The sequence below is a fragment of the Pelmatolapia mariae genome, linkage group LG13 (assembly GCF_036321145.2).
Source record: "Pelmatolapia mariae isolate MD_Pm_ZW linkage group LG13, Pm_UMD_F_2, whole genome shotgun sequence".
In the NCBI taxonomy this organism is placed as follows: domain Eukaryota; kingdom Metazoa; phylum Chordata; class Actinopteri; order Cichliformes; family Cichlidae; genus Pelmatolapia; species Pelmatolapia mariae.
In genome coordinates, this window is record NC_086238.1 from 33905973 (window position 1) to 33978061 (window position 72089).

The window sequence follows — 72089 nt, forward strand, 5'->3', positions numbered from 1 at the left end:
AAAGAGCTCCAACTAAAGCGCGCCAACAAAAACAGACTAAGAGTGCACTCAAAATAAAATTAGACAGTTTGAGAAAAGAGAGATTAAAACCTATCCCCCGGGGTTCTATTTTATTTTCTATATTCGTTCTTCTTCATAAAAAAAAAGGGTTTGAATGTGAGTTTCCCGCAAATGTTTAATACATTTTCTAAAACTGAGATCTCGTGTTGGTTTTATTGCATGGTGTTTTAACATTTAAGTATTCAGATACATAAGCGTTTACAGGCCAAGTGTATTTCCCATAGCCTCCAATTGATTATTTAGACGTGAGAATCATACGATACCCTAGACTGATATTTACTTTTCGAGATGTATCTTTTATCACAGAATGTTTAACCAGGGTTAAGACTTCACCCGAAGGCATAAGGTGGGTTTTATTACACGAGCCGGTGGTAAAAGTGTTACATATATATATATATATATATATATATATATATACATATATGTACACTCAGAAAAATAAAGGTGCCAACTGAAACCAAAAGTGGTTCTTTAGACTGATGCCATAGAAGAACCATTTTTGGTGCCACAAAGAACCTTTCAAACAATAGTTCTTTGAAGAACCATTTCTTTCAGTCGTTCATTGAAGAACCTTTAATGGTTTTTCAAAGAACCTTTTTTAAAATGGTTCTTTAGAGAACCATTTTTAAAAGCTCCTTCAAATGGTTCTTTAAAAAAAACATTTTAAAGAACCATTTTAAATCTTTCAAAATAAAATGTATCATAAATTGAATTTAGGTAGGATAAAATAAATACGAGCACAGCATAGACATATATTAATGGTTTATTGTCATTTCATAATATACCAAAAGACAAAAAGGCATTTTAACCCTCAGCACCACATCACTACTAATACATGTTACATATTAGTCATTTAAACAGTAATAATTAAACATTTTTACTATACTTTAAATAAATATATATATGAATACTATATCTATAGATAACACAACAATTAATACATGTATTATTTAATTAATAAAACATCAGAAAGTGATAAAGACACATTAGAAATAGCAATTGCTTCATAACAGACGAATAAATCAACACATTTTCATCAGCAGATGTTTGCATAATCTGTAAAAATATTTCAACAAGTTTTTGATTAAAATTATCAATGAACTTCAGCCTTACGTTATGTAAGGTAAGTTTCATGTTGAACTCATGGTTCTTTGTTAGTCCAGTTTAGGACAATGTCTCTGACATATGTATCATATCAAATATATGTCATATCAAAACAAGCCCACACCTGCAGTTGTTTCAGTTTTTCACATGTGTTTCCTGTCAGCTGGTCAACCGCACTCAGGTGGACATCCATATCAGCCAACCAAACGACAAGCTCCTCCCTTTGTGCTTCAAATCCCTCCCACTCTTAGACAAGGAGCTGAGAGAGAGAAAACAAGGGTCAATTATAAAGAAGAGAGAAAAGTGAAACCATCCTCAGAAGGTCTGACTCGCATACCTGCAGTCAACCTATGATGGACTCCAGTTTGGCGTCATCACAGCGGCGGCCGCACTCCCTCACCAATGCCAGCAGCCGAGTCTGCAGGGTGCCCTGGAAGAGCAGAGTTAATGTTCGACTCTTCCTGGTCAGTCTCTCCAGCTGGGTGAGCCGAGGTTTCCCCTCTCACCGCCGCCTCTGAACACACGAAAACAAATTGCATGTGAAGCAGGAGGTGCAGATTTTTTTGCTGTTCTTTTCTAAATCCAGGCTTGATAACGTGAAGGTATTTGGAAAACTTTTTTGGCCAGCGGACGACTGTTGCCTCGCAGAAAGTCAAATCAAATGTATGCGATACACAATCAATTCACAAGAACACATTATAAAAAACAAGTCCAGTTCTTGCCTGATTTCAAGTGAATTCTGCATCAAAACAGGGTAACAGAATTAAAATGAGTGTTTGCAGCAAATGTGAGCACAAAGCCTCACTTTGTACAAGCCTTCTATTAAAGTTCTCCTCTATGCAGACAACGTTCCTGTTTTCAAGGCACAACTTGGATCTGCTGTACAAATCTTATGGATACACGCTAAATGAAACAGAAGTTTGCACAACTCCAGATTCTGATCCCTCCACCTAATATGGTCCCAAAAGGCTAACAAATACCCACATAGCAATAGCAATAAAGCAAATGTTGAGGCTTCAAAATACAAAGTCCATAAACCAATGGCTGACATGGGTTTTATCATAAGGGTGATAAATATACAACATATGTTTTTAAGACTAAAAGTATAATACAGATTTTAGTCTGAGAGATTTGATGTTCATTTACCTGCAGATGCACTATACGTGCCTGCTCCGTGGTTTTCCACAACGTTTTGCACATCACTATTTAATACAGGAAGTAGGTGAACTAAAACAAGTCATCTTTCTTTGTGAGAGGACAATATTAATGAAACAAACCTCAATGACATCATAGAGATCCCTAAAGATGCTCCTGCTGCTTTTCTTCCTCCTCATCCTAAGCTTCCTTCTCCTTGTCCTCGACTTCCATCCAATTGTAATTCAATCTAATTGTTTTTCTCCCTCTCGTCTTCCTCATGTTGTTGGAGCTGTGAACAGAATTAATGTGAATCTGAATTGATTTTTGCAAACAAGAAAAATCTACAGCTTTTCGGTCAGAGGTGGTCTTGTGATTTAAGCCGGGTAGAGTAGACTTATGTGTTGATACTGCCTGCTTCAGCTCTACGACTGGCTGCTGAGTGATATTTACACCCTGGCTGGATTACAATCTTTAACCACGTGCTGAACTTTGGCCCAGCGTTGATTTGTCTTGTTAGTATAATGACCTCTCTTGGCTTAATGTATGATGGTGGATAAATGAAATGTACAAAGAAAATTTAACTACAGGGTGTGCCATTTATATGGATACACCGTAATAAAATGGGAATGGTTGGTGATATTAAAGTCCTGTTTGTGGCACATTAGTATGTGTGAGGGGGCAAACTCCTCAAGATGGGTGGTGACCATGATAACACTCAGTAGTCGCCTCATTGTTCTGACACACACAACAAAACTATTGACTACACTACACACTAACTACACAAGATTTGCACTAAACGTCGCAAATCTCTCGCATCTCAAAACACCGCCGTCACTCCTAAAACTTCCCCCTTCCTAAACAACTAAATGCCGCCATATCATTATTTGATTGGTCGACATGGTACATTTTTCGACCAATAGGAAAGGGTTTTTTTGGTTTTGGTTTTGGTTTTGCTCACAGGCGGAGAGTGCTTTCGAGTGTTTTCCTTATAAAACGCCATTTTTACCGTTTCTTCCCGCAGTAAATATAAACAACGCTAGTATTCAGGAAGAAAACCAAACATTGCAGATATTTTTATCATAACTCTGGTTTTACGTGGCCTATCAACACAATTTAAAAACTGGTATAAAGTCCACACTTTTTCCATCAATTGTTCCGTCTGTCCTGCTCACATCTCCAGTGGTTGTACACGTTGTCTTTAACGTGGCTTCACTCCACATCAGCCACGCCGCTTTGCTAGCTAAAACACCGGTGCACATAAGGACGCTGTCATAGCCTGTCGACGACGTTCATTAGCAGCGTATATACGAATGTGAATCGCATTATTGGCTGGACTATGGGATAAGGCGGCATCGTTCTAATCCCATACGGGAGCAGCCAGTCACTTACTGACTAACACTGCAAAACAGAATTGTTAAAGTTTTGATTTTAATTTCAATTCAGGTTAGATTTTGTTTTTGTGTGCAGAGACCGTGCCAGCAGTGCGCGATTCCAAGAGAATGAGTCTGCATCAATGTTCACCTTCCCCGGCCTGTATTTGACATCAAACCTGAAATCTGCCAGCTCACCTACCCAGCGGTGGCCTACTGCATTCAGCTTTGCAGTACTCATCACATATGTGAGGGGATTATTGTCTGTATAGACCAGGGGTCGCATGTGGCTCTTTCATCCTTATACTGCGGCTCCGCGTGGCTTGGGACAATACACTTCCATTTAATACTTATCATTAAATTGATAAGTATTTAATGATAAATATTAAGTTATATAATAAATATAATAAAATTATATTTTATTATTTTTGTTGCTCAAAATAAGCATCGCATAACGTGGAAGCCGGTGTACCCGCCAAAACGCCATGCATTTATCGAGACTTTCAACCTCGGGTAGGCCAAGTATGGAGAAATGTAAGAAAAGAAAAATATCAGAAGAAAATAGAACATTTAATGATGCCTGGGCAGATCTGCGAAGACTATCAAAGACAGAACCATCAAAATGGCAGAAAATATCACAAGACAGCAAATTAAAGACGTCAGTTCAGCTGCAGCGTACTCAATTGCCTGTGATGAGTCCAAAGACAAAAGTGACAGTGAACAAATAGCGCTGTTTTAGCAATATGTGAGCTCTGCTGACCACAGCAAGAAATGATTGAGCTGATAGCACTAAAATGCCAGACACGGGGGAGGACATCTGTGAGGCTGTGATGATTGTTTAAGAGTCAAAGAAATAAAAACAAGCCACCTAGTGTCAGTGGCTACTGATGGGGCACCAAGTATGACTGGAGGGCACAGGGGCTTTGTGGCCTGGCTGCAGAAGTCACTGGATAGAAAGCTGCTGACGTTTCACTGCATCCTGCACCAAGAGGCATTGTGTGCGCAAACCTTTCCTCCAGAATGCACAGAGGCCATAAATGTTGTCATTCAGATCATCAATAAAATAATGGCAAAAGGTTTAAATCCAGAACTGTTCATTACTGGATGAGGTGGAGAGCATTTACCCTGATCTCCTGCTGTATAACAGAGTGTCCAGAGGAGAGGTGCTGAAACGCTTTGCTGCATGTCTGGGAGAGGTGAAAACTTTCATGAGCAGCAAAGGGCTCACCTTTTCTGAGCTGGAACAGCCAGAGTGGCTGAAAAAGCTGCACTTCGTGGACATTACAGCGAACCTGAAGAAGCTGAATACAACTCTGCAGGGGAGAGGAGGCACAGCGTTACACATGCTGGAGGAGGTGTTAGCGTTTGAGTGCAAACTGACAGTTTTAGCCAGAGATTCACAGAGAGGCACACTGTTTCACTTCCCCTCTTTAAGGGAGTTCAAACAAGCTCACAAGGTGATAAATTCAGAGCATTTGCAGTCTGCAAACACCATAATTATTTGGGAAATAATTCCACGAGTTCAGAGAGGAAAAACCCACATTATCCTTCCCCGTCACAGCCCTGACCATCGATCCATCCCTGTTAAATGTGACTGGATTTTCAGGTATAAGTCAACCTGATCTGGAGCTGGAGCTGGCTGACATAGCTGACAAAGATATGAGGGTGTCCAAATTCAAATGCTTGACAGAGTATCTTGAAGATGTTGCCCATCAGAAGGCCACTCTTGTTCAGAATCACAAATGGAGTGATACTGAGAACCTTGTTTGAAACATTGAATGCCATCCCCGACACACAAACATGAAGAAATATGCATTTGGAGTCCTGTCGATCTTCAGATCCACATACGTATGTGAGCAGCTATTCTCCACCATGAACTGTGTTACAAACAAACACAACTCACGCCTCACAGACGACAGCTTACAGTCCTGCGTAGATGAAAGTGACTTCATGACGCCCTGATTTGCAGACGCTGTGCGCAGAGGTTCAGGAGCAGAAGTCCCATATTAAACTTACCACGGCAGACCCGACGATGTTTGCATGAACATGCTCTTCAGCATCTCTTTATTGACCACTTTAGTTCACTGAAACTTCAATGCCAGTTTAGTTTAAGACATTAAACTGGTCGCGCTTTGAATCCAATTGATAATAACAGAGCTATGCTGGACATAAGCAACTGTGTTAGTGTGACGCCCTGCATATTTGAAGGATTACGATAAACTTCAGTTCTTACTGAATCTATAACATTGCCTTGATCTGCCTACATCATTTTAAAATGCATTTTTTAAAAATAGTTTGTGTTGTTAAATGAGTTTTGTGTTACTGTGCACAGTGAAAAACTCACCTGATGTAGTGGTAAGGCCATGTTCACCACTAGATGGTGACAACCTGCCACAGGTATTTTCTATACGCACTAAATTTCACACTAAAAAGCCTTGGTGGGAATTTTTGTTTGCATAGAAAGTAAAGGAAAAAATGTCTTGAGGTCTTTTTCCAGTGTTTTCAAGATTGTGTTTTTCAGATACACATCAAAGCTTCACACAGACAAACACACACACAAAACAACAAAATATGTCAAATTACATAAGATAAGATAAGATAACCTTTATTAGTCCCACGCGCGGGAAATTTGTTTTGTTACAGCGGTGGAAACTGCAAAGTTACATGGAGAATTAGAAAAAAGAAAAACACTGGAATGGAGTGTGATATCAATAGAAACTGTACACAATAGAATAGAATAAAATAAAATAAATATATATACAATCAAAAACAATAGAATACAAATGCTATATACAATTGAGTATAATACAACGATGCCGGAAAAGAGTATTGCACTTACTGTTATTGCTATTGCACATGTGTGGATGGGTGTGTTTGATCAGTTGAAGTCTTTGTTGTGGAGTCTGACAGCAGTAGGGAGGAAAGACCTGCGAAATCTCTCCATCCCTCATCGTGGGTGCCGCAGCCTGCCACTGAAGGAGCTGCTCAGTGTTGTCAGAGTCTCTTGCACGGGGTGGGAGATGTTGTCCAACAGGGATGACAGCTTAGCCACCATTCTCCTGTCACTCACCACCTCCACTGGGTCCAGAGGGCGTCCTAGAACACAGCTGGCCCTTCTGATCAGCCTGTTCAGTCTCTTCCTGTCCCCAGCAGAGATGCTGCTGCCCCAGCAGACCACACCCTAAAAGATGGCTGAGGCCGCCACAGAGTCATAGAAGGTCATGCACGTCTCATTCATTTTTTGAGAATCTCCCCACTTTTAGTTTTCATGGAAAATAACTTGTGTTATTCATGGCATGACATCATTTCCAATAACTTTGTCAGGTCAGTAAATAGCTGCCACATAAGTACAAATCTAAATCATACATGTGTATTATAGAAAAAAAAAGCAAAAACCGTTGTGCTGTTTGTTCATAATAAATGGGTAGGGGTGCATAGTCAGTAAAAGTCACCAAGGCTCTGCAGAGCTCCAAACCTCCTCTGCCACAAACAGAAGCATCAAAAATGTGCGCTGGGAGCTTCATGGCATGGTTTTCTACAGCCAAGCAAATCTATATGTATGTGGCCAAGAACCTTAGTCCATGTAGGGTATCTTAGCACAGTTTACTTGTGTCAGTTAGGTCAGCTAGTGGGAGGGCAGAGAGGGCAGCCTTTACATTATTTTATTGTAGAGTGACAGGAACTGCCTATGAGCTTCTAATCAGGCAGAAGTATTGACAGAAAATATATCAAAGGAAATACATTGATGAAAATCAAAGAAGAGAAATATTTATGTGATGTTCCATTTTCCTGAGAACTGATTGGCTGTGATGACTCCTTCAAGTACTACATGCTACTTTGTCCTGCTAGTTAAGCCTGCTGTCTGTTCTCAGGCCTCCTCCTGTTTCACTGACATATATCCATCACCAGAGGGCTCCACCGACCTGCCTGCTGACATCAGAGCACACCCCTGTGTCATGTGACCTGGCTGGAGTTGCAAAGCTGGACTCAGACCTCAGGAAGAGAGATTTTTATCAGTCAGCTGGCAGATGACACAGTGCTCTTCCTTAAAGATGTTTCTCAGGTTTCAGTTGCAATCAGCACCCTTGAGTCTTTCTCCAGAGCATCGGGCCTCTTCCTAAACCGCAATAAGTGTGAACTGCTACCAGTGAACAAGTGTACCGTGTCCTATGTTTCCGGTATCCCAGTGAAAAGTTGTGTAATATATTTGGGAATCGTTATTACCAAGGATATGAATTCTAGGAACGCTCTAAACGTTAACGCTATCATCAACAAAACTCAAAATGTCCTCAACTTTTAAAAAACATGAATCCAAACCCGACAATTAAAATATCTGACATTTATTTTTACACTACATGTTGTTTAGATGAGTTTTTCATATGTGTTTGGTAATATTTGACCTTTCTTCATTATGAAACAATAATCAGAGAAAGGTCTACACAGATTAGTCTTAATATGAAACATTAGAAAGCACAGCAGTGTTATTGCAGCCCCGCCCTCACATTGTGAGCAATGCTGTGACGTTTCTCAGTTACAATAATGTGACATAACTTCTGCCAAGCAGCTTCTGTGTTTGGTAGCGTTGGTGTCACTGTGTCTGTAAACATGATAACTGGAAACAGGCATGTAGAGCGGCCCAGTGTTAACAATCCAGTCAAAGTTTGCCTGACATCCACTGAGGTCATCAAAGTCCGTCCACCGTCTTTCACTTATCAGGGTCGTGGGGGGCTGGAGCCTATCACAGCTGTCATAGGGCGAGAGGCGGGGTCCACCCTGGTTCCACAGGTCGCCAGCCCGTGGCAGGGCTAACACACAGACAACCATTCACACCGATCCCCACTAACTGCATGTCTTTAGACTGTGGGAGGAAGCAGGAGAGAACATGCAAACTGCACGCAAAGACCCCGGCCTGATGAGGTTAGGGTCCTGAGTTTGATACCCTAACCCAGAACTGAACTCAGGACAGAGGAAGGGATGGGTGATGTTCATGTGTGCCCAGGTGTATGATGTGGCTCTTTGCGGTGACACAGTAAAAAATGTGGCTCTTTGTCTCTGACTGGTTGGCTGCCCCAGCCCTGGCCCTTCATGTATTTCAGTAATGTCTTTTTCTCCCGTCTCCTCCTCTTGTTTACATGTTTTCCCCTTGTGACCCATTCCTTCTGTCACGTGTGTTTTCCCCCCAGCCATCATGTTCTGTTTGTGCTTAGTTATGTCCATGTAAATGAAACTTAAAGAATCTTTGGCTCACGTCTTCATCTGGATGGTACAGCATAACCAGGTTAAGTCATCTCTAAAAAAAAAAGATATTTTTGAGTGTTTTTCAGTGTTTTTAATTATTTGTTTTAATTTTGTTTATTTTTCATTGTTCAATGTGGCCTGGTAAGCATTTTGTCAATATATATTTCATAAGGTCATCGTTAAATATTTACAAGAAATCAGGCATTATACAGTGTGTAAACTTCAGTGCAGTGTGATTTGGATGCTCAGCAGAAAATGTAGCCAGACATCAGCTGGGTTTAGATACATTTCAGATAAGATAACCCTTGTTAGTCCCAGAGTTGGGAAATTCAAATTGTTACTGCAGCAGAGGACACAAGGCAGGAACAAATGAACACATGCAGCATACCTAACAGCAATAATGCTGTGCAAAAATAGAAGAAATATAGACCAAGAAATAGATATGTACTTATATATGTAAGTTTATATATCTATATCTATCTATCTATATATAGATCTATATACATATATATATATATGATGCAATAATACAGATTACTAGTAGGAGAAGAATGAAACATTTCATAGTGCAGTGTTTGGGTGTTAATAGGTATTAACAGGTATTGCACACTGATTTATGTAAAGACCCCAGTGTGTGCATATGTGGTGTACATTCACTGCTGTTGTGCAGTGTACAGTCTGACAGCAGCTGGAGGGAAAAGCCTCCAAAATCTCCCCTTTGCACACTGTGGGTGCAGCAGCCTATCACTGGAGGGAAAACAGGTTAGTGTTGTCAGGGTGGCCTGTATGGGGTGGGAGCTGTTATCTGACAGAGATAACTACCTCCACTGGGTCAAGAGGGCATCCAAGAACAGAGCTAGTTTTCTTGATCAACCTGTTCAGTTTCTTCCTATCCCCAGCAGACCACACCATAAAACATGGACAATACCACCACAGAGTCCTAGAAGGTCTTCAGGAGCTCTCCCTGCTCCCTTCCAAAAGACTTCTCTGTTGCAAATACAACCGTCTCTATCCTTTTGTGTAGATGGACTCTCTGTTGTTACTCCAGATCAGTTTATTGGTTAGATCACTTATATGAGTCAGCTATCTTAATGCCCATTCTCTGGATGTTCACTGGTGTAGGTGGAGTCCACTACCTGCTCGCTGGTTTTCGGAGTGTTGATCTGGAAGTGGTTCTGCTGGCACCAGTTGACAAAGTCCTCAGTCAGTTCTCTGTATTCCCTGTTGTCCTGTTGTCAGTAAAGTACACCGTGAGGAGATGCTCTCATTGCCCAGTCATTATTTTAAAATAGAGATAGCCTACATAGTTCATACATATGCAAGACTATTATGAGCCAATTAGGAGAAAGCATTAAATGAGCTGTGGGCCACTGCTGGCACTGTCATCACATTGGAGGGTCACTTTAGTGTTTAAGTAGTATAAAAACAAACGAGAAAAACCCACAAATATTTCAGAAAATGTACGGTTTTGTTTGTTTGCCACTGAATAGTGTTGGAATAAAGTGTGAAAATTATGAAGGATTAAAATATTCCAAGAGCTCAAATTACTTCACCAAAACATGTTTCAATCATATTTTATCAACACAAATTGCACAGGTTTATTGAATATGAATAACTTGTGTTAATTCAACTCAGTTGTTTAAGCTCCTGCCAAAGTAAAACATCTGTGTGCATTTAGTGTAATAAACTATTAAACCAGAATTACATATTAGGATTTAGCCAAGTGTTAGGATGTAATACAGAGTAGTATTTCTAGTAGGCTTGTTTTGATATGCCTGTTTTCATTTTATTTTCTAAATTTTAAAGAAGGCTTTAGAAAGGTCAAAATAAATCTTCTGTGAGGGCGTATCAGCTATTCTAACAGAATTCATTTTACCAATGCAAGGGTGCATTAGTACCTTGTAATACAACATATCTATTTCATAAAGGGCGAACACAAATTTCCAAAGAGACTTCCTGACAGCTGCCATTTTAAGTATAACCTCTGGTACGGGCACATTCAGTTTGCAGCAGCTATGCAACAGTGGCCTCTAGAGGTGTTTACACACTATGACCAAATCAGACAATGCAACACAACACGCAGGTCGCCTCAATGAATTGATTCAGCTTGTAGCAGTGACTTGTTAACTTCTCATTTGTCAAGCATATCTCCCATGAATGATATGAAATCATTTAGAGACATAACATTGACATCACAAAGCAGAAGCTGCAATCAGTTTTTAGGAAAGTGAGTTTAATAGGAGTAGGTAAAATAATGCAGTAATTTCTTAGTTTTATAATCCCTTTATAAATCATGTTGGCTACAGCCTATTTAGCAGTGCAAAAGGAGCATCGGACAAACAAACAAACAAATAAATAAACAGTCAACAACAACAAAAAAGTTAGTACCCAGGGATAAAAATGTTGTGTATGAAAGGGAAACCTAATGGACAGATGTGATGCCTGAACAGTGGTGGCTTTAAGTGATGTATCAACTCAAACATGCATCCATGGTCTGTGTTACATAAGTACGATGATCGGTGGTGACGGTTGGCGCCGCTTTGGAAGCAGAAACTGTTGGTTTGAAAGCCTTCAGTGTCTCCTTGTGGCGGGACTCTTATACTGCACTGTAAGATGTCGAGCAGTGTCAGTCGTATGCTAGAAAGTGATACATTAAAATTCCTGGGGTCACCATGAAGAGCTTACTTCCTTTCTTGCTCAGTGTGTAAAATGTGGTACTTAATGGACTGAAAAGAAAAATGATGGCACCCTTGTAGTTCACACAAGTGGTGATGATTCAGGGTTTTAATTTGTAAGGTTTGAATTTTGAGCCATCATAAATTTTAAAAGAGGAAAGTATACTATTTAACATATGTTAAGTCAAAGCTAATATAGCTGCTCATATATAGCTACTTATAATTTGAAGAGCTGCCTACACCAATGAGTAGACTTCCCAGAATGGAAACAGCACTCTTTGTGTGGTTTGAGAAAACAGTCAAGTTGTTAAGAACTATGACTGAGAAGGATGTGCCTGTGTACAGCAGCAGGCTGCCTTCCTAGAATTTGGATATCCCCCGTGTGCTCGTCTCTGCATTATGTGCATTACCTCTCTTGGAAAATTAAAACCACAGCAGCTTTTTATAGTTTTTTTCATTCACTATCAGCTTACACCAAAAGTCTACTCTGAAGAAGATTATTCAAAACATGCAACACAGAATAAAACAAGTTTAAATTAAAATTAAAGAAATCAAAATCTTGTGGACGTATGCCTTTTACATGTTGGCAAAATATTTAGGATGAGATGGAGATATAACACTCATGCACCCTGAAAATTATGAAGGTCTAAATATGTATCAAAGGGGCTCACTGAACATCAGTGGCTTTCTATGGGGCAAACGTACTTAAACCAGCCACTGTGACCATTGCGGCAGAGCAGAATGAATGATACTGATGGGGACTAAGAGGGTTTGTAGTTAAATTCCTGCTCTTACAGGATCAGTGAGTGTCTGTTTAAAGATTATTAACATACTTTTACATCACTATGGAACACCAGCATTTCTGCAGAGGACAGAACTCCCTGCTTTAATCTACCAAGATGCTCTGTGTTATGTTGTCATGGCAATATGAAGTCAAATAAATACAAATATACAAAAATGCACATTTAAAGGAGGACAAGAAGACAGGCAATTGGAAGAGCTTTTGAAGCAGGAAAACTTTTCTGGATTTCTCTTAATTTAACTGGAAATTTTGCGAATACAAGTCAAGAAGGAAACAAGGAGGCAGCTGGTTGGATTATATCTGAGGACAGGACGCATGAAGGAGAAGCATGAGGAGAGAGAAAACAGCAGAGCGATGGTGCAGAGCCAATCATGGATCAAGTCGAAGAAGCAAGCATCAAAACTGTGAGTAAACATAACACACAAAGAGTTAAAAATTACTGTGCTGATTAAGGAAACATTAAATTTGGTTAGTTTGGGGTCTGCAGCTTCAGGTTTATGGATTCAGTTGGTCTAAAAATTAAGGAAAGACAAAAAATGTTTCTTTTGAAAGGTTGTTGGAGGATTCTTACTGTAAGAAATATCTGGGTGTGCATCTGCTTTTATTTAAAAAGGTTGAATTTTATTTCGTCACATTGGAAAGGGAAAATTGGAGGATCGGGACAATAATGTGGCCAAATTTACTGTTTCCTTAATCAGAACAATAACTTTGATCTGAACTAGAAATTGTAAAATGGGTTATTTTCTTTCTTCTCTACTGATCACTGTGTTAAATGTTGAGTTACTTGTCAGTCTACATTAATGTTAATGGTACTTTTAAAAAATGCAGTTTATTCGTAATTTTGTAGAAAAAGGCTCTGCACCTGTCAAAAAAAACAAGTATCCACACCCCCAAAATCACTGTGGATCAGAGTAGCTAAGCCCTGGTTAACTGCAATTATATTACAGGAGATGAAAAATATTGGAATGATTGAAAGAAACAAAGATTGCTTTAGGGTTTGAAGATTTGACTTTCTTATTGAAAGAGACGAATATGGCATACAGCTTGGTGTCATTTATGTCATACAGCCTTGTCTCATGTATGCACTCAGCTTGAAGTCCTGGAACGAGACAGCTTGATATCGTATATGCATTCAGATTGATGTCATATAGGCATACAGATTGATGTCATATAGGCATACAGTATGATGTCATATATGCATACAAATTGATGTCAGGTCAGGCATACAGTGTGATGTCATATAGGCATACAGTATGATGTCATATATGCATACGGTATGATGTCATATATGCATACAGTATGATGTCATATAGGCATACAGTATGATGTCATATATGCATACAGTATGATGTCATATAGGCATACAGATTGATGTCAGGTCAGGCATACAGTGTGATGTCATATATGCATGCAGATTGATGTCATATGTCACCACAAGCTCAGCATCAAACAGTGAATCTGAGAGCAACATATCAGCTGCAGAGGAATCCAGAGAGAGTCCAGAAAATAAATACACATTTTATATGTCAGAGCAACCCAGAGTTACCTCACCTGAAAGGGAAACTGAACAAGAACAAATTTCCTCTGTTCATTATCTCTCCTGTTTTACAGGATTGTAATCTGTGGTCACGCCCACTACAGCAAGGCCTGTAACATGAACAAATAAATACCACCAACAAGTGTCCCTAGGGGACTGGCGAGACTTTTAAGGCAAGTGATTACTTGCCAGGTTACCACATAGAATACCTAAGCTATTAACTAGCATCAATAAGTCAGTCACTAATATCCCTTGGCAGGTGATTAGCATCCCCTGGCCTAGTTACTGTCTACTAACTAGTAACTATTTAACACCAATTCATATTATTTGTTAGATTCACTTTTCTTCTTACTTTAGTCAAAAGTCTGTTGACCTAAATATGTTCAAAGTTGCATCATCTTGATATTTACACCAGTGTTGTACAACTCTGAGTGCATTCTGCAACTGATGGGAGGGAAAGGACTCCTTAGCACGACCATTAGAAAAGCCCCTACAGCGCACAAGTAGTTTGGTGTTTAAGTGGCTCAGAGGATCAAGGACAGGAGCAGTGACAAAAGTTATCCTCTCATCACGGTGAATTGTGTGCGCCTTATACAACAGGACAGCAGGAGAGAGCTGGACCATTTTTGGTGCCTAGGTATTTTGTGCAGGCGAAGCAATGAAAAACTCACAACTGCATTTCTTAGTCTGACAGGACAGGATGATCACCCTGAGGCGCTTAAGAGAAGAAATCCAGACCCTTTAACGTTCAAGGAAATTGTGACACATTAGTACAAACAAATAATCGTTAATAAATCAATATCAGTGACTTAAAATCACAGGAGATGCAGGATGAGTTATCCAGATTCATTTAATAATTAACCAACAAATTTAGATTGACCAGTTAATGTTGCTACTAATTCCCTGATTGATACATTTCTTTACATTTGCCCATTTTTTTGTTGATTCGGAAATAATTCATTGATCAAATTAAACTCCAATTCCTGCAAGCTTTGGCAAAGCTGAGCATGTTCGGTCTGTTGTGTATACAGTTGTGGCTCTAAATACAAACTGAAGTGGCAAAGTGCACAAAAGCAAACTTTGTACCACTGACAAAACATTAGACCACAACTGTATTCATAACTCAGGCTGACTCAGGCTCTGTTAGAGCTTCTGCTCTGTGACCCTGTTTTGCTTGGCATCAATAAGTCATTTGAGCCAGGGATGATTCTGAAGTTCCTCTAGGGCAGTGGTTCCCAAACTTTTTTTCCTGGGCCCCCCTTTGTTTTACAAGAAAAATGTAATCTGCAATAAATTACAGGCAGTAATAAAATAAACTATTAACTCTTTTATGCTACGTCCACACGTAAACAGCGTTTCGAATCACCGAAAACAGAGATTTTTTAAAACTCCTTTTTTGTGTTTACGTGTGGACGAGGAATACAGAGTTCGTCACGCAACGTCAAAGGTTTGTGCCTTTTTTCACGTCACGCTGTGCGCCATGTTATTGTTTACATGAGATGAATTGCAGAATGGCAGATAGAGACGAAATACTGTTAATCTGACTATCTGCAGTTTTTACACGCAGTTACTGTCCCTCCATTTACAGAGGCAGAGGTGTCACGGTGTGATTATTTTACATGTAGTTGTTTTTTTTCCTGTGTAATAATATTCAACATTGCGATCAATACATTTTTCAAAAAATGCCTCTCTGTGCAAAATGGGTTTAAAAACATAAACAGCTGTGGGATACTGTTTGTCTGTGATTTGAACCAGGGGAACAAATCGTGGCAGGATCAGCCTGATATTATTTTTATCCCGCTGTAACTTTACTGTATAAAGAGCTAACATCTCCAAAATGTCAGGAGTAGTTAGTCATTACAACAAGTGTTTGTGAACTAAAAATCAAAAATGTGGGATACTGTTTGTCCGTGATTTGGAGAGCCCAGCGCTGCTCCCGACAAAGGGAAAACCAATTCTGCAGGGGAGACCTACCTTGGCACTTGTGCAGGTGAAGCCAAAGGGAAGATATGCTTCACCATATTTTCTAGTCTTTGGCTTACAATGAAGTTGGTTTGGAAACATATTCAGCTATGCTTCATCTCCTGCTTTGCGTTTCTGTGGGCGCCCCGTGCTAGGAATAAGACACGCAGACTTAACATGACTGAACATGACGAACCGACGAGGAACACGTACACTGTGAATACATACAGAGGGAAAAGGGGACTGGAGATGAGACATGGACATAACTAAGCATAAATAGAACATGAAGGCTGGGGGGGGAAACACACGTGACAGAAGGAATGGGTCACAAAACATGTTTACAAAACATGTAAACAAGAGGAGGAGATGGGGGGAAAAAGACTTTACTGAAATACATGAAGGGCCAGGGCTGGGGCAGCCAACCAGTCACAGACAAAGAGCCACATCATACACCTGGGCACACATGAACATCACCCATCCCTTCCTCTGTCCTGAGTTCAGTTTAGGGTATCGAACTCAGGACCCTAACCTCATCAGGCCGGGGTCTTTGTGTGGAGTTTGCATGTTCTCTCCAGCTTCCTCCCACAGTCTAAAGACATGCAGTTAGTGGGGGTCTTCTCGCGCCGTTCGCATTCACACAGAGATGCATTGAAGATCACCTTGTGGTTAGTGCCTTCTATTCGATGTACAGACTGAATAATAACACCTTCTAATTAGTATGCGGCCTGTTCTGTCTCCTATTGGTGCTTTTCCTACAAGTAATCAGTGCTTCATGGCTTACTAAGCTTAACTTTTTTCACAACATTGATAACAAACACACACAAAACAACAACAACAACAACATATCTTATCTAAAAAAAACTTGATTGGACCACAGTTTTGATGTTCATCCTACATGTTTATTGAGATTGTCTAATGTCTGCGACGGTATCTTCTCCCACGTCTGCGGACACCGGAGGCCTTGTGGGGTCTCCTGCGTCTGCGAACGGGGCGAGAAGACCTCGCATGTTTGCGTCTATACCTGCGTCGTGGCATTGTCCAAAACGGCGGTACCTGCTCCACGTCACGGGTTCTATTTATGGACTCACCTGGCAACTTTAGTGATGTCACTGCTGATGTTGTCACTGTTGGTGTGACCTCATGACTCATTCATGCCATCTGAACTGTGGTGTAATTATGAGTCACAGGGGGACGTGAATTTATTCACAAAGTTGATAGAGAGTTTGGGTCATAACTCAAAGACACAATGATGCAGTCAAATCATTTGGAATTAAATATCTGTAAATTACAAGATTTAGAGGGTTCTGACATCACATCCAGTCTCTCTGCTGTGATTTCAAATATCAATGCCCAAACCCCACCACCGACAAATAACACAGAACACGCAGCCAGTGACGCACCAAACACACACCACGTTTAGTGACCAATAAATCAAGCGCCACAGGTGGTGTAAATGACAGATCAGGGATGTGTAATAATGTTGATTTTTTTCTGTTCTTGTTCCTTTTTACCAAGCCGGGTTTGTTTGTCCTTGTTTCCCTCTCCTGCAGAGTTCCTCCTGAGGGAGTTCATAAGCCAGTCAAAGATCTGCACGTCACAATGGACTGAGATGTCAACTTCCTCCCACCAAAAAAACAAAAAAAAGTAAAGTCGTCATGCAGCATGAGGACAAAAAGTCATACTACAGCTATTGCACCCTCTAATTTATTAGATTCTTTCAATTATGTTTCATAGGGGCCTCGGAGCACTTCTGCAAACTAAATGAGCTGTGCTGGAACTTACACCATCATGTAACCCAAAAAAGGAAATCTCTTATTCATAAAAAGAACAAAATGTTTGCTTTGATTATTCCTTGAGAAACTGAATGTCACGGTCCTGGGTCGATGGCCCAGTGTTTTCTGTTTTGTTTTATTAATCTTTGATTTCTTGATGTGTCTTTGTTAGTTCTTAGGTTTTGGTTCTGTGTCCCCGCTGTTCTGTGTTGGTATTGTGCCTCTATATAAATAGCATCATAATTTCATATTTTGTCAGCACTTCCTAGTAGTATGTAACTACACCATAAATGTCAGGGTTTGCGTGTTGAGATATGAATGGAGGACCCAAGATGCAGGCACTGCTGATGTGAGTGAGCTTTATTCATGGAGAGTGACATACAAACAAAGGCGAGGGAGGCGAGAAACAAAACTAAGAAAACCTAAACTGGGAAAGCTGAGAACCAAATAACAAACCTGGACACGAGGGAATGGAGTTAAAACACGAAGGATGACAAGCAGGAAAAACAGCATGGAGGAGCACAGACGGACCAGTAACACACACAAGAGGACAAATGCTATAAATTAGTGAGGGCCCGCTTGAAGCTGACGCTCCGGCGCGTGTGTCAAAAAACACCAACACACCGCTTCAGAAGCACTCTGTCGATGCTTGATTCGTTTGGCCACAGTCACGTGATCAGTGATGTCCAATTGTGAATTGTGAATTCCACTGTGTAGAGTGGGCAATCATAATGAAGCAGTTCAGTTTTTTTGTAGATTCAAGCTGCTCTTCATATTTTTGACCACCAGATGTCACCAGAGAGGACTGTGTTAAAAAGCTTCCAGTAATGAATCGTTTTTCAACACAAGCTTCAATGCTTCAGAAAGCTTTGTTTGGCCATCACTACTATAAATACACACAGAGGGAAACGAGGAAACTGCACACAGGAGGGGGACACAGCTGAGCCTAATGAATCTGACGAGACTGAGCTGAAAGACGAGATGGATCATTCAAGTACTGTACATGATGTGGGTAGATGCTGTACGTTTATGGGCTGCAGGAGAGGCACAGATTAGGGTATTTGTGCAGATGAGGTTGTTTGGGGTGCCTGCGTGTTTGCCTGCTGGGCCTGAGCGAGCCTCTCATATCTGTGGCCCGGCGGTCTCTTCTCTTGCTGAGGATCTTAACGTAGTTGGCTGGGACGAGCATGTGGTCTCACCGTCCACACTGGCCAGGAGCCAGCCACGCACACGGGGCTGTAGCTCTAAACACGAGGGAGAGGAAAACACTGTGATAGATGTAAACATGGGGCACGCTCACACAAAAGAAGAGCCCTCATCTGTTAGTTGTAAGATAAGGAAAACAAAAATAGAAGGTTTTGGGTCAAAGCACTCAGAATCAAATGTCCCGCAGCCAGTAAAAAGCTCATCACCTTTAGGAGCGAGGTTGAGCATCTCTCCAGCTCGCATAGAAAGCTCCTCCTGAGAAGCAGCTGTCAAGTCATATTCTCCTCTGGCCACCACGTGGTCGTCCTCCTCGCTCGCCCAGTTAGTGTCTAAACCAAGCAAGGAAACTGAATTAACGACATTCATAATTTTAACTGGTCTTAACCAAAAACAAGTTCTTCTGCTTTTCCTTACACTTGTAAAGTAACTAATGGCATATGGAGCTATGGTACCCAATTTATTTGCCACAGAGTTACACAAAGGCACATATGATGTCATACAAGCAGACTCATCTTTACACGTGTACTGCAGCCCTGAACATTACCAGGTTCAGATTCTATTATCAAACTTTACAACAGCAGCCTTAATTACTTTAACTCAAAACAATTAGCACCTGCAGCCACTGTCCTGTGTTGAGTACACCTCTCAAAACAACAAAATGTACTCATGTGAATATGTAAGTGCTTGCTGTTCCATCTCTTCCACCTGCTGCACAAACCTGCTGGGGGGGACGTCTTCAAGGTGAGGTGTGTGTCTGTATCCTCCCAGGCTGTAGCCACCACCATAGCCGCCACCATAGCTGTAGCTGTAAGGCCTGTAGCCACCACAGATGGAGCTCCCATAGAGGCTGTAAGAGGGGAGAAGGAGCTGTTGGATGGACGGTAGGACTGCTGGACCTGACGAGGGGGCACCAGGAGCGCCAACCTGGGCAGGACAGAAGAGCCAGCAGGGGTGGAGGAGCCTGTAGCTTATCCCAAATCTGTAGATCTGTTTGGTGACAACATAAAGATAGAATATCAGTAAAATCCACCCATAATTCATTGCAACATTAATTGAGCAAAGCATTAGTTCGAAACGTCATGGAGTCAAGCTAAACCACAAACTGAATGAACAGCTCATAGAGTGGCTCTCTTCCACAGCATGTCCTTTGTCCTTTCTCCCTCCCCTCAACCCCAACCAGTCCTCAGAGGCTGCCCCTCCCTATACCTGGTTCTGCTGGAAGTTTCTTCCAGTTAAAATGGTGTTTTTCCTTCCCACAGTCACCAAGTGCTCACTCAAAAGGTTTTTTTTGATCATTTAGTTTTCTCTGTATTACAATAGGGCCTCCACCTTGCAGTATAAAGTGTCTTGAGGTGACTGTTGTTGTGATTAACGCTATATAAATAAACTGAAATTGAATTGAGTCAACACTTCCTCCTGCCTCATCTCCAGCTCTGCTACTCTTCATCTGTACAGACTGTGGAAAATACACAATAAATTCACCATCAACCAGCAGCTAGTGGCAACTTTTAGCATGGGATGTTTTCTGACATGAGCTGACATTATGAACCAGTCAACACACCTTAAATATCATTATCACAGCTCTGATTGTTCAGTTTCTCCAATCTGATGACCATATTCTCTTAACCGTAAAAAGATATGTTGATATGTCCAAAAAAGATAAAGATGTGTCCAGATTTAATTCCATTTCCTCACTTAAAGCGGAAAAAAGTGTCAGGGTGGGGGGACTGATTGAACTGTGATTGTGGAATTTGCCTCACACAGGTGCGTTCACTATTGCTTGTTTGAGAATACTGCTGTATATATACAAATGCTGACTGTACAAACAAACTGTTGTACATATATTTTTAGAATTATCGGAAAATGTTGAGAAAAAGACAAGAAAAAACAATGACTTGCAGCATCAAGCGGAGGAGTTTAATCTTCTCTGGGTCTCGTTTAGGAGTTTGGGGACAGGTGAGCAGAGGACTGACAGATGAAAAAAAATGAGCTTTCTCTAAGGGTGTTGCCTCTCCCTTAAAGACAGGCTGAGGAGTTCAGCTACTCAAAAGGGGCTCAGAGTAGAACTGCTATTCCTTCACGTTGAAGAGAGGCTGATGAGAAAAGGAGAAAGAGGCCCCAGGGCAGACCCAGGACACTCTGGAGAGGCTATATCTCTCAGCTGGCCTGAGGATGTCTTGGTGTTATCCCAGAAGAAGTGGAGGAGGTGGCTGGGGAGAGGGAGATGTGGGCTTCTCTGCTTAGGCTGCTGCCCGGGTAAACCAGTCCTTGATAAGCAGAAGAAAATGGATGGATAACAATAATAAGCAGAAGAAGCTAAAAGACACAGACACAAATTTAAAATAAAACATTATTAGTTATGAACTGAAAGATATAATTATTCAGCTATATAATAACTCAGCTTATAAATATACATGTAGGCATTTTTTTAAAGTAAATTATCGGGCAAAGGAACTGAGTTTGTTGGCAAACAGCAACAGGAAGACAGCAGCTACATTTTCTTCTGAATTGACAGTTAGCAAGTACAGAACAAACAGAAATGCAATTACAATATTTATTTTATTAATTTAACTTATTACCCAGAACTGCAACAAAACAAACAAACAAAAAACGCTCAATTAACAGAAGAGAGAGAAATCTAGCGAGACACTCTGACTAGGACACGGCCTCAGAGGACCAAACTAGCAGTCAGCCACTTGTACGGCTGTGCAGATAAATAATTAGTTGCCGTTTTTGTTTTGGGGGCTTTTTTTATTCCTGGGACTTCTGATCCTCTCCAAATACACAGGGAAGTACCTGATGCAGCTAGTTTTGGGTACTACCATCACCAAGCATTTACAAAATCTATTAGAGGATAATAAAGTGTTTTCACCAACTTGGCCCAGAAGAAAAACATATTTTAGCATATAAAATAGCAGTCTCTTCCAAACAAGTCCTTTAGCATGCTGATGTTAAAAAATATCATGTAGAGTAAGACAGGCATAGAGAACAGCACTGACTGGGAGAGGCTTTGAACAGATGACATACTCAGTTCAATTCAACATATAAGACTTTAAGAATGCACAAGCATCTATCAAAAACCTATTTAATCTATCATCTGTGATATTATTATATACAATTATAATGTATTGTTCATCTCCCTTAGATAAACAGGCAGCCTTCAGGTATGAAATATTCATTTGTCTACTGTTTCAGTGGCTGATAGTGCCCCACAGGCCTCAATGTGAGTTTGAAGCCATTATAATGTTTAAGTTGTTTAACGATAAACAGATTTTGAATGAAAGCCACGAAACTTCGGTAGCACAAAAAAGTCTATATTCTTTGTGTCCATATGGATCAGTCATATTACCATTATTTCCCCCTAAGGTTGCCAAAAGCACCAAGTTAATACTTGAAAAAACTGCAGCAATACACAAAAATATAATCAATATTCTGTTTACTTGGTGACAACGCCGCTTTTAGCCTTCAATCAGAAAGCCTTGAGTTGGCTAGTTAAGCATCGGGCTAACGTTTAAAGCTTTCACTTTGGAGAAGTAACTCGCATTACTGCTACTGCTGTGTAATCTTGGTTAAATTCACAGCATATTCCATAAATTACCCTGCAATAACTAACTGTTATAATAGCGGCACCGTATTGCATCACACTGAGTGCATTTCAATCATTTATCCCGCGAGTTTGCTAGCTAGCAAAATAATAAAAACGATTTTAAAAATTAGCATGTGTAACGTACACACTCGAGAAAATGATTTACTAGGACTTACGCAAACTCCCCCATTGTGAAAACGTACAAATCCTTCTTGTATTTTTGGTTTTCCAGCAAACACTCATTAAAACGGCCTCCAGGCACGTTAGTGCACTCACCCCCGACTGTTCGGGGAGGGGGTGGGGGGTCACAAATTGAAACAGACTGACGTGCAGAGCTACAAGGCAGCCCAGGCAGAGAAATGTTGCTTTTAGACTTTTTATTTCTCTATCTGATAAGAAAACTATTCAATCAGATAGTTATTTGTGGTGAATGAAATACAGTTTCAAGACGTTTTAAGCACAAAATCCCAAATAGAAGCACTACAATATTAAAATCCAAGATTGTTCAAGGATTTCAAGCACCCGTACGAAACCTGCATATGAAGTTGATGATTGTTAAAATAAAATAGAACATTTTCATCAATTTCTTGTACGAAATGACTATATACAGAAAAGCTCGACATGTTATGCAAAAGAAAAAAAAACAATTCTCGTAATTGTCAGTTTCGTAATTTCAAAATTCTTCAAAACTAACATTTTCTTTGATTGACTCATATTAAATTTCCTACGGTCAAATTCAGTGTGAACAATATTACACAAACAAACATGTGTGTGTGCGCCTGCGCATACATTAGAATCACTTTGATCCCTTGTGATGCGGTAACTTTGCTTTGATCCTGTATGACTGGTAGCTTTGCTTTGATCCCAAAACCCATAAATACCAGCGCTCACCTATTATACTTTATAGCATAACGGACGTTGACCTGACACCAACCCAAACCCTTTCGAGACGTTTTGAGAACATTTTAGGACAGAAACCAAAACAAGTTCAGTTTTGTTTCTAACCAATTCACAGAGCAAACAGACAGATCGTGGCTATTAAAGTCAACAAGAGCGACCCTGAAATTCTGCAACAGGCAAAACTGACCAAAGAACAATTTCAATACGAGACAGATTATCAGTCCAAGGAAAGTCGATATATAAAATCTAAGCGTTTCGATGACCTCGAACATCGACTGAAGGTTAGGCGAGGACCTGAAAATGGCCAACCATTATTTGTTAGTCTAATCAAACAGATGTTGGTCATGTTTCTGAGGTCGGTTTTCTCCTTTTTTATGTTGCTCTTTCAGTTTTTCTCCTGAGATGAGGTATGAAGTGTCTGTGGTGCAGCTGATCTGGTCTGTCTCGAGACAGTCCAGGCTGCACTCACCTGCAGCAGGTGGAGACTCACCAGAACATTCAGACCTCACAAATTTTGTCTTTCTCAACTCTTCTATAAAGGGTTTCTCTCCGGAGGAGGTCCACCTTTATAATGGGTGGCCAGGCGGCCCAGTCTGGGTTTTTTCTGCTTTCTTTCACACGCCTGAGGGGTGGTGCCACACCATCACGAGGGCTGGCTAGGCTTTCGCAGCCTGTGTGAGTGTATGTGTCTGCACGACTGTGTTTATTGTGTTATATATTTCAAAAAGATGCACATCTGCAGTTTCTTTGGTGGATCTGGTCTCGTCTGTCTTGAGACAGTCCAGGTTGCACCCACCTGTAACAGGTGGAGACTCACCAGTACATTCAGAACTCTGAATGTGTGTGCAGTGTGCACAAAAATTTCCATGTTCGGATTTCTTTTGGGGAGTTTATCTCTGGATGTGTGTAAATGTATGTGCATTCATGTGTGCCTGCGTGGAGTCCTGAGGTTTGCTGGTAGGGTGGACGTCTACGCATAATCACAAGTGTGTGCAAACATTTCCATGTTTTAATTTCTGGGAATTTGGTTTCTTTGGGGGAGTTTATCTCTGGATGTGTGTAAATGTATGTGCATTCATGTGTGCATGCGTGGAGATCTGATGTTGGCTGGTAGGATGGACCTCTATGCATAATCACATGTGTGTGCAAGCATTTCCATGTTTGGATTTCTTTGGGGCGGTCCACCAATGTTAAGAGCGGTGAGGCGGCCCACTCCCGGTTTTTCCTGCTTTCTTTCCCGCACCTGGAGGGCGTCGCAACCTCCTCATGAGGGCTGGCTAGTTTTTGGGAGTGTGTGTGTGTGTATGTATAACTGTGCTTATTGTTTTGTTTATTTCAAACAGATGCGTGTCCTCACCTCTGCAGTGCTGCCGTCTCCTGTATCCCGGCATGTTTCTAAGGTACGGTTTCTCCTTTTTTATGTTGTTCTTGTGGTTTTTGCCCTCACATGAGGTTTGAAATTGGGACTATTTAACAGGACTATGACATCACATATATTTAGAATCTTACCACCAATTTGATCCTTTGATCCTTAAATCCATAAATAGGGGTGAGAAGTAATGACTTTTAGTCCATTAATCACAGCATTTATGTTCGCAGAATTGAAACATTTGCCAGAGAAGTATTTTGAAACATCTGGATCCTTTTCGGAGTAACTGTTTACAGATTCCAACATGTCTCAGAGAAAACAACCCTACAGATTTTTAAGGTAAGTTTTCTTTCTTTTTTCTGTTTTTCTGTTGTTCACTAAAAGAAAAGAGACTCACACAGGCTCACCTCTACACGGCTGCCGTCTCCTCTAACCCTGCATGTTTCTAAGGCAAGTTTTCTCATTTTTTATGTTGTTCTTTTGGTTTTTGTCCTGAGATGAGGTTTGAAGTGTCTGTGGTGCACCTGGTCTGGTCTGTCTTGAGACAGTCCAGGCAGCACCCACCTGTAACAGATGGAGACTCACCAGAACATTCAGATCTCACAAGTTTTGTGTTTCTCAACTCTTCTGTTGAGGGTTTCTCTGAGAAGGGGAGGGCAGTGTGGCCTGGGGGAGGTCCACCGATATAAAGGGTGGCCATGTGTGTGTATCTGTTAATGTCTGGATGTGTGCAGACTTATGTGCATTAAGCCTGCGTGTCTTATTCCATCATGTGTCATGTATCACTCCAAATCTCACTACCTTTAACTGATAATAACTGTTTGCTTAGTGTTATGTCTAAAAGGTATTGCACAATCGCCTCTAGTAGAGGATCAGGTTTGTTTTCCACTGATAATGGATTTTAACATGACTGACCAATGATTGTGGAGCACATCCATGTAGGAGCAAACTTAAATGTTTAAAAATGTTCAAAACTTAAGATATTATATTTCTGAAGTATGACGGAAGGAAAAAGTTACATTATTTCATATTTTAAAAAAATCCAATTTCATATGATCAAATTTATGTCAAAAAGTTCATATTTCTTCCCTCCTATGTCATGTGTGAGTACTGTACTGTAAATGTCATATATATCAGATGATACTGATAACCTAATGCTAATTGCAATAACTATGCAGAGGTCTCTAGGCCTCCACTTTTATGGAGCATGTGAAGTTTGGGGCAGAGTGGACAAAGAAAAGTTTCTCAGCAGGTTCAACAGCTTGCTACAACACAGGCCGATGAAGTATTGCACTCACTCATCCAAACTGGCAAACATGTAACATACACCCTAAGACTGATCCTGCTTTTTACTCCTTTGCTATGATTTCATTTGATATTATGTAGCCTTGGAGACAGTTTGCATAGATTAGAATGTTAGATTGCTGTGATGTCATCAATGCCCGATGTTTTGTTTTAATGTCTTGTGATAGTTCTAAGTGCAGACAAAGTCAGAGTTCAAGTGAGTTTAGTACAATTTTGAACCAGTTTCTGACATGTGGTCAAAATCTTGGCCGACCTTTGCCACACCACGTGCTGTGGGTGTGCGTAAATATCTAGGTGAGTAAAGTCTCCTTTACCTGTTAAATTCATCTTAATTTGGGGCTTTTACTTCAGGTGTTTTGATTCAGTAGTAACCAAGTGATCTTTGTACAAACTGCAGACCGCCACACTGATCCCTGGTTCCTCAGGATAGAGGACAGGACGTCAGATGGGCGAATCAAGAGCTCCAAACGCAAAGATTGTGCCACAGAAAGACTGGAAAAAGCTTCCAAAAGAAGCAAGGACAGCAAAAGTCCAACCCCAGGCCTCAGCCATCTTGTCTTGGAGAAGTGTAAGTGAGACATTCAGAGATTTTTTGTTTTACAGTTATTGATCATCTGTAGGCCTGTGTGGAGTTCAGAGGTCTAATTGGTTTTGGTTTTTGCAGCTGCTTTCAGAAAGAAGAGCAGCAAAGGAAAGTCAAGCAGCGATGGAACAAAACAACCACGCAGTAAAAAGAGCAAGACATCAAGCTCACAGGAGGAGGCCAGCTGCTCCGTCTACGAGTCAGATACACACAGCACATACAAAAGTCACACTAAAGGTAAGAAGTACATAGGTAAGTTCACACCACACCTGCAGTGATAGAGCCTCTTTCCCAAGCTCTCAGAGTTTAGCTGGTATCCATCTGCTAATCACTAGGAAGCTTCTAACAAAGACTGTATGAATGTGTACATTGAGGCAAAGTCAGCTTTCCTACATACAACTAATCACAACCCCTGTGTTAGTTTTGTCTCTCTGTAGAGGACTTTGAAGAAAAATACGAAGAGCAGGATAAGCTGGGTGAAGGAGGCTTTGGGACTGTCTTCTTTGGAAAACGCAGAGAAGACAATTTCCCAGTATGGCTTCTTATGTGTGCACTTTACAATTCTTCTAGTGGCAATCTTTAATGGATAATGTAAATCTGATTATTTGAACGTATTTTTCATTTGTCTGTCAGGTCATAATGAGACAGCTGGTACATGCAGCCGCTGAAATGCAATCCAAGGGTGTCTTCCATCGAGACATTAAGCCAGACAATATTGTGTTTGACACATCGCCTGATCATCCAGCATTTCTATGTGTCAAATTCATCGATTTTGGCATTGGAGTCCCTTTTAGAGCAGAAGCAGTCACACGAAGAAATGGTAGGTCGTCAGCCTCACTGTTTAAATGTCCTTGCCTGCCCACGCGCTTAGTGTCCACATGAATTCCTTACCATGAATAATTACTCTCTGGATTTTAGGGACCAAATCAGCCGCTGTAAACTGGCAGGACTTTAATGCCACCACAGCAGATTGCGTCACAGTTTTGCAGCTGGGTGCGGTGATGGATTGGCTGGTACGTCACATCATCCCTGATGACAACAACACATCTGAGATGCACTCTGACATTTCAGAGGGTAAGCTGAATGTTAATTCTTTAACCTGTCACATTACAAAAACTTGAAAAAATCCCCCAAAGAAACCAAATTCCAAGAAATCCAATCATGGAAATGTTTGCACACACTTGTGATTATGCACAGAGGTCCACCCTACCAGCCAACCTCAGATCTCCACGCATGCACAAATGAATGCACATACATCGACACACATTCTGGTATTGATATTTGACATCACAGTAGAGACGCAAATCTGGCATAGCTCTGAGGTCTTTCAGTCCCATCTCTGGCTAACAGGCCAAAAATTAAGTCTACTAGGAGACGGGGGTGTCGACCATACAAGAGGTAGTGGGGTGAAAAGCCTGTTGCCTCATGCCTGGTGCAGTTGTATGCATGTACTATCTGAGGCAGATGCTCTTTCCAGCTGCTTTTTGCCTTCTCCTCCAGTGTCCTTAGCATTTGAAGAAATATCCAATTAAATGGCTCAGCTGGAAATGGGTTGCCATTTGGATGGTATGGTGTTGTCCTTGAGTGAGCATCTCCAGCCAGGTGTCCCCACTTTGCAGTTATTTATTTGTAAAAAATGTTTGGTATCATGTATGATTTTCGTTCCACTTCTCAAGTGTACACCACTTTGTATTGGTCTTTCACGTGGAATTCCAATAAAACTGATTCATGTTTGTGGCTGTAATGTGACAAAATGTGGAAAAGTTCAAGGGGGCCGAATACTTTTGCAAGCCACTGTATATCAGATGACACTGATAACCTAATGCTAATTGCAATAACTATGCAGAGGTCTCTAGGCCTCGACCTTTATGGAGCATGTGAAGTTTGGGGCAGAGTGGACAAAGAAAAGTTTCTCAGCAGGTTCAACAGGTTGCTACAACACAGGCCGATGAAGTATTGCACTCACTCATCCAAACTGGCAAACATGTAACATACACCCTAAGACTGATCCTGCTTTTTACTCCTTTGCTATGATTTCATTTGATATTATGTAGCCTTGGAGACAGTTTGCATAGATTAGAATGTTAGATTGCTGTGATGTCATCAATGCCCGATGTTTTGTTTTAATGTCTTGTGATAGTTCTAAGTGCATACAAAGTCAGAGTTCAAGTGAGTTTAGTACAATTTTGAACCAGTTTCTGACATGTGGTCAAAATCTTGGCCGACCTTTACCACACCACGTGCTGTGGGTGTGCGTAAATATCTAGGTGAGTAAAGTCTCCTTTACCTGTTAAATTCATCATAATTTGGGGCTTTTACTTCAGGTGTTTTGATTCAGTAGTAACCAAGTGATCTTTGTACAAACTGCAGACCGCCACACTGATCCCTGGTTCCTCAGGATAGAGGACAGGACGTCAGATGGGCGAATCAAGAGCTCCAAACGCAAAGATTGTGCCACAGAAAGACTGGAAAAAGCTTCCAAAAGAAGCAAGGACAGCAAAAGTCCAACCCCAGGCCTCAGCCATCTTGTCTTGGAGAAGTGTAAGTGAGACATTCAGAGATTTTTTGTTTTACAGTTATTGATCATCTGTAGGCCTGTGTGGAGTTCAGAGGTCTAATTGGTTTTGGTTTTTGCAGCTGCTTTCAGAAAGAAGAGCAGCAAAAGAAAGTCAAGCAGCGATGGAACAAAACAACCACGCAGTAAAAAGAGCAAGACATCAAGCTCACAGGAGGAGGCCAGCTGCTCCGTCTACGAGTCAGATACACACAGCACATACAAAAGTCACACTAAAGGTAAGAAGTACATAGGTAAGTTCACACCACACCTGCAGTGATAGAGCCTCTTTCCCAAGCTCTCAGAGTTTAGCTGGTATCCATCTGCTAATCACTAGGAAGCTTCTAACAAAGACTGTATGAATGTGTACATTGAGGCAAAGTCAGCTTTCCTACATACAACTAATCACAACCCCTGTGTTAGTTTTGTCTCTCTGTAGAGGACTTTGAAGAAAAATACGAAGAGCAGGATAAGCTGGGTGAAGGAGGCTTTGGGACTGTCTTCTTTGGAAAACGCAGAGAAGACAATTTCCCAGTATGGCTTCTTATGTGTGCACTTTACAATTCTTCTAGTGGCAATCTTTAATGGATAATGTAAATCTGATTATTTGAACGTATTTTTCATTTGTCTGTCAGGTCATAATGAGACAGCTGGTACATGCAGCCGCTGAAATGCAATCCAAGGGTGTCTTCCATCGAGACATTAAGCCAGACAATATTGTGTTTGACACATCGCCTGATCATCCAGCATTTCTATGTGTCAAATTCATCGATTTTGGCATTGGAGTCCCTTTTAGAGCAGAAGCAGTCACACGAAGAAATGGTAGGTCGTCAGCCTCACTGTTTAAATGTCCTTGCCTGCCCACACGCTTAGTGTCCACATGAATTCCTTACCATGAATAATTACTCTCTGGATTTTAGGGACCAAATCAGCCGCTGTAAACTGGCAGGACTTTAATGCCACCACAGCAGATTGCGTCACAGTTTTGCAGCTGGGTGCGGTGATGGATTGGCTGGTACGTCACATCATCCCTGATGACAACAACACATCTGAGATGCACACTGACATTTCAGAGGGGAAGCTGAATGTTAATTCTTTAACCTGTCGCATTACAAGGCTTGAAAATTCTGTTTTCGGTGTTATCTGTCTTTATCTGTATCACTAATGCACACGCAGTCTTATATAAACACCAACGTGATAAACTCAAACCCCTCTGTTGTATTTCTGAACAGACTGCAAGTGTTTTCTGTTGGGTTGTTACTGTCAGAACCATGAAGACCGCCTCACCCTAGAGGAACTTCAGAATCATCCCTGGCTCAAATGACTTATTGATGCCAAGCAAAACAGGGTCACAGAGCAGAAGCTCTAACAGAGCCTGAGTCAGCCTGAGTTATGAATACAGTTGTGGTCTAATGTTTTGTCAGTGGTACAAAGTTTGCTTTTGTGCACTTTGCCACTTCAGTTTGTATTTAGAGCCACAACTGTATACACAACAGACCGAACATGCTCAGCTTTGCCAAAGTTTGCAGGAATTGGAGTTTAATTTGATCAATGAATTATTTCTGAATCAACAAAAAAATGGGCAAATGTAAAGAAATGTATCAATCAGGGAATTAGTAGCAACATTAATTGGACAATCTAAATTTGTTGGTTAATTATTAAATGAATCTGGATAACTCATCCTGCATCTCCTGTGATTTTAAGTCACTGATATTGATTTATTAACGATTATTTGTTTGTACTAATGTGTCACAATTTCCTTGAACGTTAAAGGGTCTGGATTTCTTCTCTTAAGCGCCTCAGGGTGATCATCCTGTCCTGTCAGACTAAGAAATGCAGTTGTGAGTTTTTCATTGCTTCGCCTGCACAAAATACCTAGGCACCAAAAATGGTCCAGCTCTCTCCTGCTGTCCTGTTGTATAAGGCGCACACAATTCACCGTGATGAGAGGATAACTTTTGTCACTGCTCCTGTCCTTGATCCTCTGAGCCACTTAAACACCAAACTACTTGTGTGCTGTAGGGACTTTTCTAATGGTCGTGCTAAGGAGTCCTTTCCCTCCCATCAGTTGCAGAATGCACTCAGAGTTGTACAACACTGGTGTAAATATCAAGATGATGCAACTTTGAACATATTTAGGTCAACAGACTTTTGACTAAAGTAAGAAGAAAAGTGAATCTAACAAATAATATGAATTGGTGTTAAATAGTTACTAGTTACTAGACAGTAACTAGGCCAGGGGATGCTAATCACCTGCCAAGGGATATTAGTGACTGACTTATTGATGCTAGTTAATAGCTTAGGTATTCTATGTGGTAACCTGGCAAGTAATCACTTGCCTTAAAAGTCTCGCCAGTCCCCTAGGGACACTTGTTGGTGGTATTTATTTGTTCATGTTACAGGCCTTGCTGTAGTGGGCGTGACCACAGATTACAATCCTGTAAAACAGGAGAGATAATGAACAGAGGAAATTTGTTCTTGTTCAGTTTCCCTTTCAGGTGAGGTAACTCTGGGTTGCTCTGACATATAATATGTGTATTTATTTTCTGGACTCTCTCTGGATTCCTCTGCAGCTGATATGTTGCTCTCAGATTCACTGTTTGATGCTGAGCTTGTGGTGAAATATGACATCATACTGTATGCCTATATGACATCATACTGTATGCCTATATGACATCAATCTGTATGCATATACGATATCAAGCTGTCTCGTTCCAGGACTTCAAGCTGAGTGCATACTGCATACATGAGACAAGGCTGTATGACATAAACAGTAGCGGTTTTAGATACGGGCGACACGGGCGGTTGCCCGGGGCGGCATCGTGGTGGGGGGCGGCATCACGGGCATCGGCAAAAAAAACCCAAAACATGCTTGTACTCATGCTGCCCCGACATCATGCCAGCGCATATTGGGAATGGCATAGGCACCGATCGGTTTTCTATCGCCCATTAGCTGGGAGTAACGGCGCCCTCAGTTTGCGAGGTGCGCCTGCTGCTTGCGGCACAGGGAGGAGAGGGCGGGGCGGCGGGGGATTCTCTGGCTGGCTGGAGCAGCATCTAATAACCAACTCGCAAAATAAAACTAAATAAAAACAAACCAACAACACGAAAACACCAGACATTATGATACAGACTTATAATTTGCACCGATGTTTTTTCAAAATTCTATACGCGAAAAGTGAGCGTGAGAGCCCTCGGTGCGTCTGCTCGCTGCTGAAGTCAAAGTAAACTTTATTGTCATCTCCGCTACATACAGTCCAGTATATAGAGAGACGAGACGACGAGGCTCCAGTTACAGCAGTGCAAGTAAACGAACAATAAATATTTAAGAGTTTCACAAATAAATATACACTTTAGGACTTGGGGTAAAGGGATCAATAACAATTTAAAATGTATATTTTATATTTTGTTGATTTAAAGTCTCATACACAACCCGTTTTTAAAGTTTAAAAAAAAAGAGAAAAGAAGAGGAGTGTAGCGACTTCCACAGTCGTTGAGCCTGCCTGACGCGCTGTCAACTTTACGCAATAATGCCAGAGGTGGAATTGCTTGCTTGTTTATTAAAGTGCTTGAAAAGTACTTTAATAAACGTGATCGGCTCGCGATTCAAACTCTTAAAACATCACAGGCTCTAATGCAACAAGGGGAAACTCGTTGTGCTGCGGTCAACAAAAACTACCAGCCCTCCTCTCTGTCAAAATCAAACCAGTGAAAGACAGACTGACAACGCCCTCTTAATGTCGCCGCTACCACCCACGTGACTCCCGTTACACATCACCATTGCAACCAAACAAATGAAAACCCAGTGATCATTAAAATTCAATACATTTAATTATGGCTCCTACAAGGAGAAACGAGCAAAAGATACAGGTAAGCAGATGTGTCATTGGATAATGGCAGGTCATGTATCCTAAAACATTAAGAATCAGAATACTTTCTTAATCCCTAAGGAAATTATGTGGGTTACAGTTCCTCCAAGAAGAAATGGTAAAATAGTAACAGTAGCAGACTAAACTCCAAACAATATATACAATAATATAATGTTAATTAGTCAGTGTCAATTGCTGATTTGTCCTGTTCTCATTGTATGACGAATTATGATGTCTGTTTAGTAGCCGTTTACATACTATGCATACTCTCTCTCTCTTCATATGTGTGTGTGTGTGTGTGTGTGTGTGTTTGATGCTGAGCTTGTGGTGATACTCTAAGCCAGTACTGTACTCTGGCTGTTTCAGAGTTTTCACAGTCACTGGTTTCGTAGGGTTACTGATGTGTTTGACTGGTTTCTTTTGCTTAATGCAGGGGTGTTTTCTGGTCACATACGCCTCAATGTCCTTCTTCATAAAAGGCCAGTAGAAACGGTCCCGTGCCAAGTGAATGACCCTCTCTGCCCTGCGTGACCCAAGTCATCATGGAGATGTTTAAGCACTAGGAGATGATATTGTGCTGGCAGCACAAGCTGCCTTCGCTGAGCCGCTGTACGATGTTGCAGCTGATTTTCCATATGAAGCTTTCCCCACTCGTGCATAAGCTCTCTCACAGGGCCACTGGCTCTCCTTCTGCCATCATTAGTTATTACTGATTTTGTTTCTTTCAGTTTGATAAGTTAACTGATAGAGGGATCCTTCCTTTGGGATTTTACCAGGTCACTGTGACAGGCTGCAATGGTGACATGTTCACAGGTGTCTCTGGCTGGGCATGTTAGGCACAGGGCAGCGACATATGCAGCATCTTGTCTCTTTGCAGACTCACAACCCTCCCATGTAGCCTGAATGGCCTCTCTCGTCAGCTCTTCAGTACACTTTGTGAGGTAGGTGTCAATGTCAAGTGGAAACCGAGAGAATGAGTCTGCATCGATGTTCACCTTCCCCGGCCTGTATTTGACATCAAACCTGAAATCTGCCAGCTCACCTACCCAGCGGTGGCCTACTGCATTCAGCTTTGCAGTACTCATCACATATGTGAGGGGATTATTGTCTGTATAGACCAGGGGTGACCCAGCATTTTTCCAAATACAGCAGCGCTAACCAACATCATTTTTTCAAGTAATATAGAAACTATTTTATATATTACCTTTTTAAACATCCCATTTTTCTTTCTAATGTCATTAAAACAAGTTTGCACATTTGTATAACAACAGTCAGACCTCCAGATCTTTTAAGCGTTCAGTTTTTTTCTCAGTGTCACACATAGATTAGTTTTCGTCTCTTTCAATAAGAAAGTCAAATCTTCAAACCCTAAAGCAATCTTTGTTTCTTTCAATCATTCCAATATTTTTCATCTCCTGTAATATAATTGCAGTTAACCAGGGCTTAGCTACTCTGATCCACAGTGATTTTGGGGGTGTGGATACTTGTTTTTTTTCACAGGTGCAGAGCCTTTTTCTACAAAATTACGAATAAACTGCATTTTTTAAAAGTACCATTAACATTAATGTAGACTGACAAGTAACTCAACATTTAACACAGTGATCAGTAGAGAAGAAAGAAAATAACCCATTTTACAATTTCTAGTTCAGATCAAAATTATTGTTCTGATTAAGGAAACAGTAAATCTGGCCACATTATTGTCCCGATCCTCCAATTTTCCCTTTCCAATGTGACGAAATAAAATTCAACCTTTTTAAATAAAAGCAGATGCACACCCAGATATTTCTTACAGTAAGAATCCTCCAACAACCTTTCAAAAGAAACATTTTTTGTCTTTCCTTAATTTTTAGACCAACTGAATCCACAAACCTGAAGCTGCAGACCCCAAACTAACCAAATTTAATGTTTCCTTAATCAGCACAGTAATTTTTAACTCTTTGTGTGTTATGTTTACTCACAGTTTTGATGCTTGCTTCTTCGACTTGATCCATGATTGGCTCTGCACCATCGCTCTGCTGTTTTCTCTCTCCTCATGCTTCTCCTTTATGCATCCTGTCCTCAGATATAATCCAACCAGCTGCCTCCTTGTTTCCTTCTTGACTTGTATTCGCAAAATTTCCAGTTAAATTAAGAGAAATCCAGAAAAGTTTTCCTGCTTCAAAAGCTCTTCCAATTGCCTGTCTTCTTGTCCTCCTTTAAATGTGCATTTTTGTATATTTGTATTTATTTGACTTCATATTGCCATGACAACATAACACAGAGCATCTTGGTAGATTAAAGCAGGGAGTTCTGTCCTCTGCAGAAATGCTGGTGTTCCATAGTGATGTAAAAGTATGTTAATAATCTTTAAACAGACACTCACTGATCCTGTAAGAGCAGGAATTTAACTACAAACCCTCTTAGTCCCCATCAGTATCATTCATTCTGCTCTGCCGCAATGGTCACAGTGGCTGGTTTAAGTACGTTTGCCCCATAGAAAGCCACTGATGTTCAGTGAGCCCCTTTGATACATATTTAGACCTTCATAATTTTCAGGGTGCATGAGTGTTATATCTCCATCTCATCCTAAATATTTTGCCAACATGTAAAAGGCATACGTCCACAAGATTTTGATTTCTTTAATTTTAATTTAAACTTGTTTTATTCTGTGTTGCATGTTTTGAATAATCTTTTTCAGAGTAGACTTTTGGTGTAAGCTGATAGTGAATGAAAAAAACTATAAAAAGCTGCTGTGGTTTTAATTTTCCAAGAGAGGTAATGCACATAATGCAGAGACGAGCGCACGGGGGATATCCAAATTCTAGGAAGGCAGCCTGCTGCTGTACACAGGCACATCCTTCTCAGTCATAGTTCTTAACAACTTGACTGTTTTCTCAAACCACACAAAGAGTGCTGTTTCCATTCTGGGAAGTCTACTCATTGGTGTAGGCAGCTCTTCAAATTATAAGTAGCTATATATGAGCAGCTATATTAGCTTTGACTTAACATATGTTAAATAGTATACTTTCCTCTTTTAAAATTTATGATGGCTCAAAATTCAAACCTTACAAATTAAAACCCTGAATCATCACCACTTGTGTGAACTACAAGGGTGCCATCATTTTTCTTTTCAATCCATTAAGTACCACATTTTACACACTGAGCAAGAAAGGAAGTAAGCTCTTCATGGTGACCCCAGGAATTTTAATGTATCACTTTCTAGCATACGGCTGACACTGCTCGACATCTTACAGTGCAGTATAAGAGTCCCGCCACAAGGAGACACTGAAGGCTTTCAAACCAACAGTTTCTGCTTCCAAAGCGGCGCCAACCGTCACCACCGATCATCGTACTTATGTAACACAGACCATGGATGCATGTTTGAGTTGATACATCACTTAAAGCCACCACTGTTCAGGCATCACATCTGTCCATTAGGTTTCCCTTTCATACACAACATTTTTATCCCTGGGTACTAACTTTTTTGTTGTTGTTGACTGTTTATTTATTTGTTTGTTTGTTTGTCCGATGCTCCTTTTGCACTGCTAAATAGGCTGTAGCCAACATGATTTATAAAGGGATTATAAAACTAAGAATTTACTGCATTATTTTACCTACTCCTATTAAACTCACTTTCCTAAAAACTGATTGCAGCTTCTGCTTTGTGATGTCAATGTTATGTCTCTAAATGATTTCATATCATTCATGGGAGATATGCTTGACAAATGAGAAGTTAACAAGTCACTGCTACAAGCTGAATCAATTCATTGAGGCGACCTGCGTGTTGTGTTGCATTGTCTGATTTGGTCATAGTGTGTAAACACCTCTAGAGGCCACTGTTGTATAGCTGCTGCAAACTTTTTTTTAAATTTTTTTTTATTTTTTTATTATTAGTAAAGATAACATACAAACAAAATGCACCATATATTATACATTCAGAGAATAAACATTCCTTACATATTAACAACTTTCATACATAGGAAAAAAAAATATATATAAAGATGGGGTCACATAATTTAACAGATTATTAACTCACTAAATCAAAATCTTCCACAAAGGAGACAAAAAAAGCAGCCTTTTTCTTTTTAACTAAAGTCAAAGATTTAACCAACAGGTTTAAGTCGTTTTTCCAGTAAGCTAGTGTTGGTTTGGTCTTAAAAAAACGACATTTATGTATAAATTGCTTGCACAAGATTAATAACACATTAACACCATAATTAGCTTTCTTTTCTTTCAAAAACACTCCAAACATGATCATATTTAAGGTAAGTGGGGTAATTTGAATCCCACTGGAAAAAAGCCAGGTATGAAAATCCAACCAAAATATTTGTATAAAATTGCACAAAAAGAATAGATGGTCCAAATCCTCCTCTTCTGTTTCACAAAATACACAATTACCAGTTTCTATTTTGAATCTATCACCAAGGAGTCTATTTGTCGGGTAAATTTTATTCAAAATTTTAAATTGGACTTCTTTCCCTTTAGGAGGGATAGGGAAGGTGATATAATCAGTTCTTATTTTTTCAATTTCTTCCCTTTGGAAATCTTTTAATATGTAATTACGTCTAAGTAAATTTGGAGAATAAAGACTCCTTAATGAAGATCTTAGAAACTTATTATTGCATTTAACATCACAAAATCGAATATCATCTATATATAAATGCCTTAACTTGGGGGATATGTCAGAATATATTATATCATTTACAACTATGTTTTTAAGTGACAATGGAATGGATTTTATAACCCGATTAAATTTACTTTTAGAACATTGGATATTAAACTTTTGGCAAAAATCTTGATGTTCTAGAACATGTCCTTCCTCATCTACAAAATGGGCAATTGCCCAAACACCTTTTGATAACCAATCTTGAATAAAAATAGATTTTCTGTTCATTAGTATATATCTATTGTTCCAAATTGGGCTATTATGTGGAGTGAAATTATGTTTAAATAACATTTTCCAATAAAGAAGGACCTGTTTATGGAATTCAGAGAGTTTAACAGGTAGCTTAGTAATTTCAAAGTCACACTTTAGGAGAAAATCGATACCCCCCAATGTGTTAAAGACCTTACTTGGTATAAAAAACCAAATGGAGTGTGGATTATTTAGGAAGGATTTTAACCATTTAAGTTTCAAAACACCATTCATTATATCGAAGTCAATTGCGTTTCCACCACCTTCAATGTATGGTTTAACCAAATCATCTTTAGATATATAATGGCACTTATTCCTCCAAATAAAATTAAAATTCAAGCTATTAATTGTTTTAATAACTTTATTTGATATTGATAAAGAGTAAGCTGGCTATATAAATCTAGATAAACTATCCATTTTGGTTAATAATATTCTTCCAAAAATTGTGATGTCTCTTTGTAACCACTTATTTAAGATTGTCTTACATTTGTCAACATTATCTGAAATATTTACTTTTTCTAAGACTTTGTGATCTTTTGAAATTGTGATGCCCAAATATTTTACCTCCTTCTTCACCTTTATATCGTACAGTAATTGTGAATGACACTCCTTTAACGCCAATAGTTCACATTTATTTAAATTTAACTTTAAGCCTGAAGCTTTTGAGAATGTAGTGATTATTTGTTTTACCAGGGGAATCTGATGTTCATTTTTTAAGAAAAGAGTAGTGTCATCCGCAAGTTGACTAATTATTAAAAAATTATCCATAATCTCAATTCCGGCAACGCTGCTGTTTTTAATTAAAATTGCGAGCATCTCCACAACCATTATGAATAACAGCGGAGAGCTTCCACACCCTTGCCTAATTCCTCTTTTGACGCTAAATCTTTTACCAGTGCCATAGCCTAACGACACAGAGCTATTTATATCATTATACAGTATATCTATTATCTTCCTAAATTTATCCCCAAATCCAAATCGAGTTAGTGTTTCTAAAATAAAAGGATGTTCTATTGAATCGAAAGCTTTATAAAAGTCCAAGAAAAGAATAAAACTGTCATCACTAATTAGATCATTGTAGTCCAGTAAGTCTAAAGCCAATCTGATATTATTATGAATGTTCCTGTCTTTCAAAAACCCTGATTGTGTCTCACTAATTATACTTGAAACCCCTTGTTTGAGCCTTGTCGCAATTGAGCTAGAGAAAATTTTATAATCTGTATTTAATAAAGTTATGGGCCTTAAGTTATCCAATTGTCGTTTATCTTTGTTTGGTTTAGGAATTAATGTAATTAATCCTTGTTTCATGCTAGACATCAATTCTCCCTTTTCAATACTGGCCAGTATAGCTTTGAATAAAATTTCCCTTAAGTCTTCCCAAAGAAATTGGAAGAAATTAACTGTAAGCCCATCTGGACCAGGGGATTTATTAAGCGCCATTTTCTTAACAGATGCATCTAACTCTTCAATTCTAAAGTCAGATTCACAAAATTCCTTAAATGATTCATCAATTTTAGGGATCAGATTATCTATTTGATCAAAAAAGACATCACAATCTGCTTGGGAGAACTGTGAGGAGTATAAATTGGAATAGAATGTATAAGTTTCATTCTCCAAAATTTTAGGGTCGTCACATTCAATGCCATCAATTAACAGGGAAGATATAAAATTTCTTTTCTGTCTGCTCTTTTCTAAATTAAAAAAATATGAGGAATTTCTTTCCCCCTCCTCAATCCACTTGGCGCGTGAACGCACAAAAGCTCCTTCTGCTTTATTTAGGTAGAGCTGATCTAATTTAGTTTGCAACTCCATAAGTTTACTCCTTTCTTGACTATTTAGATCATCTTTACTACAGCAATAAGTAATTTCTTGGAATAATTTACATTCATATTCTCTTTGCTTTCGACTTATGTTTTTACTGAATTGAATACTAAATTCTCTAATTTTGAATTTAATGAATTCCCACTTACTGATATATCCTACAATTAAATGGTCAGCCATAATATCTTTTATAATTTTTTTGACTATGTTGCAGTAATCTTCATTTTGTAAAAGTTTGGCATTGAACTTCCAATAAGTTCTTTTATTTGATTGTCTAATTTCCGATTCTAAGCATAGTTCAATAAAGCAATGATCAGAAAGAGGTGCATTTGACATCACAACTTTTACAGTGTGGTTAAGAATGTTGTCACTTCCTAGCCAATAGTCTATTCTAGATTTACAAGCTCCATTTGGTTTAAACCAGGAAAAGCTTTTAATTCCTGGATTTCTTACTCTCCAAATATCTGTCAAATTGTTGTTTATCAAAAAATCTATAATTAGGTTATTTTTTTGTGGTCTACCTGTCCTTGAGGGCCATCTATCAGTCCATTCATCAGGAGTCATATTCCAATCACCACCCATTAAAATATATTCCGTAGGGTATCGATCTTTAAGTTCAAAAATATTTAAAGTTATATCTTCTAACATATTTTTATTCTGACTTTCATTATTATATCCATAAACGTTGACTAAAATGAAAAACAAACTTTCAACTCTCATTACAGCAATCAACCAATGACCATTCAAGTCAGTCCGTTGTATTACAAGATCCCCAGGAAAGTTATTGAATAAAATTGCTACAGCCCCCGACCTCGTTGAGCCATGGCTAAACAGGATTTTGCTACCCCATTGGTTTGACCAAAAAGATACATCACTATCAGATGAATGAGTCTCTTGTAGAAAAATACAGTTTGATTTTTTACCTTTGCAGTACAAAAATAAGGCTTTTCTTTTAACAGATTCTCTTAAACCCCTAACATTTAAAGAACCAAAACAAATGTTAACATTCAACATGAACTATAGACAGAATATCACTCACCACGTGAAAAAAACGAAAAAGAAAAAAAAGTACTAAATGCTGAGCTCCTCAGACCGCGAACAAGTTTCCACTATTTCAGTTTTTGTCATTTTTAGTTCTCCTGTGTTTCTTCAACTTTGCGTCCATCAATGAAGGCATGTGGACCACGAAAGTAGGCTCGTTTACCCGCACGTCTTGCCTCCTCCACCAGAGGCCATAGGCGCTGTCGATCTTGTATGTCCTCCTGCGGCAACATCTCTGCAAAGCTGATGCCTTCTTGTTTGCAGATTGAAGAATCTTTGGTGCGCCTCCACAATTCTTCTTTGATTCGCCTTTGTGTGAATAAAATAATGATGTTTCTGTTTCTGCCATCAACTCGTTTCCCTAAGCGATGAACAATATCAACGGCCTCTTCTAAGTTCAAGTCAGGGGCAATCTTCTGAAGCGTTTGCAAAACCTTCACTCTAATGTTTTCGTCTTTGTCTTCCTTCACCCCTTTCAGCTTTAAGCACCACCTCATTCGGTAGCGCTCTTGTTCTCTCACTCTTCTTTTCAAGTCTTCGTTTTCTTTAAGCAGCTGTTCATTCGCATTTGCCAGTTTAACAACTTTCAGTTTGCAATCAACTATCTCTGCAGCATTAAACTCCACAGCCTTAGCCAAGCTGGCAACCATAGCTGCACTTTGTCTGTTTTGTTCCTTGATATCTTCCAGTTGTACTTCAAATTTCTTCTCAAGTCCCAGAATGGCTTCAAAAATAGTTTTATTGGAGATATCATCTTCCTTCTCTGAAGATTTTGTTCTTTTCTCCTCCGGCGGTTGTTTTGATGGAGTTGGCGGCGCAGAGTCTGCTCCCCGTTCTCGCTTGTTTAGGCTCACGTTGGCAGCTTCAGTGCTAGCATAGCCATGGTCACTGACTTTAGCATGCGAAGACGTCTTAACATTGGGGTTTGACGGCACAAATTGCAGCTTTGCATTCTTAATAACCTTTTGGGCATCCATAGTTGTAATTCGAGTGGAAAGAGAATAAAGTTCCTTAGCAAATTTTGCGGTCTTTCGGAGCTCCTGAAAAAACACGAGCGTTCAAGCTGCCATCTTGGTGCCACCGCTGCTGCAAACTGAATGTGCCCGTACCAGAGGTTATACTTAAAATGGCAGCTGTCAGGAAGTCTCTTTGGAAATTTGTGTTCGCCCTTTATGAAATAGATATGTTGTATTACAAGGTACTAATGCACCCTTGCATTGGTAAAATGAATTCTGTTAGAATAGCTGATACGCCCTCACAGAAGATTTATTTTGACCTTTCTAAAGCCTTCTTTAAAATTTAGAAAATAAAATGAAAACAGGCATATCAAAACAAGCCTACTAGAAATACTACTCTGTATTACATCCTAACACTTGGCTAAATCCTAATATGTAATTCTGGTTTAATAGTTTATTACACTAAATGCACACAGATGTTTTACTTTGGCAGGAGCTTAAACAACTGAGTTGAATTAACACAAGTTATTCATATTCAATAAACCTGTGCAATTTGTGTTGATAAAATATGATTGAAACATGTTTTGGTGAAGTAATTTGAGCTCTTGGAATATTTTAATCCTTCATAATTTTCACACTTTATTCCAACACTATTCAGTGGCAAACAAACAAAACCGTACATTTTCTGAAATATTTGTGGGTTTTTCTCGTTTGTTTTTATACTACTTAAACACTAAAGTGACCCTCCAATGTGATGACAGTGCCAGCAGTGGCCCACAGCTCATTTAATGCTTTCTCCTAATTGGCTCATAATAGTCTTGCATATGTATGAACTATGTAGGCTATCTCTATTTTAAAATAATGACTGGGCAATGAGAGCATCTCCTCACGGTGTACTTTACTGACAACAGGACAACAGGGAATAGAGAGAACTGACTGAGGACTTTGTCAACTGGTGCCAGCAGAACCACTTCCAGATCAACACTCCGAAAACCAGCGAGCAGGTAGTGGACTCCACCTACACCAGTGAACATCCAGAGAATGGGCATTAAGATAGCTGACTCATATAAGTGATCTAACCAATAAACTGATCTGGAGTAACAACAGAGAGTCCATCTACACAAAAGGATAGAGACGGTTGTATTTGCAACAGAGAAGTCTTTTGGAAGGGAGCAGGGAGAGCTCCTGAAGACCTTCTAGGACTCTGTGGTGGTATTGTCCATGTTTTATGGTGTGGTCTGCTGGGGATAGGAAGAAACTGAACAGGTTGATCAAGAAAACTAGCTCTGTTCTTGGATGCCCTCTTGACCCAGTGGAGGTAGTTATCTCTGTCAGATAACAGCTCCCACCCCATACAGGCCACCCTGACAACACTAACCTGTTTTCCCTCCAGTGATAGGCTGCTGGCCCCAACTGACCGAGTGCTCAGTGAATACCTCAGGCAGCAGAAACCCAAGAAAGAGGAGGGAGACGAGGAACCATCATGGAAGGACAGGCCCCTGCACGGTATGTACCACCGGCAGATAGAGGAGGTGGCTGATATCCAGAAATCCTACCAGTGGCTGGACAAAGCTGGACTGAAAGACAGCACAGAGGCACTAATCATGGCAGCACAAGAACAAGCTCTGAGTACAAGATCCATAGAGGCTGGGGTCTATCACACCAGGCAAGACCCCAGGTGCAGGCTGTGTAAAGATGCCCCTGAGACAATCCAGCACATAACAGCAGGGTGCAAGATGCTAGCAGGCAAGGCATACATGGAACGCCATAACCAAGTGGCCGGCATAGTGTACAGGAACATCTGTGCCGAGTATAACCTGGAAGTCCCGAGGTCAAAATGGGAGATGCCCCCAAGGGTGATGGAGAATGACCGAGCTAAGATCCTGTGGGACTTCCAGATACAGACGGACAAAATGGTGGTGGCTAACCAACCGGACATAGTGGTGGTAGACAAACAGAAGAAGACGGCTGTAGTGATCGATGTAGCGGTTCCGAATGACAGCAATATCAGGAAGAAGGAACACGAGAAGCTGGAGAAAGACCAAGGGCTCAGAGAAGAGCTCGAGAGGATGTGGAGGGTGAAGGTAACAGTGGTCCCCGTGGTAATCGGAGCACTAGGTGCGGTGACTCCCAAGCTAGGCGAGTGGCTCCAGCAGATCCCGGGAACAACATCGGAGATCTCTGTCCAGAAGAGCGCAGTCCTGGGAACAGCTAAGATACTGCGCAGGACCCTCAAGCTCCCAGGCCTCTGGTAGAGGACCCGAGCTTGAAGGATAAACCGCCCGCAGGGGCGTGCTGGGTGTTTTTTATATACACACACACGCCCTGCCCGTGATCAGGTACCCTGCTGGGGTAATAGGCTGGCCAAAGGAGGAGATAGAAGCCACTGACATAAAGACAAGAAAGCTCCTTACCATGCATGGAGGGTTTCACCCCAAGTCCAGCATCCTGAGGCTGTACGCTAAGTGGAAGGAAGGAGGCCGGGGACTGGTGAGTGTCAGCACCACAGTCCAGGATGAGACAAGGAACATCCACAAATACATCACGAAGATGGCCCCAACTGACAGCGTGCTCAGTGAATACCTCAGGCAGCAGAAACCCAAGAAAGAGGAGGAAGGCAAGGAACCATCATGGAAGGACAGGCCCCTGCACGGTATGTACCACCGGCAGATAGCGGAGGTGGCTGATATCCAGAAATCCAACCAGTGGCTGGACAAAGCTGGTCTGAAAGACAGCACGGAGGCACTAATCATGGCAGCACAAGAACAAGCACTGAGCACAAGATCCATAGAGGCTGGGGTCTATCACACCAGGCAAGACCCCAGGCTGTGTAAAGATGCCCCTGAGACAATCCAGCACATAACAGCAGGGTGCAAGATGCTAGCAGGCAAGGCATACATGGAACGCCATAACCAAGTGGCCGGCATAGTGTACAGGAACATCTGTGCCGAGTATAACCTGGTAGTCCCGAGGTCAAAATGGGAGATGCCCCCAAGGGTGATGGAGAATGACCGAGCTAAGATCCTGTGGGACTTCCAGATACAGACGGACAAAATGGTAGCGGTCAGGAAGCAACATCAGGAAGAAGGAACACGAAAAGCTGGAGAAATACCAAGGGCTCAGAGAAGAGCTCGAGAAGATGTGGAGGGTGAAGGTGACGGTGGTCCCCGTGGTAATCGGAGCACTAGGTGCGGTGACTCCCAAGCTAGCCGAGTGGCTCCAGCAGATCCCGGGAACAACATCGGAGATCTCTGTCCAGAAGAGCGCAGTCCTGGGAACAGCTAAGATACTGCGCAGGACCCTCAAGCTCCCAGGCCTCTGGTAGAGGACCCGAGCTTGAAGGATTAACCGCCCACAGGGGCGAGTGGGGAATTATTTTTATATATGTAATACTCTGATAAATATCAGTGGTATTTATTTTGTATTTTTTTTTCATGGGAATAAGTTAAAGATAAAATTACAGTTCATGGTGAAGCTAAAATTTGCATAAATATTTGATATAAATAAATGTATTAAAATGCATAAATAGTTGTGTTTGAAATCAGTTACTTTAAAACATAATTTCATGGAATGTGAATGTCTTTAAAAAGAGAAGAGGTTTAAAAATTATTTTCTTACGCTACGTTATGTGAGTTCATGACCTTGAGTTTTTTTTCACTTCCGGGGGGAAAGACTCGAGAACAAGAGAGGAAAAAGGGAGTAATGTGAAAATGGTGTAGACAGAGCAAAGACTCCGGGACTGCGTATGTCACCAATGTTGAGGTTGTTCAGCGACAACAAACCAACAGACTGTGGACTTCCCGGTATTTACTCAGAGCGTTTGAGCTGGGCTTTCCGTATCCATTTGTGCTTGGTGAACACGAGGCAAGTTTGGTTACGTTAGCTAGCCGGAGCTAGGCTAACGCCACGGTCCTTGCTGAAGGAGATACCGCCTGAACGGACAGCAGGAGTTTTGAGAGTCGTCTCGGGAGAGAGTCGTTGACGGAGGACGATTCGCTACTACCGAGGGAACCGGAGATTCGTTGCTAGCTGCTGCGAGCGGAGACGGTTGCTACCGCAACGAGCGAGTGATTCATCGGGTGCGGCCAAGACTTCATGGATACACGGAGGTATCGTTATTAAAAAGAGCTCCAACTAAAGCGCGCCAACAAAAACAGACTAAGAGTGCACTCAAAATAAAATTAGACAGTTTGAGAAAAGAGAGATTAAAACCTATCCCCCGGGGTTCTATTTTATTTTCTATATTCGTTCTTCTTCATAAAAAAAAAGGGTTTGAATGTGAGTTTCCTGCAAATGTTTAATACATTTTCTAAAACTGAGATCTCGTGTTGGTTTTATTGCATGGTGTTTTAACATTTAAGTATTCAGATACATAAGCGTTTACAGGCCAAGTGTATTTCCCATAGCCTCCAATTGATTATTTAGACGTGAGAATCATACGATACCCTAGACTGATATTTACTTTTCGAGATGTATCTTTTATCACAGAATGTTTAACCAGGGTTAAGACTTCACCCGAAGGCATAAGGTGGGTTTTATTACACGAGCCGGTGGTAAAAGTGTTACATATTTGGGGGCTCGTCCGGGATAGATGTATTTTTGTTATGACTGACCTGGTTTTCCTTTATTCAACAAAGAGAGGGAATTAATTTTTTTTTTTGAGATTGCTAAGGTAATTATTTTCATTGCTAATAACAGGGAATTGTCAAGTGTGGTTACATTTATTGTGAGATCTTTTACTGTTTGAGCTAAAAAGAAAAATGGAAGCCGTTGAAATTGAAGCCTGGTGCAAAAAGAAGCAGTTAGCTTATGAACATGCAGTTGTCTTGAGTGATGTGGACCCAGATGTCACAGATGCAGTTCTGCTATCAGCTTTGAGTCAGGTCAAAGTATTTGGGAAATCCGAGATAGTTGACCGTTGTCTTGACGTAGCTTCTAAGACACAGTTTGTACTGATCAAGACTTCAACTGACTTGACCAATCAAACCTTACCTGGTGTTGTTGGACTTCCTGGGGAGGCTGGTCCATGGCCGGCTCATGTGCTCACTGCTCCTGCAGATGATGACGGGTTTCAATCTAAGCTAATGTTATTCCTGAAGACTGAAGGTAAAACTCTTACTGATGTTAGTGGCTTACTTCAGCCTTCACCCCTTGACGTGAACACTGCTCTGATACATGCCATCAGTTCCTTAGTGGATAAATGTAACACCACATCTGTTGATTCTCAGAGCTATCGTAAGCTGCGCATGTTCTCTGGTGTGAAACCTACGCCCAATGGGGAGGAAGAGTATGATGCCTGGGCAGAGCAGACAACACATCTGCTAGAAGAGTGGCAGTGCAGTGACAATATAAAGAAACAGAGGATAGTGGAAAGTCTGAAAGGTCCAGCTGCTGACATTGTAAGATTCCTAAGAGTGCAGAAGCCCACTGCAACTTCATATGACTACATGCAAGTTTTGGAGACAGCTTTTGGAACAACTGAGAGTGCATCCGATCTTCTGGTGAAATTTAGACATACATACCAAAATGTTGGCGAAAAACTGTCTACTTACCTGTTGAGGCTGGATAAACTGCTGCACTGTATTTTCAGAAAAGGAGGCGTGGCACTGTCTGACATGAATCGATTACGGATGGAGCAGGTTGTGAGAGGAGCACTGCAACAAGACATGATTGCACTTCGTCTTCGTATGACTCACAAGCTGCGAGAACCTCCTTCTTTCAGTGAGTTGCTAAAAGAAGTAAGGGAGGAAGAGGATATGCTCCAAAGCAGAAACGATCTTAAGAACCCAGTAATGTCACAGTCTGTAATTCCTGTTTCCAAGTCGGCACCTGAACAAGAAGTCGATCCTGAAGTAGCAAAGCTGAAAAAAGAGATAAGTGTCATGAAAGCTGAGATGCTTAGTCTTAAAGCTGCTACAGTCGCATCACATCCAGACACCCAGATTCCACAACTAGAAATCCCTGCCAAGACACCTTACAAAAAAAATGCTACCCCACAAAGGTCTGGCTATCAAGAGGATAAACCTGGAATATTTTGCTATAGATGTGGGGAGGATGGACATTTTAAGAGAGAATGTGAGGGTGAAGAAAACCTACTCAAAGTCAATAAGCGCCTCATTAAACTGACAAAGAAATCGGGAAACTACCGCGGGATCCAGTAGAGGAACGGCCTGGCATCCCGGTGGTTGTAAAACGTTCCACCAAGTGCAGCAACTTAGATGGAAAAGTGAACGACAATGTACCTGCAGGCTTAGTGGGCCCTAGCTCTGTAGTGTCAGTACAGATTGAAGGCATTTACTCTAAAGCCATACTCGATTCTGGTTCTCAAGTAACCCTGCTGTACAGATCCTTCTACGACAGATATTTGACACACCTGCCATTGACGTCTATCGACACTTTGGCGATATGGGGTCTTAGTTCCGCCGAGTACCCTTATGATGGCTATTTGTCACTTAGGCTGGAGTTTTTGGAAGCAGACGTAGGCGTGAGTGAGACCATTGATGCACTTGTGTTGGTATGTCCCGACCCAGTTGTGAGAGGTGAAGCTTCCCTGCTTGTTGGCACAAACACACCCACTGTGAGGCGATTGCTTAGCCACTGCAGTGAAAAGGGAGGAGAAAGCTTTGTGAGATCCATGCACATTCACCCGGTTTTCAGAAAAGTTTTCAGTGAGATCTCAGTTCTGCCACCTGATACTGATAATAACCAGAGAGGAACTGTGTGGTTCACGCAAACCAAACCTGTCACCATACGGCCTGGGGGAGTCGCCAAAGTGACTGGGGCACCAAAGTTTCAGGGAGTGCTGAGCACTCAGACAATCCTTGTAGACTCGCCTGATGACCCTGCGAACGAGTCACGGTTTCCCGATGGACTCCTGGTGAGACCAGAGTTGCAGACCTCCACTGGTGTGACGGCCAAAAGAATTACTGTTCTAGTTAGAAACATGTCAGCACGGGAAATTACCTTGACCAGAGGGACGCCAATAGCTCATCTGTTTCCAGTCGACGTTGTGTCATCTCCACCTGGGAAGGAAGAGTCTGAAGTTGAGTCACCTGGAAAGTTGAGCTCCTCTTCTTTCAACTTTGGAGACTCACCAGTTCCTAAGGAGTGGAAAGAAAGATTGGTGACAAAAATGATGGAACGGAGTGAGGTTTTCTCTCTGCATGAGTTTGATGTAGGATGCAGTAAGAGCACCCAGCACACTATCAAAACCACAGAGGACAAACCATTTCGTGAGAGGTCTCGTCGGCTGCCGCCTGCAGACGTGGAGGCATTGAGACAGCATCTATCGCAGCTAAAAAACGCTGGTGTTGTTACAGAGTCACGCAGTCCTTATGCCTCACCCATTGTGGTCGTGAGGAAGAAGAATGGGAAAATAAGGATGTGTGTGGATTTCCGGACTCTAAACCGCCGCACTGTCCCAGACCAATACACGGTGCCAAGAATTGAAGATGCTTTGGCCTGTCTCAGTGGAAGCAAGTGGTTTAGTGTGCTTGATCTTCGGAGTGGATATTATCAAGTGCCTATGGCAGACTCCGACAAAGACAAGACAGCATTCATTTGCCCGGCTGGATTCTTCCAATTTGAAAGAATGCCACAGGGAGTGACAGGGGCTCCTGCTACGTTTCAGCGGGTAATGGAACAGACTGTTGGAGACATGAACTTGCTTGAGGTATTGGTTTATCTCGATGATCTCATTGTGTTTGGAGCAACGCTTGAGGAGCATGAGACCAGGTTGCTAAAGGTGCTTGACCGTTTAAGGGACGAAGGACTGAAGTTGTCACTGGATAAATGCCAGTTTTGTCAGCCATCAGTAACTTATGTTGGACACATTATATCTCAAGATGGGGTATCTACCGATCCAAAGAAGACTGAAGCTGTAACCACATGGCCGAGACCCAACACTGTGACTGCATTACGGTCATTTCTTGGATTCTGTGGGTACTACAGGCGCTTCGTGAAGGATTATTCCAAGGTAGCTCACCCATTGAACCAACTGTTGTCCGGTTACCCCCCAGCTGCAAAGAAGAAAGCAAAGGAAAAGCAGGATAGCACTTACCTTAACCCCTCAGAGCCTTTTGGTGGTCGATGGAGTGAAGAATGTGAAGCAGCCTTCGAGGAGCTGAAGCGACGACTTACCCAAGCTCCTGTGTTGGCTTTTGCGAATCCTCAGCTACCTTATGTGCTACATGTAGACGCTAGCCGGGAAGGGCTAGGAGGAGTGTTGTACCAGGATCAAGGTGAAGGATTGAGACCTGTGGCTTTCGTCAGTCGGAGTTTGACTCCTTCAGAGAAGAATTACCCAGCCCATAAATTGGAATTTTTGGCGCTGAAGTGGGCGGTAGTGGACAAACTGCATGACTATCTGTATGGGACCAAGTTTGAGGTGAGGACAGACAACAACCCTCTGACATATGTGCTAACGTCTGCCAAGCTAGACGCGACGGGTCACCGTTGGCTTGCTGCTCTATCTACATATGACTTCAGTCTCAAGTACAGATCAGGAGTCCAAAACATTGATGCCGACGCTCTCTCTCGCCGCCCACATCCGAGTTCAATACACAAGTCAGAGTGGAACGACATTCCTGCAGCAGGCGTGAGGGCCATGTGTCAAATGTCTGTGGTGATAAAGCACAGAAATCCACACTCTGGAAGAGCCATTGACCCTTTTGGCACTTCTCCACAAGCTATCCCACAAGCTTATTGCAATCTGGCTTCTTTGAGTGTTAAAAATATGCCCTTTGTGAGTCTTACTGAGTTGTCAACCGCTCAGCGGGAAGATCCTGGCATAGGACAAGTGTGGTCAGCTCTGAGTAATGGCAATAGCAACCAAGTTGACAAGACCAAGCATCCAACTTGCTCTTTGCTGTTGAGAGAGTGGGACAGGTTAAAGATGCAGAAAGGAGTGGTGTATCGCATTGTAACTCCTCCAGGTAAATCACGCTGTTCTCAGTTGGTACTACCAGAAAAGTACAGAACCACCGTACTGAAATCACTGCACGATGACTCAGGTCATTTGGGCCTCGACAAGACATACGGCCTGATTAAAGATCGGTTTTACTGGCCTCGGATGAAGTCAGAGATTGAAGAGTATTGCAAGTCTTGTGAGAGGTGCATAAAAAGAAAGACTCTACCCAAGAGAGTTGCACCTTTGTCGCATTTGCAAAGTGATGGACCATTTGACCTCGTTTGTATGGACTTTCTGTCCATTGAGCCTGATTCGAGCAACACAGAAAATGTTCTGGTCATTACTGATCACTACACTCGCTATGCTCAAGCTTTTCCAACAAAAGACCAGAAAGCCTCTACAGTTGCAAAAGTGTTGCTGGAGAAGTATTTTGTTCATTATGGATTGCCACAGAGGATGCACAGTGATCAGGGCAGAGATTTTGAAAGTCGTCTTGTCCATGAAGTTTTGAGTTCACTTGGAGTTGAAAAATCAAGAACGACGCCCTATCATCCTCAAGGAGACCCCCAACCCGAGAGGTTTAATAGGACATTGTTGGACATGTTAGGGACTCTGGAACCGAACAAAAAGAAAAAATCGAGTCAGCACATTGTTCATTTGGTTCATGCTTATAATTGCACTCCTAATGAAGCTACAGGATTCTCTCCCTATTTTCTTATGTTTGGGCGTGAAGCCAGATTACCTGTGGATCTATGTTTTGAGACTTCCAGTGATGGCACACAACAGAAAACTTACCTCAAGTACGTTTCTGACATGAGGAAGGAGTTAAAGGCTGCCTATGAACTAGCAGAGTCCGTCGCTGCCAAGCAAAATGATAACAATAAGCAGAGGTATGACAAAAGAATCAGATTCACACAGTTGTTACCTGGAGACAGAGTCTTGCTACGAAACCTCGGCTTACAAGGGAAGCATAAACTGGCCGATCGCTGGGCGTCAAAACCATATGTTGTGGAAAGCAAGATGCCGAACCTACCAGTGTTCCGGCTGAAACCTGAAGATGGTGATGGACCAATCAAGATCCTCCATCGAAATCACCTACTGCCTCTTGGGAAGAGGATATGTCTAGATCCTGAATCCCATACGGATCTTACACCTACGAGGAGAGTTCTTCGACGGAGAAAACAGAAAGAACGCACAGACAAGCCTGAAGAGGAAAAGACACTATCACAGAAAACGCCAGATAAAGACTCTGAAAGAGAAGGAGTTACACCCAGTGATCAAGTTGAAAAAGAGTACACTGACTCAGAGGATGAGGACTATGGACTTTGGTATGATTCAACCGTTGAACCTCTCAGAAACAACATGGATGATGATACTCTGGAACCATTCAGTCTGGATTTGGATATTTCCTTAAGCGACTTGACTGAACAACCAAAAACAGTTGAGCTGGGAGTAACGCAGGAATGTGTGGAGGAACCTGAAATGGACAGTGTAAATGAATTTGAGTCTACTGAGACAACCGAAACTGAACTACCAGAGACTTGCGAGAATCACGAAGAGACTGACAAAGACAAAACACTGACTGAAGACATTCTCTTGCCAGAAGAAGACACTGAACTTAACTCTGAGACTAATCCTGACTTTGACATTAAGACCCGACCTCAGAGGTTAAGGAGGGCTCCTTTAAGGTTAACTTATGATGAACCAGGTCATCCCAGTGTTGTAGCAGCCCCTACAGTGAAATATGTCTCTTGTATTTACAAGTGGATAGGTACACCCATCTTTGCTTAGTTGTGTGTTTTACTCACCAGTTGTGCCATAATGGTTTATGTTTTCAAGGTACAAAGTCATGAGGGCATGCTTTTATTTGGTGGGGGGAGAGTGTAATACTCTGATAAATATCAGTGGTATTTATTTTGTATTTTTTTTTCATGGGAATAAGTTAAAGATAAAATTACAGTTCATGGTGAAGCTAAAATTTGCATAAATATTTGATATAAATAAATGTATTAAAATGCATAAATAGTTGTGTTTGAAATCAGTTACTTTAAAACATAATTTCATGGAATGTGAATGTCTTTAAAAAGAGAAGAGGTTTAAAAATTATTTTCTTACGCTACGTTATGTGAGTTCATGACCTTGAGTTTTTTTTCACTTCCGGGGGGAAAGACTCGAGAACAAGAGAGGAAAAAGGGAGTAATGTGAAAATGGTGTAGACAGAGCAAAGACTCCGGGACTGCGTATGTCACCAATGTTGAGGTTGTTCAGCAACAACAAACCAACAGACTGTGGACTTCCCGGTATTTACTCGGAGCGTTTGAGCTGGGCTTTCCGTATCCATTTGTGCTTGGTGAACACGAGGCAAGTTTGGTTACGTTAGCTAGCCGGAGCTAGGCTAACGCCACGGTCCTTGCTGAAGGAGATACCGCCTGAACGGACAGCAGGAGTTTTGAGAGTCGTCTCGGGAGAGAGTCGTTGACGGAGGACGATTCGCTACTACCGAGGGAACCGGAGATTCGTTGCTAGCTGCTGCGAGCGGAGACGGTTGCTACCGCAACGAGCGAGTGATTCATCGGGTGCGGCCAAGACTTCATGGATACACGGAGGTATCGTTATTAAAAAGAGCTCCAACTAAAGCGCGCCAACAAAAACAGACTAAGAGTGCACTCAAAATAAAATTAGACAGTTTGAGAAAAGAGAGATTAAAACCTATCCCCCGGGGTTCTATTTTATTTTCTATATTCGTTCTTCTTCATAAAAAAAAAGGGTTTGAATGTGAGTTTCCCGCAAATGTTTAATACATTTTCTAAAACTGAGATCTCGTGTTGGTTTTATTGCATGGTGTTTTAACATTTAAGTATTCAGATACATAAGCGTTTACAGGCCAAGTGTATTTCCCATAGCCTCCAATTGATTATTTAGACGTGAGAATCATACGATACCCTAGACTGATATTTACTTTTCGAGATGTATCTTTTATCACAGAATGTTTAACCAGGGTTAAGACTTCACCCGAAGGCATAAGGTGGGTTTTATTACACGAGCCGGTGGTAAAAGTGTTACATATATATATATATATATATATATATATATATATATATATATATATATATATGTATATATATATATATGTATATATATATATATATATACATATATATATATATATACATATATGTACACTCAGAAAAATAAAGGTGCCAACTGAAACCAAAAGTGTTTCTTTAGACTGATGCCATAGAAGAACCTTTTTTGGTGCCACAAAGAACCTTTCAAACAATGGTTCTTTGAAGAACCATTTCTTTCAGTCGTTCATTGAAGAACCTTTAATGGTTTTTCAAAGAACCTTTTTTAAAATGGTTCTTTAGAGAACCATTTTTAAAAGCTCCTTCAAATGGTTCTTTAAAAAAAACATTTTAAAGAACCATTTTAAATCTTTCAAAATAAAATGTATCATAAATTGAATTTAGGTAGGATAAAATAAATACGAGCACAGCATAGACATATATTAATGGTTTATTGTCATTTCATAATATACCAAAAGACAAAAAGGCATTTTAACCCTCAGCACCACATCACTACTAATACATGTTACATATTAGTCATTTAAACAGTAATAATTAAACATTTTTACTATACTTTAAATAAATATATATATGAATACTATATCTATAGATAACACAACAATTAATACATGTATTATTTAATTAATAAAACATCAGAAAGTGATAAAGACACATTAGAAATAGCAATTGCTTCATAACAGACGAATAAATCAACACATTTTCATCAGCAGATGTTTGCATAATCTGTAAAAATATTTCAACAAGTTTTTGATTAAAATTATCAATGAACTTCAGCCTTACGTTATGTAAGGTAAGTTTCATGTTGGACTCATGGTTCTTTGTTAGTCCAGTTTAGGACAATGTCTCTGACATATGTATCATATCAAATATATGTCATATCAAAACAAGCCCACACCTGCAGTTGTTTCAGTTTTTCACATGTGTTTCCTGTCAGCTGGTCAACCGCACTCAGGTGGACATCCATATCAGCCAACCAAACGACAAGCTCCTCCCTTTGTGCTTCAAATCCCTCCCACTCTGAGACAAGGAGCTGAGAGAGAGAAAACAAGGGTCAATTATAAAGAAGAGAGAAAAGTGAAACCATCCTCAGAAGGTCTGACTCGCATACCTGCAGTCAACCTATGATGGACTCCAGTTTGGCGTCATCACAGCGGCGGCCGCACTCCCTCACCAATGCCAGCAGCCGAGTCTGCAGGGTGCCCTGGAAGAGCAGAGTTAATGTTCGACTCTTCCTGGTCAGTCTCTCCAGCTGGGTGAGCCGAGGTTTCCCCTCTCACCGCCGCCTCTGAACACACGAAAACAAATTGCATGTGAAGCAGGAGGTGCAGATTTTTTTGCTGTTCTTTTCTAAATCCAGGCTTGATAACGTGAAGGTATTTGGAAAACTTTTTTGGCCAGCGGACGACTGTTGCCTCGCAGAAAGTCAAATAAAATGTATGCGATACACAATCAATTCACAAGAACACATTATAAAAAACAAGTCCAGTTCTTGCCTGATTTCAAGTGAATTCTGCATCAAAACAGGGTAACAGAATTAAAATGAGTGTTTGCAGCAAATGTGAGCACAAAGCCTCACTTTGTACAAGCCTGCTATTAAAGTTCTCCTCTATGCAGACAACGTTCCTGTTTTCAAGGCACAACTTGGATCTGCTGTACAAATCTTATGGATACACGCTAAATGAAACAGAAGTTTGCACAACTCCAGATTCTGATCCCTCCACCTAATATGGTCCCAAAAGGCTAACAAATACCCACATAGCAATAGCAATAAAGCAAATGTTGAGGCTTCAAAATACAAAGTCCATAAACCAATGGCTGACATGGGTTTTATCATAAGGGTGATAAATATACAACATATGTTTTTAAGACTAAAAGTATAATACAGATTTTAGTCTGAGAGATTTGATGTTCATTTACCTGCAGATGCACTATACGTGCCTGCTCCGTGGTTTTCCACAACGTTTTGCACATCACTATTTAATACAGGAAGTAGGTGAACTAAAACAAGTCATCTTTCTTTGTGAGAGGACAATATTAATGAAACAAACCTCAATGACATCATAGAGATCCCTAAAGATGCTCCTGCTGCTTTTCTTCCTCCTCATCCTAAGCTTCCTTCTCCTTGTCCTCGACTTCCATCCAATTGTAATTCAATCTAATTGTTTTTCTCCCTCTCGTCTTCCTCATGTTGTTGGAGCTGTGAACAGAATTAATGTGAATCTGAATTGATTTTTGCAAACAAGAAAAATCTACAGCTTTTCGGTCAGAGGTGGTCTTGTGATTTAAGCCGGGTAGAGTAGACTTATGTGTTGATACTGCCTGCTTCAGCTCTACGACTGGCTGCTGAGTGATATTTACACCCTGGCTGGATTACAATCTTTAACCACGTGCTGAACTTTGGCCCAGCGTTGATTTGTCTTGTTAGTATAATGACCTCTCTTGGCTTAATGTATGATGGTGGATAAATGAAATGTACAAAGAAAATTTAACTACAGGGTGTGCCATTTATATGGATACACCGTACTAAAATGGGAATGGTTGGTGATATTAAAGTCCTGTTTGTGGCACATTAGTATGTGTGAGGGGGCAAACTCCTCAAGATGGGTGGTGACCATGGTAACACTCAGTAGTCGCCTCATTGTTCTGACACACACAACAAAACTATTGACTACACTACACACTAACTACACAAGATTTGCACTAAACGTCGCAAATCTCTCGCATCTCAAAACACCGCCGTCACTCCTAAAACTTCCCCCTTCCTAAACAACTAAATGCCGCCATATCATTATTTGATTGGTCGACATGGTACATTTTTCGACCAATAGGAAAGGGTTTTTTTGGTTTTGGTTTTGGTTTTGCTCACAGGCGGAGAGTGCTTTCGAGTGTTTTCCTTATAAAACGCCATTTTTACCGTTTCTTCCCGCAGTAAATATAAACAACGCTAGTATTCAGGAAGAAAACCAAACATTGCAGATATTTTTATCATAACTCTGGTTTTACGTGGCCTATCAACACAATTTAAAAACTGGTATAAAGTCCACACTTTTTCCATCAATTGTTCCGTCTGTCCTGCTCACATCTCCAGTGGTTGTACACGTTGTCATTAACGTGGCTTCACTCCACATCAGCCACGCCGCTTTGCTAGCTAAAACACCGGTGCACATAAGGACGCTGTCATAGCCTGTCGACGACGTTCATTAGCAGCGTATATACGAATGTGAATCGCATTATTGGCTGGACTATGGGATAAGGCGGCATCGTTCTAATCCCATACGGGAGCAGCCAGTCACTTACTGACTAACACTGCAAAACAGAATTGTTAAAGTTTTGATTTTAATTTCAATTCAGGTTAGATTTTGTTTTTGTGTGCAGAGACCGTGCCAGCAGTGCACGATTCCAAGAGAATGAGTCTGCATCAATGTTCACCTTCCCCGGCCTGTATTTGACATCAAACCTGAAATCTGCCAGCTCACCTACCCAGCGGTGGCCTACTGCATTCAGCTTTGCAGTACTCATCACATATGTGAGGGGATTATTGTCTGTATAGACCAGGGGTCGCATGTGGCTCTTTCATCCTTATACTGCGGCTCCGCGTGGCTTGGGACAATACACTTCCATTTAATACTTATCATTAAATTGATAAGTATTTAATGATAAGTATTAAGTTATATAATAAATATAATAAAATTATATTTTATTATTTTTGTTGCTCAAAATAAGCATCGCATAACGTGGAAGCCGGTGTACCCGCCAAAACGCCATGCATTTATCGAGACTTTCAACCTCGGGTAGGCCAAGTATGGAGAAATGTAAGAAAAGAAAAATATCAGAAGAAAATAGAACATTTAATGATGCCTGGGCAGATTCATTTGCATTTACTTCTGACGAGAGTGGCCTACCAGTATGCCTAATTTGTGGAGAGATACTGGCTAACAATAAAAGGTCAAATGTCGAAATAAAAACACAGCCTTTGCTGAAAAATATCCAGAGGGAGAAGAGAGGAAAAAAGCCTTTTTGGAAGTGATTTGGAAGGCTGATCTGTGGAAACATCAATTCAAGAAGTGGATGAAGTCTGCATATGCAAGTTTTGTGGCCGCTCAGGAAATAGTCAGGCGTGGGAAGCCGTTGACGGACAGAGAATATATGAAGGAATCATTCATTAAGATTTCAGAACACCTATTCGCTGACTTTAAAAACCAGAGTGCACAATCTCCGTGCAGAAAATCAGAGCGATGCCTCGCTCTGCGAAGACTATCAAAGACAGAACCATCAAAATGGCAGAAAATATCACAAGACAGCAAATTAAAGACGTCAGTTCAGCTGCAGCGTACTCAATTGCCTGTGATGAGTCCAAAGACAAAAGTGACAGTGAACAAATAGCGCTGTTTTAGCAATATGTGAACTCTGCTGACCACAGCAAGAAATGATTGAGCTGATAGCACTAAAATGCCAGACACGGGGGAGGACATCTGTGAGGCTGTGATGATTGTTTAAGAGTCAAAGAAATAAAAACAAGCCACCTAGTGTCAGTGGCTACTGATGGGGCACCAAGTATGACTGGAGGGCACAGGGGCTTTGTGGCCTGGCTGCAGAAGTCACTGGATAGAAAGCTGCTGACGTTTCACTGCATCCTGCACCAAGAGGCATTGTGTGCGCAAACCTTTCCTCCAGAATGCACAGAGGCCATAAATGTTGTCATTCAGATCATCAATAAAATAATGGCAAAAGGTTTAAATCCAGAACTGTTCATTACTGGATGAGGTGGAGAGCATTTACCCTGATCTCCTGCTGTATAACAGAGTCCTGCTGTCCAGAGGAGAGGTGCTGAAACGCTTTGCTGCATGTCTGGGAGAGGTGAAAACTTTCATGAGCAGCAAAGGGCTCACCTTTTCTGAGCTGGAACAGCCAGAGTGGCTGAAGAAGCTGCACTTCGTGGACATTACAGCGAACCTGAAGAAGCTGAATACAACTCTGCAGGGGAGAGGAGGCACAGCGTTACACATGCTGGAGGAGGTGTTAGCGTTTGAGTGCAAACTGACAGTTTTAGCCAGAGATTCACAGAGAGGCACACTGTTTCACTTCCCCTCTTTAAGGGAGTTCAAACAAGCTCACAAGGTGATAAATTCAGAGCATTTGCAGTCTGCAAACACCATAATTATTTGGGAAATAATTCCACGAGTTCAGAGAGGAAAAACCCACATTATCCTTCCCCGTCACAGCCCTGACCATCGATCCATCCCTGTTAAATGTGACTGGATTTTCAGGTATAAGTCAACCTGATCTGGAGCTGGAGCTGGCTGACATAGCTGACAAAGATATGAGGGTGTCCAAATTCAAACGCTTGACAGAGTATCTTGAAGATGTTGCCCATCAGAAGGCCACTCTTGTTCAGAATCACAAATGGAGTGATACTGAGAACCTTGTTTGAAACATTGAATGCCATCCCCGACACACAAACATGAAGAAATATGCATTTGGAGTCCTGTCGATCTTCAGATCCACATACGTATGTGAGCAGCTATTCTCCACCATGAACTGTGTTACAAACAAACACAACTCACGCCTCACAGACGACAGCTTACAGTCCTGCGTAGATGAAAGTGACTTCATGACGCCCTGATTTGCAGACGCTGTGCGCAGAGGTTCAGGAGCAGAAGTCCCATATTAAACTTACCACGGCAGACCCGACGATGTTTGCATGAACATGCTCTTCAGCATCTCTTTATTGACCACTTTAGTTCACTGAAACTTCAATGCCAGTTTAGTTTAAGACATTAAACTGGTCGCGCTTTGAATCCAATTGATAATAACAGAGCTATGCTGGACATAAGCAACTGTGTTAGTGTGACGCCCTGCATATTTGAAGGATTACGATAAACTTCAGTTCTTACTGAATCTATAACATTGCCTTGATCTGCCTACATCATTTTAAAATGCATTTTTTAAAAATAGTTTGTGTTGTTAAATGAGTTTTGTGTCACTGTGCACAGTGAAAAACTCACCTGATGTAGTGGTAAGGCCATGTTCACCACTAGATGGTGACAACCTGGCACAGGTATTTTCTATACGCAGTAAATTTCACACTAAAAAGCCTTGGTGGGAATTTTTGTTTGCATAGAAAGTAAAGGAAAAAATGTCTTGAGGTCTTTTTCCAGTGTTTTCAAAATTGTGTTTTTCAGATACACATCAAAGCTTCACACAGACAAACACACACACAAAACAACAAAATATGTCAAATTACATAAGATAAGATAAGATAACCTTTATTAGTCCCACGCGCGGGAAATTTGTTTTGTTACAGCGGTGGACACTGCAAAGTTACATGGAGAATTAGAAAAAAGAAAAACACTGGAATGGAGTGTGATATCAATAGAAACTGTACACAATAGAATAGAATAAAATAAAATAAATATATATACAATCAAAAACAATAGAATACAAATGCTATATACAATTGAGTATAATACAACGATGCCGGAAAAGAGTATTGCACTTACTGTTATTGCTATTGCACATGTGTGGATGGGTGTGTTTGATCAGTTGAAGTCTTTGTTGTGGAGTCTGACAGCAGTAGGGAGGAAAGACCTGCGAAATCTCTCCATCCCTCATCGTGGGTGCCGCAGCCTGCCACTGAAGGAGCTGCTCAGTGTTGTCAGAGTCTCTTGCACGGGGTGGGAGATGTTGTCCAACAGGGATGACAGCTTAGCCACCATTCTCCTGTCACTCACCACCTCCACTGGGTCCAGAGGGCGTCCTAGAACACAGCTGGCCCTTCTGATCAGCCTGTTCAGTCTCTTCCTGTCCCCAGCAGAGATGCTGCTGCCCCAGCAGACCACACCCTAAAAGATGGCTGAGGCCGCCACAGAGTCATAGAAGGTCATGCACGTCTCATTCATTTTTTGAGAATCTCCCCACTTTTAGTTTTCATGGAAAATAACTTGTGTTATTCATGGCATGACATCATTTCCAATAACTTTGTCAGGTCAGTAAATAGCTGCCACATAAGTACAAATCTAAATCATACATGTGTATTATAGAAAAAAAAAGCAAAAACCGTTGTGCTGTTTGTTCATAATAAATGGGTAGGGGTGCATAGTCAGTAAAAGTCACCAAGGCTCTGCAGAGCTCCAAACCTCCTCTGCCACAAACAGAAGCATCAAAAATGTGCGCTGGGAGCTTCATGGCATGGTTTTCTACAGCCAAGCAAATCTATATGTATGTGGCCAAGAACCTTAGTCCATGTAGGGTATCTTAGCACAGTTTACTTGTGTCAGTTAGGTCAGCTAGTGGGAGGGCAGAGAGGGCAGCCTTTACATTATTTTATTGTAGAGTGACAGGAACTGCCTATGAGCTTCTAATCAGGCAGAAGTATTGACAGAAAATATATCAAAGGAAATACATTGATGAAAATCAAAGAAGAGAAATATTTATGTGATGTTCCATTTTCCTGAGAACTGATTGGCTGTGATGACTCCTTCAAGTACTACATGCTACTTTGTCCTGCTAGTTAAGCCTGCTGTCTGTTCTCAGGCCTCCTCCTGTTTCACTGACATATATCCATCACCAGAGGGCTCCACTGACCTGCCTGCTGACATCAGAGCACACCCCTGTGTCATGTGACCTGGCTGGAGTTGCAAAGCTGGACTCAGACCTCAGGAAGAGAGATTTTTATCAGTCAGCTGGCAGATGACACAGTGCTCTTCCTTAAAGATGTTTCTCAGGTTTCAGTTGCAATCAGCACCCTTGAGTCTTTCTCCAGAGCATCGGGCCTCTTCCTAAACCGCAATAAGTGTGAACTGCTACCAGTGAACAAGTGTACCGTGTCCTATGTTTCCGGTATCCCAGTGAAAAGTTGTGTAATATATTTGGGAATCGTTATTACCAAGGATATGAATTCTAGGAACGCTCTAAACGTTAACGCTATCATCAACAAAACTCAAAATGTCCTCAACTTTTAAAAAACATGAATCCAAACCCGACAATTAAAATATCTGACATTTATTTTTACACTACATGTTGTTTAGATGAGTTTTTCATATGTGTTTGGTAATATTTGACCTTTCTTCATTATGAAACAATAATCAGAGAAAGGTCTACACAGATTAGTCTTAATATGAAACATTAGAAAGCACAGCAGTGTTATTGCAGCCCCGCCCTCACATTGTGAGCAATGCTGTGACGTTTCTCAGTTACAATAATGTGACATAACTTCTGCCAAGCAGCTTCTGTGTTTGGTAGCGTTGGTGTCACTGTGTCTGTAAACATGATAACTGGAAACAGGCATGTAGAGCGGCCCAGTGTTAACAATCCAGTCAAAGTTTGCCTGACATCCACTGAGGTCATCAAAGTCCGTCCACCGTCTTTCACTTATCAGGGTCGTGGGGGGCTGGAGCCTATCACAGCTGTCATAGGGCGAGAGGCGGGGTCCACCCTGGTTCCACAGGTCGCCAGCCCGTGGCAGGGCTAACACACAGACACCCATTCACACCGATCCCCACTAACTGCATGTCTTTAGACTGTGGGAGGAAGCAGGAGAGAACATGCAAACTGCACGCAAAGACCCCGGCCTGATGAGGTTAGGGTTCTGAGTTCGATACCCTAACCCGGAACTGAACTCAGGACAGAGGAAGGGATGGGTGATGTTCATGTGTGCCCAGGTGTATGATGTGGCTCTTTGCGGTGACACAGTAAAAAATGTGGCTCTTTGTCTCTGACTGGTTGGCTGCCCCAGCCCTGGCCCTTCATGTATTTCAGTAATGTCTTTTTCTCCCGTCTCCTCCTCTTGTTTACATGTTTTCCCCTTGTGACCCATTCCTTCTGTCACGTGTGTTTTCCCCCCAGCCATCATGTTCTGTTTGTGCTTAGTTATGTCCATGTAAATGAAACTTAAAGAATCTTTGGCTCACGTCTTCATCTGGATGGTACAGCATAACCAGGTTAAGTCATCTCTAAAAAAAAAAGATATTTTTGAGTGTTTTTCAGTGTTTTTAATTATTTGTTTTAATTTTGTTTATTTTTCATTGTTCAATGTGGCCTGGTAAGCATTTTGTCAATATATATTTCATAAGGTCATCGTTAAATATTTACAAGAAATCAGGCATTATACAGTGTGTAAACTTCAGTGCAGTGTGATTTGGATGCTCAGCAGAAAATGTAGCCAGACATCAGCTGGGTTTAGATACATTTCAGATAAGATAACCCTTGTTAGTCCCAGAGTTGGGAAATTCAAATTGTTACTGCAGCAGAGGACACAAGGCAGGAACAAATGAACACATGCAGCATACCTAACAGCAATAATGCTGTGCAAAAATAGAAGAAATATAGACCAAGAAATAGATATGTACTTATATATGTAAGTTTATATATCTATATCTATCTATCTATATATAGATCTATATACATATATATATATATGATGCAATAATACAGATTACTAGTAGGAGAAGAATGAAACATTTCATAGTGCAGTGTTTGGGTGTTAATAGGTATTAACAGGTATTGCACACTGATTTATGTAAAGACCCCAGTGTGTGCATATGTGGTGTACATTCACTGCTGTTGTGCAGTGTACAGTCTGACAGCAGCTGGAGGGAAAAGCCTCCAAAATCTCCCCTTTGCACACTGTGGGTGCAGCAGCCTATCACTGGAGGGAAAACAGGTTAGTGTTGTCAGGGTGGCCTGTATGGGGTGGGAGCTGTTATCTGACAGAGATAACTACCTCCACTGGGTCAAGAGGGCATCCAAGAACAGAGCTAGTTTTCTTGATCAACCTGTTCAGTTTCTTCCTATCCCCAGCAGACCACACCATAAAACATGGACAATACCACCACAGAGTCCTAGAAGGTCTTCAGGAGCTCTCCCTGCTCCCTTCCAAAAGACTTCTCTGTTGCAAATACAACCGTCTCTATCCTTTTGTGTAGATGGACTCTCTGTTGTTACTCCAGATCAGTTTATTGGTTAGATCACTTATATGAGTCAGCTATCTTAATGCCCATTCTCTGGATGTTCACTGGTGTAGGTGGAGTCCACTACCTGCTCGCTGGTTTTCGGAGTGTTGATCTGGAAGTGGTTCTGCTGGCACCAGTTGACAAAGTCCTCAGTCAGTTCTCTCTATTCCCTGTTGTCCTGTTGTCAGTAAAGTACACCGTGAGGAGATGCTCTCATTGCCCACTCATTATTTTAAAATAGAGATAGCCTACATAGTTCATACATATGCGAGACTTTTATGAGCCAATTAGGAGAAAGCGTTAAATGAGCTGTGGGCCACTGCTGGCACTGTCATCACATTGGAGGGTCACTTTAGTGTTTAAGTAGTATAAAAACAAACGAGAAAAACCCACAAATATTTCAGAAAATGTACGGTTTTGTTTGTTTGCCACTGAATAGTGTTGGAATAAAGTGTGAAAATTATGAAGGATTAAAATATTCCAAGAGCTCAAATTACTTCACCAAAACATGTTTCAATTATATTTTATCAACACAAATTGCACAGGTTTATTGAATATGAATAACTTGTGTTAATTCAACTCAGTTGTTTAAGCTCCTGCCAAAGTAAAACATCTGTGTGCATTTAGTGTAATAAACTATTAAACCAGAATTACATATTAGGATTTAGCCAAGTGTTAGGATGTAATACAGAGTAGTATTTCTAGTAGGCTTGTTTTGATATGCCTGTTTTCATTTTATTTTCTAAATTTTAAAGAAGGCTTTAGAAAGGTCAAAATAAATCTTCTGTGAGGGCGTATCAGCTATTCTAACAGAATTCATTTTACCAATGCAAGGGTGCATTAGTACCTTGTAATACAACATATCTATTTCATAAAGGGCGAACACAAATTTCCAAAGAGACTTCCTGACAGCTGCCATTTTAAGTATAACCTCTGGTACGGGCACATTCAGTTTGCAGCAGCTATACAACAGTGGCCTCTAGAGGTGTTTACACACTATGACCAAATCAGACAATGCAACACAACACACAGGTCGCCCCAATGAATTGATTCAGCTTGTAGCAGTGACTTGTTAACTTCTCATTTGTCAAGCATATCTCCCATGAATGATATGAAATCATTTAGAGACATAACATTGACATCACAAAGCAGAAGCTGCAATCAGTTTTTAGGAAAGTGAGTTTAATAGGAGTAGGTAAAATAATGCAGTAATTTCTTAGTTTTATAATCCCTTTATAAATCATGTTGGCTACAGCCTATTTAGCAGTGCAAAAGGAGCATCGGACAAACAAACAAACGAATAAATAAACAGTCAACAACAACAAAAAAGTTAGTACCCAGGGATAAAAATGTTGTGTATGAAAGGGAAACCTAATGGACAGATGTGATGCCTGAACAGTGGTGGCTTTAAGTGATGTATCAACTCAAACATGCATCCATGGTCTGTGTTACATAAGTACGATGATCGGTGGTGACGGTTGGCGCCGCTTTGGAAGCAGAAACTGTTGGTTTGAAAGCCTTCAGTGTCTCCTTGTGGCGGGACTCTTATACTGCACTGTAAGATGTCGAGCAGTGTCAGCCGTATGCTAGAAAGTGATACATTAAAATTCCTGGGGTCACCATGAAGAGCTTACTTCCTTTCTTGCTCAGTGTGTAAAATGTGGTACTTAATGGATTGAAAAGAAAAATGATGGCACCCTTGTAGTTCACACAAGTGGTGATGATTCAGGGTTTTAATTTGTAAGGTTTGAATTTTGAGCCATCATAAATTTTAAAAGAGGAAAGTATACTATTTAACATATGTTAAGTCAAAGCTAATATAGCTGCTCATATATAGCTACTTATAATTTGAAGAGCTGCCTACACCAATGAGTAGACTTCCCAGAATGGAAACAGCACTCTTTGTGTGGTTTGAGAAAACAGTCAAGTTGTTAAGAACTATGACTGAGAAGGATGTGCCTGTGTACAGCAGCAGGCTGCCTTCCTAGAATTTGGATATCCCCCGTGCGCTCGTCTCTGCATTATGTGCATTACCTCTCTTGGAAAATTAAAACCACAGCAGCTTTTTATAGTTTTTTTCATTCACTATCAGCTTACACCAAAAGTCTACTCTGAAGAAGATTATTCAAAACATGCAACACAGAATAAAACAAGTTTAAATTAAAATTAAAGAAATCAAAATCTTGTGGACGTATGCCTTTTACATGTTGGCAAAATATTTAGGATGAGATGGAGATATAACACTCATGCACCCTGAAAATTATGAAGGTCTAAATATGTATCAAAGGGGCTCACTGAACATCAGTGGCTTTCTATGGGGCAAACGTACTTAAACCAGCCACTGTGACCATTGCGGCAGAGCAGAATGAATGATACTGATGGGGACTAAGAGGGTTTGTAGTTAAATTCCTGCTCTTACAGGATCAGTGAGTGTCTGTTTAAAGATTATTAACATACTTTTACATCACTATGGAACACCAGCATTTCTGCAGAGGACAGAACTCCCTGCTTTAATCTACCAAGATGCTCTGTGTTATGTTGTCATGGCAATATGAAGTCAAATAAATACAAATATACAAAAATGCACATTTAAAGGAGGACAAGAAGACAGGCAATTGGAAGAGCTTTTGAAGCAGGAAAACTTTTCTGGATTTCTCTTAATTTAACTGGAAATTTTGCGAATACAAGTCAAGAAGGAAACAAGGAGGCAGCTGGTTGGATTATATCTGAGGACAGGATGCATAAAGGAGAAGCATGAGGAGAGAGAAAACAGCAGAGCGATGGTGCAGAGCCAATCATGGATCAAGTCGAAGAAGCAAGCATCAAAACTGTGAGTAAACATAACACACAAAGAGTTAAAAATTACTGTGCTGATTAAGGAAACATTAAATTTGGTTAGTTTGGGGTCTGCAGCTTCAGGTTTGTGGATTCAGTTGGTCTAAAAATTAAGGAAAGACAAAAAATGTTTCTTTTGAAAGGTTGTTGGAGGATTCTTACTGTAAGAAATATCTGGGTGTGCATCTGCTTTTATTTAAAAAGGTTGAATTTTATTTCGTCACATTGGAAAGGGAAAATTGGAGGATCGGGACAATAATGTGGCCAAATTTACTGTTTCCTTAATCAGAACAATAACTTTGATCTGAACTAGAAATTGTAAAATGGGTTATTTTCTTTCTTCTCTACTGATCACTGTGTTAAATGTTGAGTTACTTGTCAGTCTACATTAATGTTAATGGTACTTTTAAAAAGTGCAGTTTATTCGTAATTTTGTAGAAAAAGGCTCTGCACCTGTGCAAAAAAACAAGTATCCACACCCCCAAAATCACTGTGGATCAGAGTAGCTAAGCCCTGGTTAACTGCAATTATATTACAGGAGATGAAAAATATTGGAATGATTGAAAGAAACAAAGATTGCTTTAGGGTTTGAAGATTTGACTTTCTTATTGAAAGAGACGAAAACTAATCTATGTGTGACACTGAGAAAAAAACTGAACGCTTAAAAGATCTGGAGGTCTGACTGTTGTTATACAAATGTGCAAACTTGTTTTAATGACATTAGAAAGAAAAATGGGATGTTTAAAAAGGTAATATATAAAATAGTTTCTATATTACTTGAAAAAATGATGTTGGTTAGCGCTGCTGTATTTGGAAAAATGCTGGGTCACCCCTGGTCTATACAGACAATAATCCCCTCACATATGTGATGAGTACTGCAAAGCTGAATGCAGTAGGCCACCGCTGGGTAGGTGAGCTGGCAGATTTCAGGTTTGATGTCAAATACAGGCCGGGGAAGGTGAACATCGATGCAGACTCATTCTCTCGGTTTCCACTTGACATTGACACCTACCTCACAAAGTGTACTGAAGAGCTGACGAGAGAGGCCATTCAGGCTACATGGGAGGGTTGTGAGTCTGCAAAGAGACAAGATGCTGCATATGTCGCTGCCCTGTGCCTAACATGCCCAGCCAGAGACACCTGTGAACATGTCACCATTGCAGCCTGTCACAGTGACCTGGTAAAATCCCAAAGGAAGGATCCCTCTATCAGTTAACTTATCAAACTGAAAGAAACAAAATCAGTAATAACTAATGATGGCAGAAGGAGAGCCAGTGGCCCTGTGAGAGAGCTTATGCACGAGTGGGGAAAGCTTCATATGGAAAATCAGCTGCAACATCGTACAGCGGCTCAGCGAAGGCAGCTTGTGCTGCCAGCACAATATCATCTCCTAGTGCTTAAACATCTCCATGATGACTTGGGTCACGCAGGGCAGAGAGGGTCATTCACTTGGCACGGGACCGTTTCTACTGGCCTTTTATGAAGAAGGACATTGAGGCGTATGTGACCAGAAAACACCCCTGCATTAAGCAAAAGAAACCAGTCAAACACATCAGTAACCCTACGACACCTGGCTGGAGCTGCTCACTCAAGGACAACACCATGCCATCCAAATGGCAACCCAGCTGAGCGATCTAATTGGACATTTCTTCAAATGCTAAGGACACTGGAGGAGAAGGCAAAGAGCAGCTGGAAAGAGCATCTGCCTCAGATACTACATGCATACAACTGCACCAGGCATGAGGAAACAGACTTTTCACCCCACTACCTCATGTTTGGTCGACACCCCCGTCTCCTAGTAGACTTCATTTTTGGCCTGTTAGCCAGAGATGGGACTGAAACACCTCAGAGCTATGCTAAAAAGTGGGTTTTGTGGATGGAAGAGGCTTATCGTATTGCAGCTGAGAACAGCCAGCACTCTAGTGCAAGGGTTAAGAAGAACTATGATCATCACACACAGAACACAGTCACTCTCCAACCTGGTGAGACAGTGTCCTAGTCTGTAACATGAGTGAGAGGGGAGGACCTGGAAAATTGAGACCTTACTGGGAGCAAACTGTGTATGTCGTCAAACAACAAGTGAGTGACAGTCCCATTTACAAAATGTGTTCAGAGACGTAATGTGTTTACTTCATAGAAATCTCCTACACCTCGTGAAAGACCTACCTGTTGACCACTGGGGGACCACTACCACGTAGAGGGAACCAAAAGAAAAGAAGTCATCGTGTTGGGAGACGTGACTGGTTGGAGACACCTGAAAGCAGTGACTGTGAAAACTCTGAAACAGCCAGAGTACAGTACTGGCTTAGAGTATCACCACAAGCTCAGCATCAAACAGTGAATATGAGAGCAACAATCCGGTTTGGATCTTGCACTTGTGTCCATCCCATTTACCTCGTGCCGCTGGGCCGTGACAGATGTCATATATGGCATACAGCTTGGTGTCATTTATGTCATACAGCCTTGTCTCATGTATGCACTCAGCTTGAAGTCCTGGAACGAGACAGCTTGATATCGTATATGCATTCAGATTGATGTCATATAGGCATTCAGATTGATGTCATATAGGCATACAGATTGATGTCATATAGGTATACAGTATGATGTCATATAGGCATACAGTATGATGTCATATAGGCATACAGATTGATGTCAGGACAGGCATACAGTATGATGTCATATATGCATACAGTATGATGTCGTATGATGTCATATATGCATACAGTATGATGTCATATATGCATACAGTATGATGTCATATAGGCATACAGATTGATGTCAGGTCTGGCATACAGTGTGATGTCATATAGGCATACAGTATGATGTCATATATGCATACGGTATGATGTCATATATGCATACAGTATGATGTCATATAGGCATACAGATTGATGTCAGGACAGGCATACAGTATGATGTCATATATGCATACAGTATGATGTCGTATGATGTCATATATGCATACAGTATGATGTCATATATGCATACAGTAAGATGTCATATAGGCATACAGATTGATGTCAGGTCAGGCATACAGTGTGATGTCATATGTGCATGCAGATTGATGTCATATGTCACCACAAGCTCAGCATCAAACAGTGAATCTGAGAGCAACATATCAGCTGCAGAGGAATCCAGAGAGAGTCAGAAAACAAATACACATGTGCGCTGCTTTTCGGTCTGGTTACTACCGTTTATGTCAGACACCGGTACCCATCCCTACTGATGACCATATTCTCTTAACCTTAAAAAGATATGTTGATATGTCCAAAAAAGATAAAGATGTGTCCAGATTTAATTCCATTTCCTCACTTAAAGTGGAAAAAAGTGTCAGGGTGGGTTGACTGATTGAACTGTGATTGTGGAATTTGCCTCACACAGGTGCGTTCACTATTGCTTGTTTGAGAATACTGCTGTATATATACAAATGCTGACTGCATAAACAAACTGTTGTACATATATTTTTAGAATTATCTGAATATATTAAGAAAAAGACAATAAAAAACAATGACTTGCAGCATCAAGCGGAGGACTTTAATCTTCTCTGGGTCTTGTTTACAAGTTTGGGGACAGCTGAGCAGAGGACTGACACATGAAAAAAATGAGCTTTCTCTAAGGGTGTTGCCTCTCCCTTAAAGACAGGCTGAGGAGTTCAGCTACTCAAAAGGGGCTCAGAGTAGAACTGCTATTCCTTCACGTTGAAGAGAGGCTGATGAGAAAAGGAGAAAGAGGCCCCAGGGCAGACCCAGGACACTCTGGAGAGGCTATATCTCTCAGCTGGCCTGAGGATGTCTTGGTGTTATCCCAGAAGAAGTGGAGGAGGTGGCTGGGGAGAGGGAGATGTGGGCTTCTCTGCTTAGGCTGCTGCCCGGGTAAACCAGTCCTTGATAAGCAGAAGAAAATGGATGGATAACAATAATAAGCAGAAGAAGCTAAAAGACACAGACACAAATTTAAAATAAAACATTATTAGTTATGAATTGAAAGATATAATTATTCAGCTATATAATAACTCAGCTTATAAATATACATGTAGGCATTTTTTTAAAGTAAATTATCGGGCAAAGCAACTGAGTTTGTTGGCAAACAGCAACAGGAAGACAGCAGCTACATTTTCTTCTGAATTGACAGTTAGCAAGTACAGAACAAACAGAAATGCAATTACAATATTTATTTTATTAATTTAACTTATTACCCAGAACTGCAACAAAACAAACAAACAAAAAACGCTCAATTAACAGAAGAGAGAGAAATCTAGCGAGACACTCTGACTAGGACACGGCCTCAGAGGACCAAACTAGCAGTCAGCCACTTGTACGGCTGTGCAGATAAATAATTAGTTGCCGTTTTTGTTTTGGGGGCTTTTTTTATTCCTGGGACTTCTGATCCTCTCCAAATACACAGGGAAGTACCTGATGCAGCTAGTTTTGGGTACTACCATCACCAAGCATTTACAAAATCTATTAGAGGATAATAAAGTGTTTTCACCAACTTGGCCCAGAAGAAAAACATATTTTAGCATATAAAATAGCAGTCTCTTCCAAACAAGTCCTTTAGCATGCTGATGTTAAAAAATATCATGTAGAGTAAGACAGGCATAGAGAACAGCACTGACTGGGAGAGGCTTTGAACAGATGACATACTCAGTTCAATTCAACATATAAGACTTTAAGAATGCACAAGCATCTATCAAAAACCTATTTAATCTATCATCTGTGATATTATTATATACAATTAAATAAATATTTAAGAAAAATTGTGTATGTTTCTGTTCTGTGTCCTGTGTACTGTTTGTTTGTATATGTGTCTTTTTGCTGCTGTTACAACCAAATTTCCCCTTGTGGGACAATTAAAGGATTATTCTATTCTAATTATAATGTATTGTTCATCTCCCTTAAATAAACAGGCAGCCTTCAGGTATGAAATATTCATTTGTCTACTGTTTCAGTGGCTGATAGTGCCCCACAGGCCTCAATGTGAGTTTGAAGCCATTATAATGTTTAAGTTGTTTAACGATAAACAGATTTTGAATGAAAGCCACGGAACTTCGGTAGCACAAAAAAGTCTGTATTCTTTGTGTCCATATGGATCAGTCATATTACCATTATTTCCCCCTAAGGTTGCCAAAAGCACCAAGTTAATACTTGAAAAAACTGCAGCAATACACAAAAATATAATCAATATTCTGTTTACTTGGTGACAACGCCGCTTTTAGCCTTCAATCAGAAAGCCTTAAGTTGGCTAGTTAAGCATCGGGCTAACGTTTAAAGCTTTCACTTTGGAGAAGTAACTCGCATTACTGCTACTGCTGTGTAATCTTGGTTAAATTCACAGCATATTCCATAAATTACCCTGCAATAACTAACTGTTATAATAGCGGCACCGTATTGCATCACACTGAGTGCATTTCAATCATTTATCCCGCGAGTTTGCTAGCTAGCAAAATAATAAAAACGATTTTAAAAATTAGCATGTGTAACGTACACACTCGAGAAAATGATTTACTAGGACTTACGCAAACTCCCCCATTGTGAAAACGTACAAATCCTTCTTGTATTTTTGGTTTTCC

General features: G+C 40.8%; 1 protein-coding gene across 1 annotated transcript; it reads right to left on the reverse strand.

The window, feature by feature from the left end:
- Nucleotides 1-18002: 18002 nt before the first annotated feature.
- Nucleotides 18003-54750, reverse strand: LOC134640097 (peroxisomal membrane protein PEX13-like). Its single transcript, XM_063491697.1, has 4 exons — nt 54631-54750; nt 19582-19850; nt 19070-19192; nt 18003-18901 (listed from the first exon to the last, which is right to left on the reverse strand). The coding sequence occupies exons 2-4, from the start codon at nt 19703-19705 to the stop codon at nt 18780-18782; spliced, it is 369 nt and encodes a 122-aa protein (XP_063347767.1). The 5' UTR covers nt 19706-19850; nt 54631-54750; the 3' UTR covers nt 18003-18779.
- Nucleotides 54751-72089: the final 17339 nt, after the last annotated feature.

What these genes read in the sequence shown, in the direction of transcription:
- LOC134640097 (XM_063491697.1), bottom strand. Translation starts at nt 19,705, where the DNA reads ATGGGAGCTCCATCTGTGGTGGCTACAGGCCTTACAGCTACAGCTATG. An exon ending in GAAGACGTCCCCCCCAGCAG is followed by an intron (nt 19,193 to 19,581) that starts GTTTGTGCAGCA and finishes TGCTTGGTTTAG; the next exon opens with ACACTAACTGGGCGAGCGAG. An exon ending in GCTCAACCTCGCTCCTAAAG is followed by an intron (nt 18,902 to 19,069) that starts GTGATGAGCTTT and finishes CCTCGTGTTTAG; the next exon opens with AGCTACAGCCCCGTGTGCGT.